The sequence below is a fragment of the Poecilia reticulata genome, unplaced genomic scaffold (assembly GCF_904066995.2).
Source record: "Poecilia reticulata unplaced genomic scaffold, P_reticulata-male-v2 Scaffold_62, whole genome shotgun sequence".
NCBI lineage: Eukaryota > Metazoa > Chordata > Actinopteri > Cyprinodontiformes > Poeciliidae > Poecilia > Poecilia reticulata.
In genome coordinates this window covers 24,914-91,258 of record NW_027675160.1, presented here as the reverse complement: position 1 = coordinate 91,258, position 66,345 = coordinate 24,914, and the positions used below count along the sequence as shown (strand labels likewise).

The 66,345-nt window shown below is 37.9% G+C and overlaps 3 protein-coding genes and 1 long non-coding RNA gene across 4 annotated transcripts; all 4 read right to left on the bottom strand.

Moving 5' to 3' along the window:
• Nucleotides 1–10,297: 10,297 nt before the first annotated feature.
• LOC145550508 (uncharacterized) lies at nucleotides 10,298–11,967 on the bottom strand. The gene is made up of 6 exons (XM_081604412.1): nucleotides 11,785–11,967; nucleotides 11,597–11,703; nucleotides 11,229–11,501; nucleotides 11,040–11,133; nucleotides 10,792–10,859; nucleotides 10,298–10,709 (listed from the first exon to the last, which is right to left on the bottom strand). The coding sequence occupies exons 1-6, from the start codon at nucleotides 11,843–11,845 to the stop codon at nucleotides 10,410–10,412; spliced, it is 903 nt and encodes a 300-aa protein (XP_081460538.1). The 5' UTR covers nucleotides 11,846–11,967; the 3' UTR covers nucleotides 10,298–10,409.
• A 16,769-nt stretch (nucleotides 11,968–28,736) lies between these two features.
• On the bottom strand, nucleotides 28,737–36,555 carry LOC103460276 (uncharacterized). The gene is made up of 5 exons (XM_081604413.1): nucleotides 36,420–36,555; nucleotides 34,419–35,852; nucleotides 30,806–34,326; nucleotides 30,654–30,728; nucleotides 28,737–30,562 (listed from the first exon to the last, which is right to left on the bottom strand). The coding sequence occupies exons 1-3, from the start codon at nucleotides 36,553–36,555 to the stop codon at nucleotides 31,949–31,951; spliced, it is 3,948 nt and encodes a 1,315-aa protein (XP_081460539.1). The 3' UTR covers nucleotides 28,737–30,562; nucleotides 30,654–30,728; nucleotides 30,806–31,948.
• Nucleotides 36,556–41,144: 4,589 nt separating this feature from the next.
• Nucleotides 41,145–42,647, bottom strand: LOC145550509 (uncharacterized). Its single transcript, XR_014086398.1, has 3 exons — nucleotides 42,159–42,647; nucleotides 41,540–41,576; nucleotides 41,145–41,359 (listed from the first exon to the last, which is right to left on the bottom strand). It is a non-coding gene; the product is annotated as an uncharacterized LOC145550509 (long non-coding RNA).
• A 15,004-nt stretch (nucleotides 42,648–57,651) lies between these two features.
• On the bottom strand, nucleotides 57,652–59,583 carry LOC145550510 (uncharacterized). The gene is made up of 4 exons (XM_081604414.1): nucleotides 59,436–59,583; nucleotides 59,216–59,284; nucleotides 58,765–58,911; nucleotides 57,652–58,082 (listed from the first exon to the last, which is right to left on the bottom strand). Exons 1-4 carry the CDS (start codon nucleotides 59,499–59,501, stop codon nucleotides 57,873–57,875), a joined length of 492 nt encoding a protein of 163 aa, XP_081460540.1. The 5' UTR covers nucleotides 59,502–59,583; the 3' UTR covers nucleotides 57,652–57,872.
• Nucleotides 59,584–66,345: the final 6,762 nt, after the last annotated feature.

Below are 66,345 nucleotides of genomic sequence, written 5' to 3'. Positions count from 1 at the left end.
CCAAACTCTGGCACCAGTCACACAGAAACCTTACAACCCATATCAAAAGACCTTGGATGTCATACTCCCAGAGAACCCCCCAGAAGGTTCCCAGAGGGACACTCTCAAATGCCTACTCCAAGTCCACAAAACACATGTAGATTGTTTGGACAAACCCCATGCATTCTCCAGGACCTTACAGACCCTCCTTTCCAGGACCCCAGAAAAGACTATGAAAGGAAAAATTACAGTGTTGTCTTGTGGATCAAAGCGACCCATTGCATGTTTGCTTGTACAATAAATATCTTACCTGGTGCGATAGTAACTCCTCGTTTACTCCTCTTGTCTACGGTCAAAAATGACCCACCCTAACAAAAGCCCATAAATAAAACAAATTGATACAATTTTAAATCCAAATTTATTTGCATGATGACACAATCTGTTATTTATTAATTCAATAAGTTTAATTATTTTTTTCATCATGTAAAATTGTCTTTGAACAGCATTACACCTTTTTTTTTCTTTTTACACAAACATATGTCATAAGTTTTCTTTTACACAGTAAAGATTTATTATCGAAATTATATAAATCTGAAGTTATTACTTCTGGATTAATTATAATGAAAGGGGAAACGTCTTTTTTTTGTCAACAGTTCACTCTTTTATAATTTATAATGTTGAAGGACGTTTATGAGAGAAGTATTTTCAAATTGATGTCCTAACTATATAAAAGAATGAACTGTTGACAAAAAGTTAGATAGTTGACTTTTTTACCTTTCAGTATAGTTAATTCAGAAGTAATTACATCACATTTATATAATTCTAATAATAAACCTTTACAGTGTAAAAGAAACCTTATGGCAGCTGTTTGGTCGTACAAAGAAAGTTTAATACTGTTGGTTGTCTTTTATGTTGTGTACAAAAAAACACACTATAAAATAAATTAAACTTAATTTAATTGATAACAGATTGTTTTATCATGCAAAATAGATTTTGGATATCAAATTCAAGTTGCTTTATTTTGGGGCTTTTTTATTACCCATTTTTTGACCCGCTTTTTGACCCGTAGGACAAGGGGAGTAAACAGAATGTTACGATCGCACCAGGGTTAAATACTTGTTTCCCCCACTATATTTTTACATTTGTGGTTGTAATGTGATAAAATATGAAAAACTTCAAGGACATGACTAGTTTTGCAAACCACTGTAGATGCAGCTTATACTAAAGTCAACACACAATATATAGGATTGTGGTAACTGAAGTAAGTCTGCAAGACACCCGACTGGACACAGTATTCTGGATGGGAGTGTAAATGTGATCAAGGAGAGTGCGTTTTCTGTAGTTGGATCATAGATGAGTTGAATAAAGCCTTTTGCTCTCAACAAGTGATTGATGGGTTTTTTACCAGGAGGAATAAGGTACTCATTGAAGTCTCCTAATATAACAGTGGGCTTAATATTCATTGAATTCAGTACTTCCAAGAGGTTTTGAAGATTTCTTAAAAATGTTCCAAGAGCATAACTTGGTGGCCGGTAAATGGTCGCGATGAGGGCTGTAATTGGGGAGTCCACTTTGACAACGTTGAATTCAAGATCTGTAACGTCGTTAAAGAATCTCCGTTCTGCGGTTGGAGAAGACTCCGGCAGTAAGTCGCTACTCCCCACCTCTTTGGTAGCAATGTCGACTCTGTTTGAGTAGGAGACATGTCTGTTCCGTGAAAAGAAACAATAGCCTCCAGTTGGCAAGAAGCTGGAACAGAAGATCCAAATAAATGAGTCTCCGTTAGGCATAAGATATCTGCCAACATGAGTTCATGATGTTGTTTCATGTCCTCAGAGTGACAGACAAGACCTTCGACATTGTGGTGGACAATCGTTAAAGTTGGACCCTGATGACCAGACTGAAAATCCAAGAGGGTCTGGTGTGCAAGAACGATGCTGGTCTCATTGATTCCATAGCTGCTCTGATGTTATCATCAGCATAGATCTTACCTTCATCGAAATCAATGATTTTAAGTCCTTCAAGAGAAGTTGTGCGACTGAGGGCCACATATGCCATTCCGGGTTCAAAAATCCGCTTCAAGGAAATTACCGCAGACTTCATGGTCATCCCTTGCACTTTGTGTGCCGTACATCCAAAGGCCAACTTTATTGGAAATTGCCGTCGTACCACTCCCCTTACGCTAGTCTGTTCCTCAAATCTTTCAATGTAAACAATGCCGTCTGGTTTACCTCGAATCTTTTTTGTGTGTCCAGCTGTGGGATTATCCAGTTTGAGTCCAATTAACTTTACACTAGTCGCTCCATCTTTGGTACTGGTAACAATATCAGCAATGGTGCCAAATGTTCCATTTACAAGACCATCCTCTACATCCAAATTTCTTATAATCATTACCCTAAAACCCAAACCAGCCTGTATGTTGTTAGACAAGTCTCGTTTGTTGCCTGCTATGCAACAGCCCAAGTTAATCATGTTTCCCGACTTTGTAACCCTTTTGTAGTCCTCTGCCTGAATATCAACCGTTACTGCACCTAAAGAGGCCACAACTGCTGCATTATGGGTGTCCACCTGTTTGTTTGTAGCAAAAATATGTAGGACATCCATTGGACACTCTTTGGGGTCAGTAACAGCTTGGATCAAAAGAGCCCTGTCATCCTCACTGAGCAAATCCTTTTTACCTTTAACTCTAATCCGGTTCAGGAGCTCTGCAAATGCCCTGTCGTCTTTCTGCCGCATGATTTCCGTTAGGCTGACCATCTGGAAATTCTCATTCCAGATATCAAGCATGCCATCCTCAGTGACACAAAGAGGTTTTGCTCGTCCAAGGGGTGGCAACTGGAAGAAGTCTCCCACGGCCAAAACCGAAACCCCCCCCATAAACCTTGTGTTTCCCTTGATTTGTTGAAATCTCCAGTGAACATATGCAAGTAGGTCTTTGGAGACCATGGAGATTTCGTCAATGATTAAGATTTCCACATTGGAAAGAACTGCCCGCACTTCATCCAATGAATTTCCAAGTCCCTTGTACGGTGGTTTTAAACTCTTGGGCAGTTTCAAGATGGAATGTAAAGTCTTCCCCGATATGTTGTACGCTGCAGTACCAGTAAATGCTGTGAGGAGCACAGTGGGCGTGGACATGTCATCAATATCAAGAAGTCTAGGAAGCTGGCGCAAGAGCTTGGTTTCCTCCTTGTAAACACATTTGATGACATGAGATTTGCCACAGCCAGCTCCTCCCGTCAAGAAATAAAAGAATGGTTCTGGGTCGTCACCCCAGACGCGCTTCAGGCACCAATCACGAATGGCGTAAAACACAGACGCTTGAGTCTCATTTAAACTCCTGTACATTTGTCTGATGAAATCAGCGCTCAATTTAGGAGCTTCAATTTTTGGCATGTCTCCACTGTTGACATTAATTTCATAATCTGGAATAGGGTCTTGTTCTTCTTCCTCCTCCATTGGTGGTCTTTCAGCAGCGCATTCCAAACGGTCCAACTCAACCTCGGGTGCAAAAGTGTTCCAAGCGTTACGAACCGGGCCTTGCTTTTTCAGTTCTTCCATAATCTTGTCAATTTTCTTACCTTGCCCTTCATACCTTTTGCGGTTGAAATCCACATACCGTTTTACCTGATACCTACCTCGGGAACCATTGTTGTAAAAGGCTTCGTAGGTTGTGTGTTCCTCGTTTCTAAGGTCCTCATCTCTTCTGTGTGGAAAATACAACTTCAGAAGTCGTCTGTAAAACTTTTCGGGGGTTTTTTTCTCAGAGAAACGAGTAAATCTAATGACTGCAGGTTTGCCCATAGTTCTTTTCTGGATGTATCCTGCATCATTAAGGAGGGGAATTGCATTTGGCCCTTCAATTTGATTACCATATAAAATCCTGTATTCTGACGCAAATTCTGCCAGGCACATGTGTTCAAATTCCAGCGTTTGTGGTCTGTTGAGATATTTTTCTGGCAATCCTGTCATCCAAACATTCTCCTCATCTGGGGACATGTTCACGAGTTTACTCATTGGAAGGCTCATTTTCATTCCGTCTTCATCTGTTTGAAGAAAAAGGACACTGCGCGAGGACTTTTTGAGCGGTAGGCTACAAGTGCGCGCAACTGATTCTTGAGCACTAACCTCTCTCTGTTTTGAATAAGCCTGCATGATTTTTTTCATTTCATCCCTTTGGCTGACATTGGCCGTCTTTAAATCATCAACAACAGACTTGAGGAACTGTGCCATTTCGTGTTCCGGCTTGGCTATGTACGACATCATGTACTCAATACAGCTATACTCATCAAGCACATACTGAATGTCCATGTTGGCGTTCCATGCACGTAAGAGATCAGGGTTGTATGCATTCACCCAGCTGTCTTTAGGATCACGTTTCATCATTACCACCATTCCAGAAGTCAGAGCATCAACATGGCCATTGTACTCCACTTTGGTCATGTTACAAGCATGGAGTAATTCTTCTAAATCTCTGAAAGATGATTTCTCATCCTTTAGTAAATCCCTTATTGGCTTCAGTTTCTTTTTAGCCTCTCTTTGTAGGTTTGAGACAAATTTTGATCTGGATTGTTTGGTCTTTCTCCTACCTTTTTGCTTTTCTACCTTTGGTTTTTCATCGTCATTTTCCAGATCAAAGTCAATTACAGGGACAGTAACTCTGGTGCGTTCCATTGGTAATTTGGGGAATCCAAATCGGCACTCAACATTACCTTTTTTGCATGATTTTGAGTGCTTTTTGCTGTGCATTTGAACCTCTGATACAATTTTGTGGAGCTCGGGATCTTTCGTCTCATCAGGCAACTGACAGGATATGTAACGATCTATGAACTTTATCACTTCATCGCAACATGAGGGGTCTTCCATTTCAGGTGTGTCCTTAATCCATATCACAGCATGTATATGGGGTGAACCCCTTGCCTGAAATTCCACGCGATAAAAGTAATCCTCAACTTCTCCAATGGGATGTGCAGGGGAAAGAATGAGGTCTCTAAACAGTGCGTCCACTCTCTTTTCAAACATGCGCATGACAGTGACAGGGTTGCTCCTAAGAATGTCACACTTTGCATTCCAGTCAAGTTCAGAAAAACTTACCTGCTCTCCATGTTGACCTTTGATGGCCTCAATAACCTCTGGCCATCTCATTTCAGCAGCAGAGAAGGTGCAAAAGAAAGTGGGCTTTCCAAGTTGCCTCACCATGGCGTGCAAATCACGTAATCCTTTCTCCCAATAAGCAGGAGTTCCTCGTAACGGCTGCATGAAGCGAGTGGCCTCTTTGTTCTGGATTAGTTTTTCCAACTCGTCTTTGTCCTGTAGCATTTTGCTAGAAATGTTTTTTCCATCTTTGGTGCTTGGTTTCCCCTTCCTCGTCTGAATGGACATACTATCATTGGCAATATTAGTTTCTGTAACAAACTGAGCAAAGAAAAGGTAACTCTGGTCTTTCGCAAACCGACTATCTATTGAGAAGAGACGTACGTTGAAATACATACTCGGGGAAAGTTTAACACGGCGGGATTCATCTAACGTGTTTATTCCAGTGGGGAAATGTACAGGATACGCTTTGGCTTCAAGTCTTGGAACACTGAAGAAGGAGATGGGCTTGTTCCCCTGGGCCGGCGCAATGCTAAAAATTCCCTCTCCATAAGACAGTACTTCCTGTGCTATGTCAGGAGGCTGCATGCAAGTGTCCAAGATCAGACCAGGTCGAAGTGCCTGATGCTCTGCCCCTATGTGGTCAGGTTGCTGGTCTGCTGCATCCATTTCAGTCTCCTCTGCTTTTGTATCCAAGTCCTCAACTGGCTGGTCCTCCTGGAAACCCTCAAATGTGGCACTTTCATTTATACTTACGTCTTTGTAATCCGGATGACTCTCTTTAAGCTTTCCCAGTCCAGCTAACACATTTTTCATGTTGACCGTGTAAAAGTATTGATGGCCTTTGTACTTGGTTTTCCTCTTCAGCTTCACCTGTAAAAGCTGTGCTTCCGCACGGGGCCTCGGAAGACTGTTGACAACAGTTTCCATGTCAGCAGGAACACAGACAACTGCTCCATGTATTGCCCTTTGCTGTCCCTTGGGCAAAGAAACAATTTTTGCAAAAGGCAGAATTTTTGCAATTAATTGCCTTTCAAGAACATTCAATTCTGCAAGCTCTGAGGGAACAGGAGCTAAGCAAAGATTATTTGCAACAGCAATTGATGGCATCTTTCCCCTGCTTAGATGGCTGTCACACGTGTAGCAGATCCATTCCCCCATCCTCTCTTTGGGTACAGAACATGGGGTTGAGCAAGCAGATCCACACACATGGACATACGTACCTGTTAGACAATCAGCTACTACACACATATTCTTGGTATATTTATCTCTTTTACAGTGCTTCACTTGATTGGGGAAAAGAGCTCTGTGACACACAGTGCAAACATATGTGGGTCCGTTTTGAATGTTCTTATAAAAGTTTTGTATTGCAGCTTTCATTTCATCACTCATCAGGGGGCGTGGAGTTTGTAGGTGGAAGCCTACGTTTCTTTTGTACTTCCTTCTAATTCGCAAAGCATGCTGCAATATGAAATTTTTTGAAAGTGCTTTTCTTGATTGTCTGACTCTTCTGTCAGCAACACATTTTTTATTATGTTTGACCCGATAACCAGGCTCACTATACTTCGCCTTACTATATTCACGCATTGTTTTTTTTGTGTTGGCTTCTGAAGTCTGGATTGTTTTTGAACCGATTCCTAATGTATGATTTTTGCCTTCTTCTAAAGACAAAATCATCTCTGAACCGCTTCCTTATATACTCAGCCATGTAGGCTTTATGACTGGCTCTGAAGCTGCGGTCAAAGTGGAATCTGTACTTAACGTAATTTATTTGTCTCTTCCGGAAAGTTGCATCTGTCCTGTATCTATTTTTTATCTGATCTTTCCTCTCTGTCTGTTTAAGAGCGTATGTTTTTTTCAAGGCCTGCAGTTTTTTGGTCTTAAATGTTGGACATTTTACATATCTTTCTTTTCCATATAAACTTTGCTTTATTTTTGTTTCTACATTCCATCCCTCCTGCGTTTTAACCCTGTCCCTAATCTTTCTTCTCTTGGTTTTTGGTGCTTTTGACACATTTGGAATGGTTTGAACTGTCTCCTCTAATATGTTTGCAACTTCCCTAAGCCAAGGAGGAATTTCTTCTTCAGAGGTGCTCTCTGGTTTGAAAACAGTTGGACTTACTTTTGTGCCTCCTGGTGAAATGTTGTGAAAGGTCAAATCCTGAGAAGAGTCGTTGTTGTCCCTGACAAAACCTACTGGCACAAACTCATAGGTGGCATTCGGGCCGCGGTCACGAAAGAGCTTGTGCAGATGGTTGACCATGTCAGACAGATTGCAGAAAGTCATCATCACTGCAGTACCACCAAGGTGGGGCAGGCCTGCTGAATTTCTTGAATGGGAATCAAAAACTCCAAACCGACCGCTTCTGTCCCTGAAAACTGCAATGCACTCAGGAGTCACCAAAAGAAAAGCATGGGTGACATTTTCCGACAGACATTCCAGTTGCAGGGCAAGAGGCAAACCCAACTGTCGAGTTCCTTGTGGGCTCCCGCTCTGAGCAAAAACATGACCTACTCTCAAACCAGTGGTGTGTACTGCATAGATGTTCCCATCTGTCAGTACATGGTCAGGCATCTCTTCAAAAGTCAAGTGATTGTCACGAAATGTTCCATCACTGATCAGTTGCTGTTTAACGCCGGTATAAAGTTCATCTCCTTTTTCAATCACTCTGTCAAGCAACACTGTGTCAAACTGCAACCCCTCATTGTGGTAAGCTAAAAATGTGAGTGCCATGCATGTGCACTGGTGATTACGGGAAAATGCAGCATACCTTCTGTCGGCCTGGGAATGTGTAGCACTCACCAACAGGACAGGTGGACCGCTGATCCGGATTCCAGCGCAGAAGCCTGTAACATTGAAAAAAAAAAAAAATTTCAGTATTTATACAAATATTCAATTAGGCCTGTTGTAAACAAGTTTTTTGAAATTTAGAATCAATTATTCTGATGATCAACAGATTAATTGAAATAAAATTTTAATAAAGTAACATATTGGTAAATACCGTCATTACAGCAGTTTCGGATTGGATTACAAAATAAATCGATATGTTCATATTTGTACATCTCAAATGAACTTTTCTGTACTTAAGGAATTAATCTGTAACATTGGCTAAGTTTTTTAGCCAATCTGAAAACAAAATCCCAATTTTTTTTAAATTAGATTCAATAAAAATTAAAAAGGAACAAAAATGAAGCATCACGCCCTCTAAGTCAAAAACTTGAAAGTATATATTTTTTTAGATACATAAACTCACTATTCACAACCATTTGTAGCTTTTTTGCTCATGTGAGTGACATAATCTTTTGCACCTTTGTCATACACAGAACATCGTAGGCCAAATTTTTACACATGTCGCAATGTTCCACCCATTTGTTGTGACTGAGATGGTAGGAAGGAGTTACCTGGCAGCTCCCATCCCGGACATGGCCTCTGGTGGCACGGGAGAGGACTCGGCAGGGGCCTCGACGTCCATCGGGGGGACCGGTCTCCGTGCCTCGCGACGAGCTGGGCTGGTGGTCTCTCTCGGCGCTCCTCCATCTATAAATCAACAGAAGCCATCAACTTGATGCAAAGTGAACATACATCTTAAAATCTATATATGTTTTCTGAAACGGTATCACACCTGCTGCTCCACCGGACTCAGCTTGGAGGGATCAGAAACTGGACGACGCCTCGGACTCGCCTTCTAATAAAAAAATATATATATTTTTAAAACCAATTGTGGCACATCAAAATCACATGGTTATTTAAATAGAATAAAACCTTCTTCCCCTTCGGAGAACATGTAGGTAGCGGAGCGTCAAGGCCAGACGCAGGAACGATCCGGTCCATCTCCTCCAGCAACGCTGGGCTGAACCACACAGGATTCGGGGGATGGAAGAGTCCAACAGGTCTCCCTATAAAATAAAAAATAGCTTAAAATAGATTCATTTGTACATTGAGGACACAACAAGTTTTGCTTTGAGGGGAAGAAAATCATACCTGTTGGTCAACCATCCTCCCAGTGATGTGTGGACAGCCATCACCACCCTGGACCTCACGCGATGTCTGTAAACATGGAAAAATTATTTCAGTGGCAGCAAACCCTCTGGGTCCAGGGTATACATGTATAGTAATTGTAATTACACAACCTTAAGGGTGTAATGTTACAAATTCTTTTTTCATTTGGAAACACTTATTTCACAAACAAGTTACATAAATTTCAAGTTTGGAACATTTTTATTTTTTATTGTGAGCTCATAAAGGTTTACTACCTTAATTCCTGGAGCTCACCACAACTGGATGCTGCTTACTAGCTGCTTGGGGAGTTGCTCTTCTTCATCCCCTGGTGATCAACTCCTTACAGCTGCGCAGCGCCGCCATTCCTCAGCTTGGAACACTGAGTAGCTGCCTCTAAGCCTGTCTTGACCTCATCTTACCCTTATGCCTATTTCTCTAGATTTCTAATACAAATGCATCATCGTTTATCATCTTCACAATCTTCACTGTCCCTCAGACTCTTTTTGCAAGTTTCACTTTTTTGTCTTGCAGTTAAAAACAGACCACCCCTGTATGCTGCACATTTATTAGTCACATAATTCTTTATGTACAATAACCAACTCTGAGTCTTTACTCCAAGTTTTTTCTTGACTCATTTATAGATTAAAACATATTCATGTGCACTCTAGTTATTTCATTTAATATTTAGTCAAATTATTTAAACTACTTAACAGTTATGTATACATTTCTATAAATTTTATATTGCTTATGGTTTCATTTCCATTTACTAATATTAACACCCTGGACAAGCTACCTTTTTCAGCAAATAAGCAATTTCCACTTGGGCATCAATAAACTACATTTTCATAAACCACTAAACTACATATTACAAAATGTGTTTGACAGACTTCTGTCACACCAATCAATATCACAATCTCGCCATTTTTGCTGTTACTCAGGTCCAACTTGTCAGTCGCTCTTTTCGTCGTTACTTGGACAACTTTCCTCAGTTTCTTAAAATACGCCTAATTATTTTTTGAAGATGTGAAATTTCACATAACAGAGGGACGTCATGTAGCACTTCATATTTTATGTTTGTAAGCTAATTCCCTTTCACATTTTCAAAATGCCGGTTTTTAAGATTTACCTGATCTTCTGGGAAAAAAATGGCTTAATTATTTTAGCATAATTCCAGTTTTTCTTCTCCTCAACACAATTAAAAAAAAAAAACTGTTATGTGTTTCTAATCAGCACTTTAAACAAAAGTTGAAATGAACACTCAGGGAGGCGGACTCTTGCTACTACCCCATCACAAAACAGACATGTTAAAAAGACAAATATACACATTCATGGACTTTTAAAGAGTTAAACATGCAAAAACATTGCTTAAATCAACTAAGTATGTATCCAGTACCTTCCGGCCACCAACCACAGTCCAGTCGAAGGGGTCCGAACGACGGGGAGCAGCCACCTCACCAACCACAACCAGCCGGGGCAGGGGACGTCTCACCGCAGGGGGGGAAGCCGTCCCAGGAGGGGGAGGAGCCAACGTCACGGGAGCTGGAGATTTCGGTGCACTTAACTCAAGTTGCGAGCAGACCGCCGCCTGAAGCAACTGAGCAAGGACCTCCATCCCAGGATGGTCGCTCAGGTGAACCTATAACAGTTAAAGACATTTTATAAAATACAGTACACCTAAATAATATTTTTAAAATTACAAAAAAATCTATTTAACTTACGCCATCCCTGCTCCACAAGTGCAGGCTGCTCAACGGGAAATGCTCAGTAACAGGCAGGTACCGAACATCTGGACAGGAAAAAAAAAATTTAATTCTTAATGTCCGTCACACTAACAATGTAGTAATTTGAGATAAAGTAGATACGAAAGGAAAAATAAGTACATTTTTCATACATCTGAACCCTGAACACCATAAAATGTTAATTTGCTGAAGTTTTAGTATAAACACAAATTGAGTCCGTCACTTACTTCTCTGAGCAGCCACACGGCGATACTCCTGCCGCAGCAGATGTTGCGCACTTTGGTCCACGACAAGTCGCGGAGGAAAGTCCACAACAACCACCTGTCAATTTCAATCAAAATAAAAGAACCAAATTAACATACGACAAGTTTTCAGATGTATTTGATCATGAATAAATGCAGTATACTTATACTTACATTAGCAGAGAGTTCGCAGACAGTACGCAACAACCTGGCAAAGTCCCGTCCGGCCTCCACGAAGGTCCTGCTGGCGGTCAAGTTGTTGCTTGGGGCCAGAAGACAGATCACCTCGGGGGACCGAGGCAGAAGTGTATTCAGGACCTCAAGCCGCAACTCTTCCGCAGAGGCTCCAGGGGATGCAAGCAACCCTAAGGAGAAGTCGCCCTTTGGCATGGTAGAATACCCATCCACGATAGCACGCAGATGAGAATCACCAACCAAAAGAGCAAACTGAAGAAAAAAAAAGAAAGAAAAACCATTAAAGTTTGATGATTGATTTTATCATCCAAACCAAGATTTGCATATGAAATTGACAAAAAAAGTACCTTCTTCTCCAGAGCCTCGGCAGTAGGCAGAACCAACTTGCAGCTCCGTCTGGTCACCCGGGAAGCTGGCCACGTCTCCACCCGATGGCGACGCCCCGTCCCACGGCCTGTTTAGAGACATGCAATTATCAAGATTAGACTTTCATGCCTCTGAAAATTTAACAACAACACAAATTTTATCCACTTACGTGACCCAGGAGAGGTCGATGGCGCACGGGGATCCTCCTGGCGGACCACGGCAGGCGACATCTACAAAAAAAATAATTAAAAAAAATGTTTAGATTAACCACAAATATAACTGGATTAGGTTATTGTAAATAAATGATCCTAAACTTGTCATGAACTTACCTGGTCGGGCAGGCCACCCTCCAGCAGTCTAAAGACATAAATGGAATGAGTAAAGCAAAGACTTTATCATCTAACAATAAGTTAATGAAAGTAAAATGGTAGCATACCTTCTTCGGCGGAGACTCGGTGGTGGTCCAAGCCCGAGACGTGAGCGCTGATGTCCCCGGCTGTCAACACAGAAACAATTATGATCATGCTTAAAGTCAAAACTACAGTAAAAACTACTGTTAGACAAAAACAATTACTGCGATGTGTAATTTATATACCTTGGCGACGTCCGGCACACTCTCCAGCTTCCTCCATCTCACCTTAGCAGACTCGGACCGACGACCCCTACGTGGCATTCTGCAAGACCAGAATAAAAAAAAGACACCTGGGGGGGAAAGCTGGTTATTTACAAATGATATCTAAAATTAAACAGTATTTGTAGGACTATGTGTGAATGTTACTATGCAAAAAACTTATTTCAATATGTAGATAAAGTATGTGTAGGATTAAGAGTTATATGTATGTAGATGGATTAAGCTGATGGTGTGGTGATGCAGAGGTTAGGATCTCAGCAAGCAGCAGTGGAAAACTTCCAAATCTCAGTCTCGCACAAGTGAAAAGCTGTAATGAGAAGCAAAATAAATGGCCATTAAAAAAGAGGTGTAAAAATACATTTTTAAAATAATTTTTAAAAACTTTTTAGAAGTTCTGAGGCTTGTAAGCAGGACCGAGATATTTTTCACAACTGTTGCAAACATCTATACATTTTACAACTTGGTTCAAAATATAATGAAAAAGCAGAGATTAAACAAATAAATATAAAGGGTTTTAAATATGTTAATTTAAAAAATAGATTTTAACCAAATGAACCAAGTCTTTTACTGTATGAATAAATGAGGACTATGAGGATTAAGCTGTTAATATGCTGCTCCGGTCAGACAACTTCAAATATGTAAGCTATGCTCCACCATTAGCAACCATGTTTACTTCCGCAAACACTGAGCTCTTCTTCTTTTTATGGCGGTTGGCGGAACACCGAGAACGCGGACGCTATTGCGCCCTCTACTGCACATGCGGGACACTTTCAGGTCGTTTGCCCGTTTACACTGCAGAACACATACAGGTCGCATTTACTGGTAGTGTGAACGGCCCGGGCAAAAACAAAATAAAAATCGGAATTACCAAAAAAGTCAGAATTGGATCACTTCAGGCTGCAGGGTGAACGCACCCAAAAACACCTGAAAGGCTTCAACTGCGAACCACCATCTTCGCGAAACGTCGCTACATAAGCTTACTATAAACCAGACGCCCTAAACACTCAAATCGATCGGTGTGGACTCGCAGTAGTATGAAGTCATTGGGATCTGCCCACTGCTGTGCTTCTAACTAAAGCAAAATAAAAACCGCACCCTCCAGGTGGAAAAATATCTCACATAATGCCGGTATATGACTATATATCACATATAAAGATACGAAAGAAATTACATGATAATTAAAAACACCACAGCAATTTATTCTTTAGCGTCTTGTGGGCGTACAAACATTTAGCTTCCCGTATAAATCCAGAAAAATCCGGTTCCATCAAGCTAGCAAGTAGCAATCAGAGCCACAACGAAATATTCCACAGCAATTAAACTTTTAAAATCGACCAACTGTCTCAAACAACACATTAAATCTAACAACTGGAAGCATTTACAATAATATTCTAATCAAATTAAAAATTAAAATACTATATTTTATGGAGAAAACACAAACACGTCTTACCTTGACCGTAGCAGACTCGGAAGCAGAGAGTGCCAGAAAGTTCCAGAAGCTTCAGCGGCTTGGGAATTCATGTCAGCCAATCAGAGATTGGCATTTTCCAGCGTGTCTGACGTGTCCTACAGCTGACCAGTCAGCTTAGCAAAACAACAATTTTAAAAAATGCAACAAAATAGCTTTTTTTGAGACTGTCAACACAGCTGGCTGGCAGATTTAGCACCTTACGTCACAGGCGTAGATACAAGATGTTACGTGTCAGCCAATCAGAGATTGACATTTTCCAGCGAGTATGACGTACTCTTCTGTTGACCGGTCAGCTTTGCAAAACAACAAATGTTAAAAAGGCAACATAAACAAAGCATTCCACTAACTTGAGACCAAAACAAAAATAGTTAAAATGCTTATTTTAAAAAAGACTGACCAAGGCAGTCCACTAACCTGAGAGGGGGAAAAAATAGCTGAAATGCTTATTTTAGTGGACTGCTTCTCAAGGCAGTCCACAAACCTGAGACAAAAAAAAATAGCTAAAATGCTTATTTTAACCCTTTAATGCGTGAATTATGATCATGCATTAATGAATTATGATCATTTGTGTCAGGATTTTTTCCCAATTTTTTATTTTTATTTTCTTGATGCATAAAAAAGGAAGGAAAATATTTTTGTAAAAAAAAAAAGAAAAAAAGGATTTTATTATATTTTTTTGATTATCAATTGTAATTTCGCAAGGCAGTCCACTAACCTGAGAGAAAAAAATAGCAATAATGCTCATTTTAAAAAAAATGAGGTAAATGTCCTGCCTTGCTTCGCAAGGCAGTCCACTCCCCTGAGAGAAAAAAATAGTTATAATGCTCATTTTTTAAAAAATGAGTAAATGTACTGCCTTGCTTCGCAAGGCAGTCCACTAACCTGAGAGAAAAAAATAGCTATAATGCTCATTTTAAAAAAAATGAGGTAAATGTACTGTCCACTAACCTGAGAGAAAAAAATAGCTATAATGCTCATTTTAAAAAAAATGAGGTAAATGAACTGCCTTGCTTCGCAAGGCAGTCCACTAACCTGAGGGGTAAAAATAGCTAAAATGCTCATTTTAAGAAAGACTGAGAAAAATGTACTGCCTTGCTTCGCAAGGCAGTCCACTCCCCTGAGACCAAAACAAAAAATGGCTAAAATGCTTATTTTAAGAAAGACTAATGTAAATGTACTGCCTTGCTTTGCTATGATGTGCACTGAGCTGAGTAATTTTTCAAAAATCCATATAAAACACTGGGGATAGGTTTCAAAAACCTATATTAAACACTGAGGAGGAGCGTCAGTTGGTCATGTCCCATCACTTTACTCTGAAGCACCTGGACAGAAAACCGTAAGCCCTAGCAATATTTCGAAAACATTTTACCAGAGAAGGCATTCGGTGCGATTTCCTGACCAACTTTCATACCAATAGCACAAGTTTTGCGGCCATGAGAGCGATTTCAAAATTATTTTTGGGTCAAAATTCCACCCTGTTTCTCACTCTAAAAAAGCGGCAGTTGGTTTCAGTTACACTCTAGGTTTCGGCAGTTGGAAATTTCGCTCGTTTTTTGCTTTTTACGTCGCCGTTGTAAGTCCGATCCCCAATAAAAATAATAGCTCCCTTCTCGGCATCGAGCCGCACGATTTGATACCACTTTTGTGGGTGGGCACGCAGCGGTACGAGCCGCATTAACGGTGACGGAAGAATAAATATATAACTAGAAAATTCCTGCAGAAATTTTAAAGGGGCATGCCAAAGTGTGCCCGTCGGCTTTGACGCAGCGTTATGATGTTAAAAATTAGCATTAATGCTAAAGAAAGCTGCAATGTAGTCAATAACCTGTGGAGAGGCAGAAGCATGTTGACTAAGCTGTACTTGTACCATTCATTATGTTAAAATTAATGCATAAGCTAAAATTTGCCAATATATCAATTTTAGCCAAAATCCTTGCAGTAGCATGTGGAGCAACAGGACCATGTTGTTTTAATTTTACTGCTCCATTCACTATACTAAACATTTCTAAATAATGAGAAAATTATCTAATAGCTAACTTTAGGTAAAAGTGCTAGTACACTAGTCAAAGGAAGTGAAATGCTAATGTTTGTGCTAATGTTAATGAACTGCCTTGCTGCGCAAGGCAGTTCACTATCCTGAGGAATAAATAACATAATAAAGCTTATATTATTGCACCGCCTACGGCGGTGCACTAACACGAGAGGAATATGCAGACTTTTATTTTGAAACTTTCATTTCGCGTCTTTTTAACTACCACACCAATTCATTGTGTTACTGTAGTTTGTTTAAACCAGTCACATAAAGCACAAAAGAGGAAATACATAATGTGAAAAATGTCAAGGCTTTTATTTTGAAACTTTCAGTAAGCATTATTTACAATAGCTTTTTTATTTACAGTGGATTACACACTAATCCAATGTGTAACTGTGGTTTGGTTAATCCAGCTATATAATGCCCCATACAGCAAGCAGATCTAAGAGCCAGCTCATCCCTATGTGACATTTGGGAGTTCCGCCATGTTGTAGTTCTGACCTTCAGTCATTGTAGTTCTAAAGAGCAGCTCAACTATCGTGTGAGTGAGACACAAAGGGATAAACAGATTCTAACTGTTTGAAGCAGTTAGTTTATCTGAACAAAGCAGTCCAAACATCTCCATCCTATTCAGGATCTTTTAGAGTGATCCGAAAACCGTGTGAAGCATATAGTCAAGGGGGCTCAAATGCTAATGTTTGTGCTAATGTTAATGAACTGCCTTGCTGCGCAAGGCAGCTCACTATCCTGAGAAATAAATAACATAAAAAAGGCTAATATTATTGCACCGCCTTCGGCGGTGCACTAACACTAGAGGAATAGGCAGACTTTTAATTTGAAACTTTCAGTAAGCTTCATTTTAATGACCACGCTAATTCAATGTGCAACTCTGGTTTGTTTAAACCAGTCCCATAAAGCCCAAAAGAGCAATAACCTGATGTGAAAAATGTCAGGGCTTTTATTTTGAAATTTTCAGTAAGCTTCATTTTAAATAGACACACTAATCCAATGTGTAACAGTGGTTTGGTTAATCCACCAATATAATGCCCAAAACAGCAAGTAGCTCTACATTCCAGCTCAGCCCTCCTCTGTAATAACTGAATGATCCGCCATGTTGTAGTTCTGACCTTCTGCTCTGCCCTCTGTATTAAGGTGTTTCACCATGTTTAGAACTACAGAGACCTTGTAGGCCAAACCAGCAGTTGCCATAGCGATCAAGCCTCTGCCAACTGCTGTGTGTGTGTGAGACACTTCATGCAACTTTGAGAACACCCAGTCACTTTTAATGAAAAAAGCAGTCTGAACGACCCCTTCCAGTTCAGGAACCGTTATGCCGATCCAAAAACCGTTTGAAGCGTATGAGAGGGCTACTTGTCGTCTCCGATAGTCCTGTGATTCATATCTGTAGGTAATTCACAGTAATTGCACTGATGAGAGAAATATGGTCTGTGCAGAGCTCAGTAATTTTTCAAAAACCTATATTAAACACTGAGGAGGAGCGTCAGTTGGTCATGTCCCGTCACTTTGCTCTGAAGCACCTGGACAGAAAACCGTAAGCCCTAGAGAAATTTTGAAAACATTTTACCGGAGCAGACATGCGGTGCTATTTCCTGACCAACTTTCATACCAATAGCACAAGTTTTGCGGCCATGAGAGCGATTTCAAAATTATTTTTGGGTCAAAATTCCACCCTGTTCCTCACTCTAAAAAAGCGGCAGTTGGTGTCAGTTACACTCTGCGTTTCGGCAGTTGGAAATTTCGCTCGTTTTTCACTTTTTACGTCGCCGTCGTAAGTCCGATCCCCAATAAAAATAATAGCTCCAATGCCGGGATCGAGCCACACGTTTTGATACCACTTTTGTGGGTGGGCACGCAGCGGTACGAGCCGCATTAACGGTAACGGAAGAAAAATAAATAACTATAACTAGAAAATTCCTGCAGAAATTTTAAAGGGGCATGCCAAAGTGTGCCCGTCGGCTTTGACGCAGCGTTATGATGTTAAAAATTAGCATTAATGCTAAAGAAAGCTGCAACGTAGTCAATAACCTGTGGAGAGGCAGAAGCATGTTGACTAAGCTGTAGTTGTACCATTCATTATGTTAAAATTGATTAATAAGCTAAAATTAGCCAATATGCTAATGTTAGCTTAAATGCTGGCAGTAGCATGTGGAGCAACAGGACCATGTTGTTTTAATTTTACTGCTCCATTCAGTATACATGTGTAATAAATGAAAAATTTAGCTAATAGCTAACTTTAGTTAAAAGTGCTAGTACACTAGTCAAAGGAAGTGAAATGCTAATGTTTGTGCTAATGTTAATGAACTGCCTTGCTGCGCAAGGCAGTTCACTATCCTGAGAAATAAATAACATAAAAAAAGCTTATATTATTGCACCGCCTACGGCGGTGCACTAACACGAAGTGTATATGCAGACTTTTATTTTGAAACTTTCAGTTAGCGTCTTTTTAACTACCACACCAATTCATTGTGTTACAGTAGTTTGTTTAAACCAGTCACATAAAGGCCAAAAGAGTAATGACCTGATGTGAAAAATGTCAAGGCTTTTATTTTGAAACTTTCAGTAAGCTTTATTTACAATAGCTTTACAATGGCTTTTTATTTACAGTTGATTACACACTAATCCAATGTGTAACTGTGGTTTGGTTAATCCAGCTTTATAATGCCCCATACAGCAAGCAGATCTAAGAGCCAGCTCATCCCTATGTGCTATTTGAGAGTTCCGCCATGTTGTAGTTCTGACCGTCAGTCATTGTAGTTCTAAAGAGCAGCTCAACTATCGTGTGAGTGAGACACAACGGGATAAACAGATTCTAACTGTTTGAAGCAGTTAGTTTATCTGAACAAAGCAGTCCAAACATCTCCATCCTATTCAGGATCTTTTAGAGTGATCCGAAAACCGTGTGAAGGATATAGTCAAGGGGGCTCAAATGCTAATGTTTGTGCTAATGTTAATGAACTGCCTTGCTGCGCAAGGCAGTTCACTATCCTGAGAAATAAATAACATAAAAAAGGCTAATATTATTGCACCGCCTTCGGCGGTGCACTAACACTAGAGGAATAGGTAGACTTTTAATTTGAAACTTTCAGTAAGCTTCATTTTAATGACCATGCTAATTCAATGTGCAACTCTGGTTTGTTTAAACCAGTCCCATAAAGCCCAAAAAAGCAATAACCTGATGTGAAAAATGTCAGGGCTTTTATTTTGAAATTTTCAGTAAGCTTCATTTTAAATAGACACACTAATCCAATGTGTAACAGTGGTTTGGTTAATCCACCAATATAATGACCAAAACAGCAAGTAGCTCTAAATTCCAGCTCAGCCCTCCTCTGTAATAACTGAATGATCCGCCATGTTGTAGTTCTGACCTTCTGCTCTGCCCTCTGTATTAAGGTGTTCCACCATGTTTAGAACTACAGAGACCTTGTAGGCCAAACCAGCAGTTGCCATAGCGATCAAGCCTCTGCCAACTGCTGTGTGTGTGTGAGAGACACTTCATGCAACTTTGAGAACACCCAGTCACTTTTCATGAAAAAAGCAGTCTGAACGACCCCTTCCCGTTCGGGAACCGTTATGCCGATCCAAAAACCGTTTGAAGCGTATGAGAGGGCTACTTGTCGTCTCCGATAGTCCCGTGATTCATATCTGTAGGTCATTCACAATAATTGCACTGATGAGAGAAAAATGGTGTGTGGTGAGCTCAGTAATTTTTCAAAAACCTATATTAAACACTGAGGAGGAGCGTCAGTTGGTCATGTCCCATAACTTTGCTCTGAAGCACCTGGACAGAAAACCGTAAGCCCTAGAGAAATTTCGAAAACATTTTACCGGAGCAGACATGCGGTGCTATCTCCTGACCAACTTTCATACCAATAGCACAAGTTTTACGGCCATGAGAACGATTTCAAAATTATTTTTGGGTCAAAATTCCACCCTCTTTCTCACTCTAAAAAGCGGCAGTTGGTTTCAGTTACACTCTAACGTTTCGGCAGTTGGAAATTTCGCTCGTTTTTCGCTTTTTACGTCGCCGTCGTAACTCCGATCCCCTATAAAAGTAATAGCTCCCTTCTCGGCATCGAGCCGCACGATTTGATACCACTTTTGTGGGTGGGCACGCAGCGGTACGAGCCGCATTAACGGTAATGGAAGAAAAATAAAGATATATATAAATAAATAAAGAGACGTTCTATTGGGTGTAGAACAATAGGTGCCTGCCATGCAATGCATGGAGGCAGTACTGACTTGCTTCGCAAGTCAGTACTGCTCTCCTTATGCATTGCTATGGCATGCCCCTAACTAGAAAATTCCTGCAGAAATTTTAAAGGGGCATGCCAAAGTGTGCCCGTCGGCTTTGAGCCAGCGTTATGTTAAAAATTTGCGTTAATGCTAAAGAAAGCTGCAACGTAGTCAATAACCTGTGGAGAGGCAGAAGCATGTTGACTAAGCTGTACTTGTACCATTCATTATGTTAAAATTAATGCATAAGCTAAAATTAGCCAGTATGCTAATGTTAGCCTAAATGCTGGCAGTAGCATGTGGAGCAACAGGAACATGTTGTTTTAATTTTACTGCTCCATTCAGTATACATGTGTAATAAATGAGAAAATTAGCTAATAGCTAACTTTAGGTAAAAGTGCTAGTACACTAGTCAACGGAAGTGAAATGCTAATGCGCAAGGCAGTTCACTATCCTGAGAAATAAATAACATAAAAAAGCTTATATTATTGCACCGCCTACGGCGGTGCACTAACACGAGAGGAATATGCAGACTTTATTTTGAAACTTTCAGTTAGCGTCTTTTTAACTACCACACCGATTCATTGTGTTACTGTAGTTTGTTTAAACCAGTCACATAAAGCACAAAAGAGGAAATACCTGATGTGAAAAATGCCAAGGCTTTTATTTGAAACTTTCAGTAAACTTCATTTTAACTACCACACCAATTCATTGTGTTACAGTAGTTTGTTTAAACCAGTCACATAAAGGCCAAAAGAGTAATGACCTGATGTGAAAAATGTCAAGGCTTTTATTTTGAAACTTTCAGTAAGCTTTATTTACAATAGCTTTACAATAGCTATTTTATTTACAGTGGATTACACACTAATCCAATGTGTAACTGTGGTTTGGTTAATCCAGCTAAATAATGCCCCATACAGCAAGCAGATCTAAGAGCCAGCTCATCACTATGTGCTATTTGAGAGTTCCGCCATGTTGTAGTTCTGACCTTCAGTCATTGTAGTTCTAAAGAGCAGCTCAACTATCGTGTGAGTGAGACACAAAGGGATAAACAGATTCTAACGGTTTGAAGCAGTTAGTTTATCTGAACAAAGCAGTCCAAACATTTCCATCCTATTCAGGATCTTTTAGAGTGATCCGAAAACCGTGTGAAGCATATAGTCAAGGGGGCTCAAATGCTAATGCAATGCATGGAGGCAGTACTGACTTGCTTCGCAAGTCAGTACTGCTCTCCTTATGCATTGCTATGGCATGCCCCTAATAAAGAAACATTCTATTAGGTGAAGAACAATAGGTGCCTGCCATGCAATGCATGGAGGCAGTACTGACTTGCTTCGCAAGTCAGTACTGCTCTCCTTATGCATTGCTATGGCATGCCCCTAATAATATACAGACATTCTATTGGGTGTAGAACAATAGGTGCCTGCCATGCAATGCATGGAGGCAGTGACTGACTTGCTTGGCAAGTCAATACTGCTCTCCATGCATTGCTATGGCATGCCCCTAATAAAGAAACATTCTATTAGGTGAAGAACAATAGGTGCCTGCCATGCAATGCATGCTCTCCTTATGCATTGCTATGTCATGCCCCTAACTAGAAAAATAGCTGTTCCTAGCGAAACAGCCGTGAGAATGCATATTTGCAGAATGACTGCTGCAGAAATGCCAGAAAAAGTACAGAAAAGCTTAAGAAGTATAAGATATCAGAAGAAATAGAAAATAGTTGAAACAGTTGAACAGTGAAATGTAGCAAACTGCAGAAATTAGCTGAAGCTGAAATTAGTACACCACCAGAAATATTTGAAGAAGTGAAACTTAACATAAAGGGCCAAATAAGCATATTTGCAGAATGATTGATGGAGAAATATAAGAAACTTGAGAACAAACAATAAGAAAAGCATAAGAAAGCTAGTCATACATTGTTGAAATCCTTTGCCAACTAGTGAAACTTAGCAAAAGTGTTGAAGAATTCAGCTGAAGAAGCAGAAGTTTGTGTGCAACATGAATTATTTGAAAAAGTCAAAAAGTGAAACAGAGCGTAAGAAAGAGCACAAATAGCACACGAGGAAATAAGTGAAAACCCAGAAATACTTGAAACAATTGAACAGTGAAACAGCAAAATGCTTAAATTAGCAGAAGCAGAAAAAACAAAAATATTTGAAGGACTAAAACAGAGCTAAACCAAAAGCAAAAAGGGTCAGAAGAAGCAGAAAAGTTTGATATATGAATTGATAAAATTGATCAAAGTTTGCAGAAGACCTTATCCGACAGTAAAACCAGTAGAACCAAAGGAATATACAGAAAAGTAGACAAGCAAAATGCATAGAAACATAGAAATAGTTGAAACAATTGAATAGTGAATATACTATATTAATAATATAATAGTGAATTAATAGTGAATTATACTGTATAAATTATATAATATATAAATTATAGAGGAATTCAGCAGAAGAAGCAGGAGTTTGTGTGCAACCTGAATTATTTGAAAAAGTCAAAAAGTGAAACAGAGTTTAAGAAAGAGCATAATTGAAACAACAGGAAATTAGTGCAATCCCAGGAATAGTTGAAACAATTGAATAGTGAAACAGTAATAAGTATAAAAAATTAGTGGAAACAGTAAACCAGAAATATTTGAAAGAGTAAAACAGAGCAAAAACTAAAGCAAAAAGGGTCAGAAGAAGCAGAAATATTTGATATATGAATTTATAAAATTGATTAAAGATTGTAGAAGATCTTCAAATATAGTAAAACCAGTGGAACCAGAAGGCAAACAGAAAAGTAGACAAGCAGAATGCATAGACACAGATAAAAACAGAGCACAAGAAGAAAATACATTGAAAGAATAGGAGAAAGTGTGACAAGGTTGTACTCCAGAGGAGTTTAACAGAAAACAGTAAATCCTGTAACAATGATAGTAATAATTCCATAAAGTAGACACTAGTGGCTACATTTTAAAGCATAAAATATTTCTCTACAGTGAAATATGTATGAACAGCATAATTTTGTTTGTAAAAGAGCAGAAAAAGTTCAAAAACGGCAGTTACTAGAGTGGCCACTCAAGTAACTGAAATCAGTTACAGAGTTCCACCATAGGAAATAATGGGGCAATAAATTTGCACAAAAGGGCAATTATTTCAAAAAGTGCAATAGTGAAGTTTACCAAAAGATATAGCTCCATTCTCCTGAAGAAGCTGAACGTTTTGATATATAAATTAGTACAATTAGTGAAAGATAGTGAAAGTAGTTAAACGACAAAAAACGTACGGAAGACAGAATAATAACTAGAAAAATAGCTGTTCCTAGCGAAACAGCCGTGAGAATGCATATTTGCAGAATGACTGCTGCAGAAATGCAAGAAAATGTGGAGAAAAGCTTAAGAAGTAGAAGAAAGCATGAGAAATTGCAATAGTTGAAACAGTTGAATAGTGAAACATAGCAAACTGCAGAAATTAGCTGAAGCTGAAATTAGTACACAAACAGAAATATTTAAAGATGTGCAACATAACATAAAGTGCCAAATAAGCATATTTGCAGAATAATTGATGGAGAAATATGAGAAACTTGAGAACAAAGAGTAAGAAATTGGAAAAAAGCATAAGAAAGCTAGTCATACATTGTAGAAATCCTTTGCCAAGTAGTGAAACTTAGCAAAAGTATTGCAGAATTCAGCTGAAGAAGCAGAAGTTTGTGTGCAACATGAATTATTTGATAAAGTCAAAAAGTGAAACAGAGCGTAAGAAAGAGCACAATTAGCACACGAGGAAATTAGTGCAAACCCAGAAATAGTTGAAACAATTGAACAGTGAAACAGCAATAAGCATAAAAAATTAGTGGAAACAGTAAACCAGAAATATTTGAAGGAGTAAAACAGCAAAACCAAAAGCAAAAAGGGTAAGAAGAAGCAGAAATGTTTGATATATGAATTTATAAAATTGATTAAAGATTGTAGAAGATCTTAAAAGATAGTAAAACCAGTAGAACCAGAAGGCAAACAGAAAAGTAGACAAGCAAAATGCATAGAAACATGGAAATAGTTGAAACAATTGAATAGTGAATATACTATATTAATAGTATAATAGTGAATTAATAGTGAATTATATTGTATAAATTATATAATATATAAATTATAGCAGAATTCAGCAGAAGAAGCAGAAGTTTGTGTGCAACCTGAATTATTTGAAAAAGTCAAAAAGTGAAACAGAGTTTAAGAAAGAGCATAATTGAAACAAAAGGAAATTAGTGCAAATCCAGAAATAGTTGAAACAATTGAATAGTGAAACAGCAATAAGCATAGAAAATTAGTGGAAACAGTAAACCAGAAATATTTGAAGGGGTAAGAAGTAGAAGAAAGCAGAAGAAAGCGGAAGAAATAGAAATAGTTGAAACTATTGAATAGTGAATATACTATATTAATTTATTTAATAGTGAATTAATAGTGAATTATACTGTATAAATTATATAAATTATATAATATATTAATTATAGCAGAATTCAGCAGTAGCAGGAGGTTGTGTGCAACCTGAATTATTTGAAAAAGTCAAAAAGTGAAACAGAGTTTAAGAAAGAGCATAATTGAAACAACAGGAAATTAGTGCAATCCCAGGAATAGTTGAAACAATTAAATAGTGAAACCGTAATAAGTATAAAAAATTAGAGAAAACAGTAAACCAGAAATATTTGAAGGAGTAAAACAGAGGAAAACCAAAAGCAAAAAGGGTCAGAAGAAGAAGAAATGTTTGATATATGAATTTATATAATTGATTAAAGATAGTAGAAGATCTTAAAAGATAGTAAAACCAGTAGAACCAGAAGGCAAACAGAAAAGTAGACAAGCAGAATGCATAGAAACAGATAAAAACAGAGCACAAGAAAAAATACATTGAAAGAATAGGAGAAAGTGTGACAAGGTTGTACTCCAGAGGAGTTTAACAGAAAACAGTAAAACCTGTTGCAATGATAGTAATACTTCCATAAAGTAGACACTAGTGGCTACATTTTAAAGCATAAAATATTTCTCTACAGTGAAATATGTATGAACAGCATAATTTTGTTTCTAAAAGAGCTGAAAAAGTACAAAAACGGCAGTTACTAGAGTGGCCACTCTAGTAACTGAAATCAGTTACAGAGTTCCACCATAGGAAATAATGGGGCAATAAATTTGCACAAAAGGGCAATTATTTCAAAAAGTATAATAGTGAAGTTTACCAAAAGATATAGCTCCATTCTCCTGAAGAAGCTGAACGTTTTGATATATAAATTAGTACAATTAGTGAAAGATAGTGAAAGTAGTTAAACGACAAAAAACGTACGGAAGACAGAATAATAATAATAAAGAGAAACAGAAACACTATAAGTGAGAATGCATTGAATGCATTCTCACTGACTAGAAAAATAGCTGTTCCTAGCGAAACAGCCGTGAGAATGCGTATTTGCAGAATGACTGCTGCAGAAATGCAAGAAAAAGTAGAGAAAAGTTTAAGAAGTAGAAGAAAGCAGAAGAAATAGAAATAGTTGAATCAGTTGAATAGTGAAACATAGCAAACTGCAGAAATTAGCTGAAGCTGAAATTAGTACACAAACAGAAATATTTAAAGATGTGCAACATAACATAAAGTGCCAAATAAGCATATTTGCAGAATAATTGATGGAGAAATATGAGAAACTTGAGAACAAAGAGTAAGAAATTGGAAAAAGCATAAGAAAGCTAGTCATACATTGTAGAAATCCTTTGCCAAGTAGTGAAACTTAGCAAAAGTATTGCAGAATTCAGCTGAAGAAGCAGAAGTTTGTGTGCAACATGAATTATTTGATAAAGTCAAAAAGTGAAACAGAGCGTAAGAAAGAGCACAATTAGCACACGAGGAAATTAGTGCAAACCCAGAAATAGTTGAAACAATTGAACAGTGAAACAGCAATAAGCATAAAAATTAGTGGAAACAGTAAACCAGAAATATTTGAAGGAGTAAAACAGCAAAACCAAAAGCAAAAAGGGTCAGAAGAAGCAGAAATGTTTGATATATGAATTTATAAAATTGATTAAAGATTGTAGAAGATCTTAAAAGATAGTAAAACCAGTAAAACCAGAAGGCAAACAGAAAAGTAGACAAGCAAAATGCATAGAAACATGGAAATAGTTGAAACAATTGAATAGTGAATATACTATATTAATAGTATAATAGTGAATTAATAGTGAATTATATGTATAAATTATATAATATATAAATTATAGCAGAAGAAGCAGAAGTTTGTGGGAAACCTGAATTATTTGAAAAAGTCAAAAAGTGAAACAGAGTTTAAGAAAGAGCATAATTGAAACAACAGGAAATAAGTGCAATCCCAGGAATAGTTGAAACAATTGAATAGTGAAACAGTAATAAGTATAAAAAATTAGTGGAAACAGTAAACCAGAAATATTTGAAGGAGTAAAACAGATTAAAAGCAAAAAGGATAAGAAGAAGCAGAAATGTTTGATATATGAATTTATAAAATTGATTAAAGATAGTGGAAGATCTTAAAAGATAGTAAAACGAGTAGAACCAGAAGGCAAACAGAAAAGTAGACAAGCAGAATGCATAGACACAGATAAAAACAGAGCACAAGAAGAAAATACATTGAAAGAATAGGAGAAAGTGTGACAAGGTTTTACTCCAGAGGAGTTTAACAGAAAACAGTAAAACCTGTTGCAATGATGGTAATAATTCCATAAAGTAGACACTAGTGGCTACATTTTAAAGCATAAAATATTTCTCTACAGTGAAATATGTATGAACAGCATAATTTTGTTTATAAAAGAGCAGAAAAAGTTCAAAAACGGCAGTTACTAGAGTGGCCACTCAAGTAACTGAAATCAGTTACAGAGTTCCACCATAGGAAATAATGGGGCAAAAGATTTGCACAAAAGGGCAATTATTTCAAAAAGTGCAATAGTGAAGTTTACCAAAAGTCATAGCACCATTCTCCTGAAGGAGCTGAACGTTTTGATATATAAATTAGTACAATTAGTGAAAGATAGTGAGAGTAGTTAAACCAGGAAAAACGTACGGAAGCCAGAATAATAATAATAATAATAACTAGAAAAATAGCTGTTCCTAGCGAAACAGCCGTGAGAATGCATATTTGCAGAATGTCTGCTGCAAAAATGCAAGAAAAAGTAGAGACAAGCACAAGAAGTGAAGGAAAGCAGAAGAAATGGAAATAATTGGAAAGTGGAACAAATCAAAAAGTATAAATATAGCAGTAGTGGAAAATACTTTAAAACCAGAAAAAGTTGAAACAGTTGGAACAGTGAAACATAGAAAGACAGGAAAAACAATAAAATATCAGAACCAGTAATTATTACAAAGCCAGAAATATTTGAAGAAGTGAGACAGCAAAACAAAAAAGCATAAACGAACAGCAGAAGCAGAACAGTTTGATACATGATTTACTGAACTTGATTAAATCTTGCAGAAGACTTTAAAAAATAGTTACGAAATTGAAGTAAAAGTATATATATATATATATATATATATATATATATATATATATATATATATATATATATATATATATATATATATATATAGATGTGATATATATATCACAGGAAGCATGTAACAGACATTTTCATTGAAAGATAAGAATGAAACCATTTATAAAGATATGTTCACCCTGTGATTTGTATTATAAAGTATCTCTTTATCATTTAATTTGAACAAGCAAAGCCAGTGATGCAGCACCTGGGATTGCACAACTTCTCGCTAACTGCACTGGTTGTTATTCTATGAGAGCAATGCTCCGTCTGTCTGTACGTCGCAAATAACATGGTTAAAAACATTTAATGTATGAACTGATTTTCCATAATTTATTCTATGTATTTAATGTACTGTGTTTTTATTGTCACCAACTGTGTGTGTAACGTGTTTTGTTTGCTGAGGAGCGATCTTTAACGGCAAATTATTGAAGATAGCAAACAGCATGCAGATTCTTAATTGAGGCAGGCAGTTCTCGTGCCTTATCGCTGGGGGCACTCATGAGCCCAGATATTGTAGCTCAACTGCAGAGTAAGAGACAGTACCAGGGAGCTAGCCACACATTAGCTGTGCTGATACAGAGAGCGAGAAAGACGTGGTTTTGAGTTGTACTTTAACGGTTTCTCCCTTTGCACGAATTTAATAATATCTACATGTCTAAGTTTGTTTGACGGAATTATAACAGAATTATTCTGCGGAGGCGGCGCTGCTATGGATGTCATAGCAGCGTAAAGCTCTCCAATGCTGGAGACCTTTAATGCCCTCCAGCATTGTACGCATGCGCATAATTTCCTTATGTAAACAATAACATGCAGGGTCTAGATTTGTAAATCTGATTATAAGTAAGTTGGAGCCTCACCAGCTATAAATATCACCGCACAAAATGTTTGTTGCAGATTTGCATGCAACAAACATTTTTTGTTGCATGCAACGATGCAACAATGATGTACATTTATTAATGTACATCATTAATATATGATGTACATTTATTAATGTTTGTGATGGAAAACCTTACATGGATTTAATTTTTGTAAAATAGCCAAATGAGTTTTGTAAACCAAAAGATTTTTAATTTGTAAATGGATTGAAAAATTTGGGACTTGAGGTCAAAAAATGACCATAACCACATTCACTTTAAATGCAAAATAAATAAATTGAATATAAACCTGGAAAACTGCACTAAGTGTAATAATGCTGCGCGTATCAAAAGGCAAACTAAGAATGTACTCAGTTCTATTTATTTTCTTTACATACTGTCAATACACAATGTCACACATTTTGTAAAATGTCATAGAACTTTTTTATTTCAGTCAAGTCATACAAACATTTCATTTGATTCAGACTATCAAGCAGTACAATATTCTGAATTATTCAAAGTAAACAGTTTCTAAAGAAACCCAGAAGATTGCATTGCCTTAATGATATTTACCATTTATTCCTCCTCAATGGGACATAAAAGTGAAAAACATTTGCCGTGTATCATTGACTTTTTTGCAATCCCTTGTACCGAGCAACAGTGGAGAGGAAAAACTCCCTTCAACAGGAAGAAACCTCTGACAGATCCAGGCTCGATACAAGCAGCCATCTGCCACGACTGACTGGGCTTTTTAGAAGACATGATATGAGAAGTAGGTCTTCTCAAATCATGCACAATAAACAGCTTTCTGTGCAAAAAAAAAAGAACGGAATTATTTTTGATCATGAAAATGATCAAAAATGATTCATGCTTTATACTTCAGTAAAGAAAAAACTCACTAAAGCAGTAGTAGCAATACATTGTGAAACTGGAGGTGTACAAGTTACACAGATACAGAAAAAACCTATGAGGACATGGTCAATTATATTTAGAAATGTATTGTATTTTCATTCTTAAGCTTAAAGAATGGAATGTCAAGATTACAAAGCCTCTACTGAAAAGAATGTGACCAAACCCCCACCCCAAGAAACAAATTCAGTTTAAAATGAGTGAGTTTATCCTAACTAATGAGTGTAGTTTATCCTATTGCTAAACTATACTAGTTCAACACCCTCATTCTAATTTTGCTAATGATTAAAATTAATTGACAATGCTTTTCTCTTTTCTTTTCCCTGATGTCTATATTAGCTGCTCAAATAGCATAAGTGTGGCAATCCTTTGCCATAGCATTTTACCAGCTGATACCCCTCCCCCCACATAAATACAGGATTCACAGTTGTGTAATATGTGACTTTAAAAATATTACAATAGCATAATTTACTTTTTTTTGGTTTCTCGTAAAGATTTAGTTTTTTCTTTCCTTTTTATTGTCACCATGTTCATTAATATCAACAGGTGACAAAGCATTACTCATTGCATAAAGTCACAAGTTTACACACTAGGAGTCCCGTCTTATTCCCACTTTTAGTATGATGAAAATAATCCTGCTAAACTAAAACACTTGAGATTTGATATCTTACATATTTAAACTTTCACTAGTTGACACTTTAACCCAACATGTGGAAACCTGATTAAAAAAACACATTTGTACGTAAACATGATGTAAATCTGCAAATCTACAGAGATTTTAGCAGAATGAAATGAGCTTAATTACAAATTTGTCAAAACTGTGTATAGTTCACATTTACATGGTTGTTGTGAAGATGATTCTGGTGATGCAAGTTAAAATAATAATAAAAATCAGTCACTGTGAAGATATAAATGTTCACACTCGATGGGGCCTTTCTGATTGCCGCTGCAGCTTCCTTTAACCTGCTCAGTGTTTGCAACATCATTGGACAGATGGGTGCAGATCTTCAGGAAAAAAGTGAGACACTTTAACCCTCTGAGCAAACAGTTCAAGTTTCTTACTTCTTCCTACTTCTTTTCAAACATGTTAAGATAACTGTGGTCCAAAAATATCTGTCTTTTGGATTTCTTGTTCCTGTGCATGATTTTATACTGTAATATTCAAAATAAATCAATAAATGGAAGCCTCAGTCCTCGTCACAGGTGTCCTGGAATGCTGACTGTTGTATCATGTCATCTGTCACAACGCGTTTAGCTGTCCTAACACGCTAACATTACGGCCACTAAAGATGAAAAAATAAATACGACAGTCAGCTGGACAAAGATTGTAGTTATTTCTCAGTTAGTTGAACAGAAGCAATATTGAGTTCTCACCAGAGTCGGCTGCACCTCATCTCTGCTGGTGAAAGGGATGCCTTGGGGATACCAGACATGCATGGGAAAGTCCTCCTGAGAAACCAAGAGAAAACATGTGTTGTAATGACCTATAAACGGTAAACGTCCTATGACACATGATAGGTAGTTACCTTCAACCTTGCTGCAGGAGACACAATGTCTTGTAAGTGAAGTTTCATGAACAGATGTTAAGTTCATGTTTAGCTGTGAGAGTCTCAGCTTGATTGGAGTGGATGGCCGAGCTACAACTTAAGACACTTTAATCTGTAATGCAAAGAGATTTATCATGAGTAACAATAGCATTCTCGGAGAAAAGAAGTGAACATTTACACTTACAAATCAAATAGCTCCACTTCAGCCACAGCAGTAGGATATCCCTTGACTGATGCAGCAAGAGGAGATGTCTCTGAGTGCTCAAGCTGGAGAACATGTTTCTGTGTAAGGAAGTTCTTTTTTTCCCTCAGTGGTCACCAGTGCTCAGTTGTGAGCTGAAAGGATGCATTTCACCCTGTGCCTTCAATAACGACTGTCGTGTTAGGATGCAGTAGGATCTTCTGTTTTGGTCGAGTGTGAACTGGAGGAGATGTTGAAGCTTGCAGTCGTTTTTCAGGTGGTGTTAACTGATGTTGAGACTAAAATGTTCCTAGTCAAAGCCCCCCACCCACCTACCCACCCACTATGCCTGAACCCTTCCTAAACTCCCATTTTTCATCCCAAGGGGGCATCAGCTGGCATATGTTATTGGTTCATGAGGAAGCCTGTGTTACACACAGACCTCCTGGTGAATTTGTTTTGTGATCTACTGTAGCAGCTTGTTTAGAACTGCTGAAAGAGTTGTGGTTTGTGCACTTATCAATATAAATGCACAAGCCACAACTTCTTTAAAGTTTGTATGAATTTGAATTTTACATTAATCATATCCTATATTACATACTATATATATATATATATTTATATTATATTAAATTGATCTTTAATTTAAAGTCTCAAATCTAAATGAGCAGACTTATTTAGGTTTAATCAAATGGTTAGATTTTGTGACAAAAGCCTCATATATATAACTTTAATAGTTTCTACCACAAAGTTTATCACTGGAAAAATTGCAATATTCTTAAAACATAAACTGTTTGGATTCCTAATATTTAAAAAAATGGCATAACTCTTATTGGCTGAATAATGTAATGATTTGAAGAAATATAATTAGGAACGCTGTTGTGTAAGACATTTTAAGAGGAAATACAGTCATTTTAAAAAATTTTACCTTTGGCATGCTTTTACTCACAGACCTCTGATGATTCGGTTGTGGACAGGACACAGAACACAGGATCATGGTAACTGTAGTATGTTCTCATCACACCTGAATGTAAAGATTTCTGTGGCTGAGAAATGAAAATTAGATCAAGCAATGTGTTTTTCTCTGTGGTAGCAGAAGTGATCAACTGAACATATCCCCGAGACTGAAACAGCTCCAGAATTTGCCCTGGTGAACTGCGTACCTGATTCTCGTTGAAATCTCCACATACAATGACAGGGTGACAGTCCAACATCTCCAGTGCATCCAGAAGGCTTACCAGATTTTCCAGGAACGGTCTCAGGCTGTAGTCGGGAGGTCGGTACACAGCTGCAATCACTGCCCTGAATGGAGACTCAACCTTCAAAGCCACAAATTCAAGATCAGTCACATTTTGCAAATATTTTCTTTCATTAACCTTAATATGGTTTCTCACATAAACCGCCACACCACCTCCACTTTTGGAAGCCATTTGGGGAAAATTTGAATATGACACATGTCTGTTTCGTTTGAACATATTGTAGCCATCCAGATGCAGATTGTCGTAAACAAAAGATCCTTTTAGGTGAGTTTCAGTCAGACACAGCACATCTGCCAGACACAGTTCGTGATGTTTTCTTATGTCACAGATGTGAGATGGGAGTCCCTCGGTGTTATGCGAAACAATTACCAGTGTTTCTGGCCTGTTTAAAGTTTCTTTCACCTGAAGAAGAGGCATCATGTCATCTACGCTGGCTTGTCTCATGGTCTGAAGAGCTGCAGTGACTTGAGGATTGGCAAATATTTTTTTTTCGTCGAAATCCAGTCGGTAGAGTCCACTGAGAGACGTTACCCTGCTGAGAGCTACGTATGCCATACCTGGTTCAAAGATTTTCTTCAAAGACACCACAGCTGCATTTGTTGTTAGGCCTTGGGTTTTGTGAATAGTACAAGCAAAAGCCAGTTTCACAGGAAACTGTCTACGTACCACTCCATTTAGCTTCAGATTCTCCTCCGCTCTCTCGATGTAAACAAGATTGGCAGTCTCTGAAGGTCCACTTTGGTTTCTGGTCCCACTTGTTTGATTATCCATTGTCAGGCCCAGCTTACTGATGCTGTGTTCATCAGTGTCAGAAGTTACAACAGCTGTTAGGACACCAAATGCACCATTAACTAGTCCATTTTGAACATCGATATTTCTGGTAAGCATGACATGAGCTCCAACGGCAACTTTCAAAGTGTCTGCTAAATCATTTCTACCTCCCTTGCATGGTCTTTCTTTGCGTGCCATTCTGCTTGTTCGTGGATCCTTTTGGAAGTCATCTGCGTCGATGGTGATGATGTTGGAATGTAACAAGTTCAGAGTTGCCAAATTGTGTTCATCCACCAACTTATTGGTTGCAAAAATGTGCAAAACGTCAGCAGGGCAAAGACTTGGTTCTGTGATGGCTTGTGATAACAAATCTCTGTCAGCCTGAGACAATTCATCAGTTTTTCCTTTCACCCGAATTCTGTTCAGCATCTCTGCAAACGCAATATCATCTTTTTGCCTCATAATCTCAGTTAGAGAGGTCATTTGAAAATGTTCCTGCCACAAGTCAATATCCGCTGGGTCGTGTACACAAAGAGGTGTAGATTGGCGAATTGGTTTCAGCTGAGCGTAATCGCCGAGCACCAATACAGATACATCTCCAAATGGTTTATGACTTCCTTTGATTTGTTTGAGCCGTGCATCCACATAAGCAAAGAGGGGCTTAGAAACCATTGAGATCTCATCAATGATCAAGATTTGAACGTTGAATAGTTCTGACCTGATTTCATCCAACTGATTGCCAAGACCTTGAATTGGAGGTTTTAACGACCTTGGAAGTTTAAACAAAGAGTGCAGTGTTGTTCCACCGATGTTGAAAGCTGCCGTTCCAGTGAAAGAAGTGAGCAGAACAGTTGGAGCAGAAATATCAGCATCCTCTGAGAAGCGTGGCAGCCTGCTGAGTATTTTGCGTGCCTCTGAGTAAATGCATCGAATCAGATGCGACTTTCCAGTACCTGCCCCACCATTTACATACAGAAAAAATGGCTCTGGTTTCAGACCGCACACAAGTTTAAGGCAGAAGTCTCTGATGGCATAGAAAATACAGGCCTGCTTCTGGTTCAGGTTCTGATACATTTGTCTCAGCAAATTCGGATCCATAGCGGGAGGTTCTCTGATGGCTCGCATTTCATTGACGGCAGAAGACTGAGGACAAAAGTCTGGTACATTTTCCTGTTCGTTTTCAGGCTCTGCCGGCTGAAGGTCGTCGTCACACTGCAACCTCACAACTTCAGAATCAGGAGCAAGATTACACCACTCATCAATCACATGGTCTCTGCTTTCCTCAAACTCTTCAAGGGCACTCTCAATCTCCTCACTGTTTTCTCATATTTGTCTCTGTTTCTCTTGACAACACTTTTGACGGTTTCAAGGAGGTCTGAACCTGGTAGGCGGACACAGCCAGAGGAGTAAAAGGACTCGTAGGTAGGAAGACTGACGCTTCGAATTTCAAACTCTGACCGATGAGGAAGGTACAGTCTCAGTAATCTGGCATAAAACTGCTCCGGTTCCTTCTCTTTAGAACAATGATAGTAGCGGATGACGGAGGGCTTGTCATTTTTTCGCCTTGTTACAAATCCCAGCTGATTTAAAAGTGGTAAAACACCATTAGTGCTTGCCTTCTCTGAACTTACAAACCTGCAGGTAGCAGCGAAATCAGCCAAACACATTTCCTCATATTCGGGTATTTCAGGCCTTGCTTTGTACTTATCCGTCAAACTGGTCATCCATATATTGCAGGAATCCGATGGGATATCCTCCAAGAAAGACATTGGTCGACTCATCTTTACAGGATTATCGTCTGTGGGTATGAACACAACACTGCGGGAACAGTTTTTCATCTTTAATCCACAGGCTCGAGCAACACACTCCTGAGCACTAATTTCTCGCTTTTTAGAGTACGCTTGCATGATCGCTTTCATTTCATCACACTCATTGACTCGGTCCATGTTTGAATTGTCAATCACTGTTTTCAGGTACTCTGACAGTCCACTTTCTTTCTTTGTGATGTATTTTGTTAGATACTGTATACATGAGTAGGCATTTAGTATGAAAGACACATCAATGTTACTGTCCCAAGCTTTAAGCAGATGTGGATTGTAAGCATTTATCCAGCAATCTTTGGGATCACGCTTCAAGTAGATGGCAGTCTTTTTGTTCATGGTCTGAAGACAAGATTCATACTCTTCTAGCGTCAAGTGACACCGAGAAAGGATCTGCTCTAAACTCATGGAAGCGACTTCAGGTTCGTTCAGGAGTTGCATCAAAGGTCTGAGTTTGGCTTTGGCAGTTTCAGTGTCATTGTTCTCACCTGGTCTGGAGATCACTGTGTTTCTGCAGGGGGGCTTTGGAAAACCAAATCGACAACCAGAGTTCACACTCTTGAAACAAGATCTGGTGTGATTCTTACTGTGTCTCTGAACTTCAGAAACTTTCCGATACAGTTCTGGTTCTCTGTCTGGATCAGGAAGCTGTGCCGAGATGTATTTATCAACAAAATTACACACAGTTTGATCGTCTGACTCATCCAGCTGTGGAGCTCCTTCAACCCATAGCATCGCATGGATGTGTGGACTTCCTCTGTGCTGAAACTCAACTCTGTAAAAATAGTCAATCACTCTTCCCAAAGGCTGAGCATCTGACAGCAACAAATCTCTGAAAAGTGCCTCAACTCGCTTATCAAATAAACGCATGCAGGTGACAGGATTGGATCGCAGAATCTCAGACTTGGCGGTCCAGTCAAGAGCGTCGACATCAATTTCCTCACCTTGTTGCCTCTTTATGGCTTGAATGATTTCAGGCCATCTGAACTCTGCAGCTGAAAACGTGACAAAAAAACAGGGGGTGCCAATTTGACGAATTATACTGAACAAGTCTTTTGTTGCTCTGTTCCAGTATGCTGGAGTACCTCTTAGAGGTTGCATGAATCTCATGGCGTCTTTATTTCTCACCAGTTTCTCAACCTCTCGTTTGTCCTGCAACATACCTGAGGTTATTCTGCGACCATCTCTGGTTCTGGTCTTTCCTTTTCGTAGCTGAATCGTCATGCTGTTGTTAGCCAAGTGTATCTCTGTCACAAACTGTGCAAAAAACAAGTATGTTGGGTCTCTGGCAAAGCGATTATCAACATGAAATAGCCGTGACTTGAAATATCCACTTGGTGTCACTTTAATGAGTCTCCTTGTGTCCAAAGTGTTCTCTGATGTTGGAAATTGTACCGGGAAGCTCATGGATTCCAAATTTGGGGTCTTAAAAAAGCTGACGGGTGAATTTGATTGTGCCGGCGCCAAGCAGTATGTACTTTCAGAGAAACAAAGTATCTCTTCTGATATGTCAGGAGGCTGAAGGCATGATTCTATAGCAAATCCTCCATTTGGCAAATCACCTTCTTCTCCGTCATTCATCTGTGGCTGGAGTTGTTCACAATCATTGTCCTGATCATTTTCAGCCTCACATAAAGCATTTTTCTCATACTCGTCAATTTCCATCAGATCTGCTTCATCATAGTCATCCTCATCCATACTTACTTCGCTATCATCATCATCATCATCATCATCATCATCGTCATCATCATCAGGAAGTGTAGGGTCACAAAGCTCAGCTTCATGTCTAATATTTATGTCCCGATACTCTGGATGAATCTGCTTCAGTTTTAGTAATGCAGAGATTAGTTTAGACCAGGTTACTGTCTGAAAAAGTTGATGACCTCTATAGGACAAACGTCGCTTCAATTTTACTCTCATCACTTGGGACTCACTCCGAAGCCGGGGCAAGGCATTGACTGTCTCTTGGAGCTCTGATGGTACACACACAAAATTGCCCCTTATTAATCTTTGTCTGCCTTTTGGAAGAGGAATGATCTTTGCGAAAGGTATGCACTTAGCAATCAGGTGTCTTTCCAGAATATTCAAATCTGACAGTTCACTGGGAATTTCTGCCAAGTCAAGTTTGTTTGCTGCTGCTAGTGGTGGCATGTATCCTTTCTTTAGATGTCTGTGGCAGTGTGACAAATCCACTCTTGACTTCTCTCATGAGGTACTGTACACTGTCTATCCGTGCAGCTTTCATCGCAAACATGGACATACTTGCCTGTTAGACACTGTTCAACCACATCTGGTTTCTTTACATAATTTGACCTTTTACAGAGTTCTACTTGGTTGGGAAACGAGGACTTGTGACACACAGTGCACACATAAGTAGGGCCAGCCTTTATATTTAATCTGAAAACTGAAATGGCTTCATTAATCAGTCTGTTCTCTGGCGTATTAGTTTGTGCAACACATGTTTCAAGATTCTCCGTTTCTCTCTGAAGGAATCTTTTCATCTGTCTGTATTTTCTTTTTACATTCAGTGCACATCTGTTCTTTTGCAGCATCCTGAATGAACTGTCTTTATTGTATTTGTCTCTCATTAGGGATTTCATCAGTTCTTTGTGTCTGAGCCTGAATTCTCTGTTTTTTGCATAAAGCTCAGTCTTATAAGACCTCTGTCTCTGTCTAAATGTTGGATTATTTCTGTATAAATTTCTCATGTAGCTTTTCTGTCGTTCCTGAAATCTAGGATTATTTCTGTATAAATTTCTGATGTAGCTTTTCTGTCGTTCCTGAAATCTAGGATTATTTCTGTATAAATTTCTGATGTAGCTTTTCTGTCGTTCCTGAAATCTAGGATTATTTCTGTATAAATTTCTGATGTAGCTTTTCTGTCGTTCCTGAAATCTAGATTATTTCTGTATAAATTTCTGATGTAGCTTTTCTGTCGTTCCTGAAATCTAGGATTATTTCTGTATAAATTTCTGATGTAGCTTTTCTGTCGTTCCTGAAATCTAGGATTATTTCTGTATAAATTTCTGATGTAGCTTTTCTGTCGTTCCTGAAATCTAGAATTATTTCTGTATAAATTTCTGATGTAGCTTTTCTGTCGTTCCTGAAATCTAGGATTATTTCTGTATAAATTACTCACATAGTATTTTTGTCTCTGTTTAAATTTTTCATTCTCTTTGTATGCTGTTCTGATGCGTGATCTCTGTTTCTCTTTAAACTCATAACTCTGTCTATACAGATTTTTCATGTACAGGTTTTTCTTCTGCTTCCTTTCAGGGTTGTTTTGAAAATTCCTGTGAGAATAAGATATTTTCTTTGCTCTGAAGGACTCGCTTAATGCATAGTTTTCTCTTTCCTTCCTTTTTTGATTCTCTTTTCTTTGTTTCGGTATCTCTGCCTTAAGTAGTCTCATCTTCATCTTTTTCTTTTCGTTTAGGGTACTTTGACAGTTTCAAAGACATTTCCAAAAGTGCACTTGTTGCATTTTTTGTTTCACTGGAAATGGGGAGTACTATATTTTCTTGTGTGACAGACGACATAAAACTAACTGCATTAGATACACCTTCAATTACATCATCAGAAGGACCACTTGCAACAGGACACATGACTTCAACATTGATGTTTGACTCAAGAGCAGGAATGTTTTGTGTCAGGGAAGCAGACTCAACCTCTTGCTGAACAGCAGTTGGTGTCTCGATTCATTTAACAGTGGAGAGGTGCCAACTGTGTCTGAAGCATCTCTCTGGTAAAATGAGAGGGGCTGGAGTTCAAATGCACAAGATGATGGAACATTAAGCATTGTGTACACTGATTTTAATCTGTGAATCATGTCACTAAGACGGGAAAATTTCAGCATCACTGCTGTGCCAAAGTTTAAAAGATTGCATGTCATTGGCATTCCATTTTTGTTCCTTGTGTGTGGGTCAAAGTATCCATACTCACCAAATCTGCTTCTAAAAACCCCAATGGCCAAGCCTGACATGATCAGCAGCCCATATTGTACATCTGATGACAATTGTCTCAATGCTTTTTCCAGGCTTGGAAAACTCTGTCCACCTCCAAATGTTCCACATACGGGTACTGGAGTCATGGCGATCTGATATGTTGACCTGCGTGCCAGTACCTCATTTGGTAGTTCATCAGTTGCCAAATGGATGCTACGAGGAAATCTTTCTCTAGCCTGTCTGTACACAGCATCACCTTTATCCAGAATGAGGTCAAGATCTGGTCTGGTAATTGTTTCATTCTCATGGAAAAAAGCCAGAAAAACCAAACTGTTTGCCATACACTGACTGTTCCTGTATTTTCCATATTTTAACGAATCTTGACTCCGTGAGGCACACACATTTATCACTGATGGCTGAAGTTCTACATTAACTCGAGACTGCTGAGCTGAACCACGTCCCCTTTTCACCATGTCAGCATAAGACATTTGTGATGCACTTTTTGTATCTCTTGCATTATGCTGAAATACTGGTTTGGCAGTGTTTCCATTAGATAGTGTCACAGAGGATAAACTGTTTTCACTTATATTGTTTACCTGCTGTCGTTCAAAAGACTCTCCAACTGACTTGTTCTCCGAGTCAGTACCTGTCACTTTATCGCTCTGAGGCTGTTTCTCCTTCTGCCATCTGAGCTTCTGAGCCTGGGAACGCTGATTCTTTCTGGGCATTGTTGTTTAGACTTCTGGACAGGTCAGGCAGGAAACAGCAACTCCAATGGTCGTTGTTGATCTTTTTATCTCAAGATAAGCAGATACAACACAAAACTACACCAATGCACTTACAATCAATGTATTAGTGTTGAATAGCTAGTCAGTACAAACCTGTGAACAAACCTGAAGTTCAGTCCAACGTCAGTAGCAGCAAGCAGGAACACGAATTAGGCAGCTCAGATAAAAAATGAGCTTTACTTCAGTCCAATTGGAATTTTGTTCAATAAAGATTTAGCTCAGAAGATTAATTTTCAGTTTTTAAATGTATACAGATCAAGTATTTAGTTGATCTGTTTCAGAAATTATTTAAAATAGAAAATTATAATCCAATTTTGAAATAGAAGTGTTTTTAAACTTCAGGTCCAAATCAGATTACTCAAAAAGACGTCTTAGAAATATCAAAGTTTTACGTTTTTTCTTTTTACTGTTTTTGACTTTATGCCAATAGTGCTCTATAAATATATTTTGTCAGACAAGACCAGAGCTTTACTTAAGTCCAATTAGAATTGGAGCAATGTAGTTCAGCAGAAAGCAAACTTTGCTTTCAATTTCAAAATTTATACAGATCAAGTTTTTAGTTGACCTGTTTTGAGTAATTATTTTTGGCCAATTTTTAAATGGAAGCTTTTCAAACTTAAGAGATTACTCAAAAATGACGTCTTAGATGTGTGAAGCTTCCCAGTTATTTACTCTTACGGTGGAGAGAGGTAGACAGGAAAGACAGAGCAGTGAGAGGGGAGATTCTCTCAGATTCTCAATGATAGTCAGATGAGTTACTGATGAACTCGATAGAAGTAGGATTTCTCAAATATATAGCCACAAAATCAATGCCACAAAATTCATGTCACAAAATCAATAGAAGAACTGTTCAGAGGTCACAGGACGTAAGATGTGAGTGGAAAACAGATCTAGTTACTGGTAAACTAGATTAAGAGAGACAGGCAAACATCAATTTGGCAGTAAACTGATGGTTGAAGAAATAAAGGGAACTCTGGTTACTGGTAAACCAGGCTCCTGAATTCGGAAAAACCAGGCCACCTATTGGGATGCTGGTTTTTGAAGAAATTCGTAGGAGAGTTTAGGGATGGGATAGTAAAATGCACAGTAAATGGTTTTCCAGATATGTTGGAAGGAAGAGGAAAGGAAAAAACACAGTTGGAAAATTAAAATGCTTCCGACAGTGGTTAGAAAAGAGGGTCCGTGGAACACCTGCGAGACAAAGAACAGCCAATAGACATCAAAATGAAACATTCTCAACAGAGCAGCTTCTGGGTCAGATTTCATCTGAAAAGGTTCAAACTGTGAAGAGATTCATACCTACTACTATTGTGAACTAAGCTTTGTGGTGTGAATTGGGTTGTTGCTGTGTTTTCATGACCTTTATTGAAATAGTTCAATGAATGTAGATTATGATATTCTTACTGAAATAAGATGCATCCCAGCATACCAACAGATAAAAGAGCCAGTTGCTTTAGCAGAATTTAATGTTGACTTGACCTTCTTCATCAGAGATTAAAGTGAGTGACAGAAAACCTCATCATGAGTCCAGAAAACAACTCAGACGGTTGTTGCTGTACTGAGTCATGTTTCTTACAGGGTTTTGGACAACAGGGTCGTCATGTGAGCATAACCAGCATATCCTGTTTGGATCTAATTTAAAGCAAATGTTTGTGGATATGATTTTATTCAAATTGTGTGTGAGTCAGGTTGGATCAGCTGTGACAGCTCGGCTGATCCACGTTGAAACATCCGCTCACCAGGGAGGAAGGTGTTTGGGTCCACTTCTCTCTGTGAGGGAGAGTAGAAACAGTTTGTTAGTAGCTGACCAGAAAACCTTCAGGAGTCCAGAACACACATATCCGCTAAGGTTCTTTGTCCTCTGTACACAAGCTGCTTTGATCTAGACATTTCTGGACGTTTCAGCTAACTTTTTTAAATCAAATAAAGCCACATGCTGCTAGTACTCACCTCACTGAGCAGAATTTGGTGGAAATATCTAGGTTGTCTGAAAGGAGGGAAATAACAGTTAAATTTATTGAATTTATTTAACAAAGGCACATAGACAAAACAGACTAACGTAAAAAGCAGCAGTCCTATGTTTGCATCACTCTGCTTCTGCTGTAAGCGTCTGTCCCTAATAGGGCCATTTTAATAGTGCGTTTGAAATTCTATTGCAATGAAGAGTTGGGAGTGACACTATTACCTTATTTATGTTTTCAGACAAGGTTCTGTCTAAGAGGATTTTTTAAAAAGACATCGAGTCTGTTTTTTAGATACTAAGATTGTAATGTATATGGATTTTAGACAGCTCATAAGATCACCACCTTGTTACACATTTGTTTAGTGCACAAAGATGGTAGCACAGTCCAGAAAAAAATATTTCAACAAAATGAGGAAGTTTGCTAAAAAGCTTTAAATATTTTCAGTCCAATTTGTGAGATTTCTGCGTTCATAAAATGTTGGTTCAGAATGAAACTGACAAAAACATTCAGGTTTTCCACATTGTCACCGTCTAATCGTATATTTCCAAATTTATTGTTAAAAACATTTGGGCTCGACAGGCTGCTGAACTTTGCAATGTACTTACCAGGCAAAGAACGCTGGTGAGCAGTTTTCTTTCATCTGTGAAAAGACACTGTGTGTTATCTCACAATTATTGACTTGATCAGAAAAATACACAACACGTTGTGTATATTTAGGTGAATTCCAACAGTTAACACGTTAGAATGGTTTTCAGTTAAGACATATAGTAGGCGTCAATGATAGCATATCATGCTAACGGTCGGCACCCATCAGAAATAGGAGGGTTAGCGGTTTATAACTTCATTATGGTATGGCGATTCGTTAAGAAACGATTATTAATATCTTTAAGAATGAAACCGTCTTTCATCTCTTACATTTTCTGATTATTGCAAGCCAGCTCTGCACGTCACAACCCAAGAACAAAGCAACGTTTATCGAACAGCCTCTTAACGGCTGACAGTCCGTTTCAGTTGAACTGAAAAGTCTAATCAACTCCGAGGTTACCGTAGCAATTTTATACATATTTAGCTGAATAGAAGCTGATCATGAAGACAAATACTAACATATATGATTATAAATTAAGTCAATTGGAAAACCGCAGTGAAGTTAGTTTCAAGTTGGATATTCGATATTCGAGCTCCGGGGAGTAGCGGCGTTTAGCTAAAGGTTGATCCGATTTATGAACGCTAATGTCGGCCGGCGGTTCTCCACCGCTCCCGGCCGCAGCGCCCGAAGGTTCACTTAGGGACTGTCAATAAATTACCGAACCAAACCTTCCTGTCAAAGAATGTTAATAAATGCCTTGAATTGTAAAGAAAATAACTAATTGAAAGTGCTATTTCATGCTTTTACATGAGACTCAATATCATCTATTAAATTTTAAAGTCATACAATATTTCAATTATTTTAATATTAAATAATAGAATGTTCTCTTCAATAGCTTCCAGGTCATGTGACCTGTTGACTAAAAATCACTTTCAAATAATTATACTAGTCTCTATAGATGAGGCACAAACTTTTGTTTTCCATTTTTAGCCATTTTCCATTTTTTAGGAATTTTTTGGTCAAAATTGAGGGTTTTTCTTCAATAGCTTCCAGGTCATGTGACCTGTGACTAAAATCATTTAAAAATATATCTTATAAACAAATTGTTTCATTTAGCATTTCATTTTAAATTATTTTTCAAATTGAGGTTTTTCAAGTTCCAGTCATGTGACCTATGGACTAAAAATCACTTTCAAATAATTATATTAATCTCTATAGATGAGGCACAAACTTTTGTTTTCCGTTTTTGGCCATTTTCCATTTTTTAGGAATTTTTTACCTAAAATTGATAGTTTTTCTTCAATAGCTTCCAGGTCATGTGACCTGTTGACTAAAAATCACTTTTAAATAATTATACTAGTCTCTATAGATGAGGCACAAACTTTTGTTTTCTGTTTTTAGCCATTTTTCATTTTTTAAGATTATTTTTGGTCAAAATTGAGAGTTTTTCTTCAATAGCTTCCAGGTCATGTGACCTATCGACTAAAAATCACTTTCAAATAATTATACTAGTCTCTATTGATGAGGCACAAACTTTTGTTTTCCGTTTTTGGCCATTTTCCATTTTTTAGGAATTTTCTTGGTCAAAATTGAGGGTTTTTCTTCAATAGCTTCCAGGTCATGTGACCTATGGACTCAAAATCACTTTTAAATAATTATACTAGTCTCTATAGATGAGGCACAAACTTTTGTTTTACATTTTTAGCCATTTTCCATTTTGTAGGAATTTTTTTGGTCAAAATTGAGGGTTTTTCTTCAATAGCTTCCAGGTCATGTGACCTATGGACTCAAAATCACTTTTAAATAATTATACTAGTCTCTATATATGAGGCACAAACTTTTGTTTTCCATTTTTAGCCATTTTCCATTATTTAGGAATTATTTTACTCAAAATTGAGGGTTTAGGTTCAATAGCTTCCAGGTCATGTGACCTATGGACTCAAAATCACGTTTAAATAATTATACTAGTCTCTATTGATGAGGCACAAACTTTTGTTTTCTGTTTTTAGCCATTTTTCATTTTTTAAGATTATTTTTGGTCAAAATTGAGAGTTTTTCTTCAATAGCTTCCAGGTCATGTGACCTATCGACTAAAAATCACTTTCAAATAATTATACTAGTCTCTATAGATGAGGCACAAACTTTTGTTTTCTGTTTTTAGCCATTTTCCATTTTTTAGGAATTTTTTACCTAAAATTGAGGGTTTTTCTTCAATAGCTTCCAGGTCATGTGACCTGTTGACTAAAAATCACTTTTAAATAATTATACTAGTCTCTATAGATGAGGCACAAACTTTTGTTTTCCATTTTTAGCCATTTTCCATTTTTTAAGATTATTTTTGGTCAAAATTGAGAGTTTTTCTTCAATAGCTTCCAGGTCATGTGACCTATGGACTCAAAATCACTTTTAAATAATTATATTAATCTCTATAGATGAGGCACAAACTTTTGTTTTCCGTTTTTGGCCATTTTCCATTTTTTAGGAATTTTTTGGTCAAAATTGAGGGTTTTTCTTCAATAGCTTCCAGGTCATGTGACCTGTTGACTAAAAATCACTTTTAAATAATTATACTAGTCTCTATTGATGAGGCACAAACTTTTGTTTTCTGTTTTTAGCCATTTTTCATTTTTTAAGATTATTTTTGGTCAAAATTGAGAGTTTTTCTTCAATAGCTTCCAGGTCATGTGACCTATCGACTAAAAATCACTTTCAAATAATTATACTAATCTCTATAGATGAGGCACAAACTTTTGTTTTCCATTTTTAGCCATTTTCCATTTTTTAGGAATTTTTTGGTCAAAATTGAGGGTTTTTCTTCAATAGCTTCCAGGTCATGTGACCTATGGACTCAAAATCACTTTTAAATAATTATACTAGTCTCTATAGATGAGGCACAAACATTTGTTTTCTGTTTTTAGCCATTTTCCATTTTTTAGGAATTTTTTACCTAAAATTGATAGTTTTTCTTCAATAGCTTCCAGGTCATGTGACCTGTTGACTAAAAATCACTTTTAAATAATTATACTAGTCTCTATAGATGAGGCACAAACTTTTGTTTTCCATTTTTAGCCATTTTCCATTTTTTAGGAATTTTTTGGTCAAAATTGAGGGTTTTTCTTCAATAGCTTCCAGGTCATGTGACCTATGGACTCAAAATCACTTTTAAATAATTATACTAGTCTCTATAGATGAGGCACAAACTTTTGTTTTCCATTTTTAGCCATTTTCCATTTTTTAGGAATTTTTTGGTCAAAATTGAGGGTTTTTCTTCAATAGCTTCCAGGTCATGTGACCTATGGACTCAAAATCACTTTTAAATAATTATACTAGTCTCTATAGATGAGGCACAAACTTTTGTTTTACATTTTTAGCCATTTTCCATTTTGTAGGAATTTTTTTGGTCAAAATTGAGGGTTTTTCTTCAATAGCTTCCAGGTCATGTGACCTGTTGACTAAAAATCACTTTTAAATAATTATACTAGTCTCTATAGATGAGGCACAAACTTTTGTTTCCCATTTTTAGACATTTTTCATTTTTTAGCATTATTTTTGGTCAAAATTGAGGGTTTTTCTTCAATAGCTTCCAGGTCTTGTGACCTATCGACTAAAAATAACTTTTAAATAATTATACTAGTCTCTATAGATGAGGCACAAACATTTGTTTTCTGTTTTTAGCCATTTTCCATTTTTTAGGAATTTTTTACCTAAAATTGATAGTTTTTCTTCAATAGCTTCCAGGTCATGTGACCTGTTGACTAAAAATCACTTTTAAATAATTATACTAGTCTCTATAGATGAGGCACAAACTTTTGTTTTCCATTTTTAGCCATTTTTCATTTTTTAAGATTATTTTTGGTCAAAATTGAGGGTTTTTCTTCAATAGCTTCCAGGTCATGTGACCTATGGACTAAAAATCACTTTTAAATAATTATACTAGTCTCTATAGATGAGGCACAAACTTTTGTTTTCCGTTTTTGGCCATTTTCCATTTTTTAGGAATTTTTTGGTCAAAATTGAGGGTTTTTCTTCAATAGCTTCCAGGTCATGTGACCTGTTGACTAAAAATCACTTTTAAATAATTATACTAGTCTCTATAGATGAGGCACAAACTTTTGTTTTCTGTTTTTAGCCATTTTTCATTTTTTAAGATTATTTTTGGTCAAAATTGAGAGTTTTTCTTCAATAGCTTCCAGGTCATGTGACCTATCGACTAAAAATCACTTTTAAATAATTATACTAATCTCTATAGATGAGGCACAAACTTTTGTTTTCCATTTTTAGCCATTTTCCATTTTTTAGGAATTTTTTGGTCAAAATTGAGGGTTTTTCTTCAATAGCTTCCAGGTCATGTGACCTATGGACTCAAAATCACTTTCAAATAGTTCTACTGGTCTGTATAGATGAGGCACAGACATTTGTTTTAAATCATTTTCCTTTTTTTGAATTTTTTTGGTCAAAATTGAGTGTTTTTCTTCAATAGCTTCCAGGTCTTGTGACCTGCTGACTAAAAATCACTTTTAAATCATTATACTAGTCTCTATATATGAGGCACAAACTTTTGTTTTCCATTTTTAGCCATTTTCCATTTTTTAGGAATTTTTTGGTCAAAATTGAGGGTTTTTCTTCAATAGCTTCCAGGTCATGTGACCTATGGACTCAAAATCACTTTTAAATAATTATACTAGTCTCTATAGATGAGGCACAAACTTTTGTTTTCCATTTTTAGCCATTTTCCATTTTTTAGGAATTTTTTGGTCAAAATTGAGGGTTTTTCTTCAATAGCTTCCAGGTCATGTGACCTATGGACTCAAAATCACTTTTAAATAATTATACTAGTCTCTATAGATGAGGCACAAACTTTTGTTTTCCGTTTTTAGCCATTTTCCATTTTTTAGGAATTTTTTACCTAAAATTGATAGTTTTTCTTCAATAGCTTCCAGGTCATGTGACCTGTTGACTAAAAATCACTTTTAAATAATTATACTAGTCTCTATAGATGAGGCACAAACTTTTGTTTTCTGTTTTTAGCCATTTTCCATTTTTTAGGAATTTTTTACCTAAAATTGAGGGTTTTTCTTCAATAGCTTCCAGGTCATGTGACCTGTTGACTAAAAATCGCTTTTAAATAATTATACTAGTCTCTATATATGATCCACAAACTTTTGTTTTCCATTTTTAGCCATTTTTCATTTTTTAAGATTATTTTTGGTCAAAATTGAGAGTTTTTCTTCAATAGCTTCCAGGTCATGTGACCTATGTACTAAAAATCACTTTCAAATAATTATACTGATCTCTATAAATGAGGCACAAACTTTTGTTTTCCATTTTTAGCCATTTTCCATTTTTTAGGAATTTTTTGGTCAAAATTGAGGGTTTTTCTTCAATAGCTTCCAGGTCATGTGACCTGTCGACTAAAAATCACTTTTAAATAATTATACTAGTCTCTATATATGAGGCACAAACTTTTGTTTTCCATTTTTAGCCATTTTCCATTATTTAGGAATTATTTTACTCAAAATTGAGGGTTTAGGTTCAATAGCTTCCAGGTCATGTGACCTATGGACTCAAAATCACTTTTAAATAATTATACTAGTCTCTATAGATGAGGCACAAACTTTTGTTTTACATTTTTAGCCATTTTCCATTTTTTAGGAATTTTTTTGGTCAAAATTGAGGGTTTTTCTTCAATAGCTTCCAGGTCATGTGACCTATCGACTAAAAATCACTTTCAAATAATTATACTAGTCTCTATTGATGAGGCACAAACTTTTGTTTTCTGTTTTTAGCCATTTTTCATTTTTTAAGATTATTTTTGGTCAAAATTGAGAGTTTTTCTTCAATAGCTTCCAGGTCATGTGACCTATCGACTAAAAATCACTTTCAAATAATTATACTAGTCTCTATAGATGAGGCACAAACTTTTGTTTTCTGTTTTTAGCCATTTTTCATTTTTTAGCATTATTTTTGGTCAAAATTGAGAGTTTTTCTTCAATAGCTTCCAGGTCATGTGACCTATCGACTAAAAATCACTTTTAAATAATTATACTAGTCTCTATAGATGAGGCACAAACATTTGTTAACCATTTTTAGCCATTTTTCATTTTTTAAGATTATTTTTGGTCAAAATTGAGAGTTTTTCTTCAATAGCTTCCAGGTCATGTGACCTATGGACTCAAAATCACTTTTAAATAATTATATTAGTCTCTATATATGAGGCACAAACTTTTGTTTTCCATTTTTAGCTATTTTCCATTTTTTAGGAATTTTTTGGTCAAAATTGAGGGTTTTTCTTCAATAGCTTCCAGGTAATGTGACCTGTTGATTCAAAATCTGTGTGAAATTGTTCTATCAGTCTGTATAGATGAGGCACCCTCCTTATTTCCCCATTTTAGATATTTTAATTTTTTTTCCATAATTTAAATAAAAAAATATGATTGGTGTTTAATAGCTTACATTTCATGTGACCCACTGACAAGGAACAAAAAGGGTTAAATTGAATAGGTATGAGTGTGCACCACCTAGTCTAGTAGAATAATTTTACATTTATTTTGAGTAAATTGATCACATGACCCATAAGCTATTAAGAAAATTCAATCAATCAATCATCTTCCCCTTGTCCGCAGTCGGGTTTAGGGGTCAGCAGAGGCCCAGACTTCCCTCCCACCAGCTCCTCCAGGGGAATCCCAAGGCGTTCCCAGGCCAGCTGAGAGACATAGTCCATCCAGCGTGTCCTGGGTCTTCCTGTGGGCCTCCTCCTGGTAGGACGTGCCCAAAAGACCTCACTAGGGAGGCGCCAAGGAGGCATTCTAATCTGATGCCTGACCCACCTCAGCTGGCTCCTCTCAAAGTGAAAAATCAGCGGCTCTACTCTGAGTCCCTCCTGGATGACTGAGCTTCTCATCCTATCACTAAGGGAGAGCCCAGAAAACGTATGGAAAAAAAAATAATTTTGGCCGCTTGTGTTTGTAATTTTGTTCTTGCAGTCAAGACCCTTAAACCAATGCCATAGATGAAGGTAGGGACGTAGATCGACTGGCAAATAGAGTCCTTCCTTTTTGATCCAGCTGTCTCTTCACCACGACAGACTGGTCCAGCGCCCACTTCACTGCAGACGCTACGTCAATCCGTCTATTGATCTCCTGTTCCATTTTTCCCTCATTCTTAATGTTATGGATTCTGCATTTTCCTCCATCTCTTTTAGCCTCTTTCATCTGCCTCACATGCTGAAGCATACATAACCATGTTTATATGTGACTGCTGACAGTCATATGTAAACCGACTGAAACTGATTAGAGTACAGTTTATGGAGGGTCCAGATTTCAGAGATGAATAAAAAGCTAAACTTGCTACAATCTTTGCCTCACTTGGCTACTTGTCACTTGGCCCCAGAGCTGGACGATGAATGTAACCTAAGAAGCATGATGTTCCATTTGGATGATATGTATGGATTGTGAAATTTGATTATCTTTTGGCATTAAAGCTTGTTTTTATATATAACCAAATCTCATTATTTCTCAATTTACAATGAGTGGTTCTGGTCGGGTCCTGAAACTGGTTAATGAACATGGGTGGTGAACAGAGACAGAAATGAATGAACTCCAACATTGAACAAGATGCTAAGATGCTTAAACTCCTCCACTTGGGTCAGGAAAATCTTACCTGACTTTTCAAGCTCAAGACCAGGGCTTTGGATCTGGAGGTACTGATCCTCCTCCCGGCCGCTTCACACTCGGCTACTACTACTACTACTACTGCTCCAGTGAAGCTGTAGATCACGACATGATGAAGCCAGAAGGGCCACATCATCTGCCAAAAGCAGAGGCGTGATCCCAAGGCCACCAAAATGGATCCCTTCAAAACCCTGGTTGTGCAGAACGTGGCCTCGGACAGAAAACCCCCAAATAAAAAAAATCTAATCTAATTTTATTTATATATCACATTTCAACAAGGCATTTCAAAGAGCTTTACACCATAAAATTACAAAAATAAAAAGCTATAGAAACAGCCAACAACTGAAACATTAAATTTTCTCGCTGCATATCAGATTGTTAATTAATGTTCCATTAATTAACGCACGGCTCTCATCTCGAGTCATGCGATGAGATGAGACTATTTCTAGTTAGAACCTCTCAACCTCACACACCAGCTCAGGCTCCCACCAGAGAAGTGACTTTCCATGCCCAGTGATAAAACATCCATCACACAGGGTCAGAAAGCCAAGGTCCCCTCCCTCGGCATTCTAAAATCTCACATTGCACCCAACCCTTTTGGCCCATCCCACAGGTGGTGAGCCCATGGGAAGGTGAACCCACTTTGGGCTGAGGCTGGCCAGACTCCATGTGTTTTGGCAAGCACCAGGTGCTTGCCAAAACACATGCTTGCCTAACCCTATAGAGACTAGTATAATTATTTAAAAGTGATTTTTAGTCAACAGGTCACATGACCTGGAAGCTATTGAAGAAAAACCCTCAATTTTGACCAAAAATAATCTTAAAAAATGAAAAATGGCTAAAAATGGTTAACAAAAGTTTGTGCCTCATCAATAGAGACTAGTATAATTATTTAAAAGTGATTTTTAGTCGATAGGTCACATGACCTGGAAGCTATTGAAGTAAAACCCTCAATTTTGACCAAATAAATTCCTAAAAAATGGAAAATGGCCAAAAACGGAAAACAAAAGTTTGTGCCTCATCAATAGAGACTAGTATAATTATTTAAAAGTGATTTTGAGTCCATAGGTCACATGACCTGGAAGCTATTGAAGAAAAACCCTCAATTTTGACCAAAAAAATTCCTAAAAAATGGAAAATGGCTAAAAATGTAAAACAAAAGTTTGTGCCTCATATATAGAGACTAGTATAATTATTTAAAAGTGATTTTTAGTCCATAGGTCACATGACCTGGAAGCTATTGAAGAAAAACCCTCAATTTTGACCAAAACAATTCCTAAAAAATGAAAAATGGCTAAAAACAGAAAACAAAAGTTTGTGCCTCATCAATAGAGACTAGTATAATTATTTAAAAGTGATTTTTAGTCGATAGGTCACATGACCTGGAAGCTATTGAAGAAAAACCCTCAATTTTGACCAAAAAAATTCCTAAAAAATGGAAAATGGCTAAAAATGTAAAACAAAAGTTTGTGCCTCATCTATAGAGACTAGTATAATTATTTAAAAGTGATTTTTAGTCGATAGGTCACATGACCTGGAAGCTATTGAAGTAAAACCCTCAATTTTGACCAAATAAATTCCTAAAAAATGGAAAATGGCCAAAAACGGAAAACAAAAGTTTGTGCCTCATATATAGAGACTAGTATAATTATTTAAAAGTGATTTTGAGTCAACAGGTCACATGACCTGGAAGCTATTGAAGAAAAACTCTCAATTTTGACCAAAAAATTCCTAAAAAATGGAAAATGGCCAAAAATGGAAAACAAAAGTTTGTGCCTCATATATAGAGACTAGTATAATTATTTGAAAGTGATTTTTAGTCGATAGGTCACATGACCTGGAAGCTATTGAAGAAAAACCCTCAATTTTGACCAAAAAAATTCCTAAAAAATGAAAAATGGCTAAAAACAGAAAACAAAAGTTTGTGCCTCATCTATAGAGACTAGTATAATTATTTAAAAGTGATTTTTAGTCGATAGGTCACATGACCTGGAAGCTATTGAAGTAAAACCCTCAATTTTGACCAAAAAAATTCCTAAAAAATGGAAAATGGCTAAAAATGTAAAACAAAAGTTTGTGCCTCATCTATAGAGACTAGTATAATTATTTAAAAGTGATTTTTAGTCGATAGGTCACATGACCTGGAAGCTATTGAAGTAAAACCCTCAATTTTGACCAAATAAATTCCTAAAAAATGGAAAATGGCCAAAAACGGAAAACAAAAGTTTGTGCTCATATATAGAGACTAGTATAATTATTTAAAAGTGATTTTGAGTCAACAGGTCACATGACCTGGAAGCTATTGAAGAAAAACCCTCAATTTTGACCAAAAAATTCCTAAAAAATGGAAAATAGCAAAAAATGGAAAACAAAAGTTTGTGCCTCATATATAGAGACTAGTATAATTATTTAAAAGTGATTTTTAGTCGATAGGTCACATGACCTGGAAGCTATTGAAGAAAAACCCTCAATTTTGACCAAAAAATTCCTAAAAAATGGAAAATAGCTAAAAATGGAAAACAAAAGTTTGTGCCTCATCTATAGAGACTAGTATAATTATTTAAAAGTGATTTTTAGTCGATAGGTCACATGACCTGGAAGCTATTGAAGAAAAACCCTCAATTTTGACCAAAAAAGTCCTAAAAAATTAAAAATGGCTAAAAATGGTAAACAAAAGTTTGTGCCTCATCAATAGAGACTAGTATAATTATTTAAAAGTGATTTTTAGTCGATAGGTCACATGACCTGGAAGCTATTGAAGAAAAACCCTCAATTTTGACTAAAAAAAATCCTAAAAAATGGAAAATGGCTAAAAACAGAAAACAAAAGTTTGTGCCTCATCAATAGAGACTAGTATAATTATTTAAAAGTGATTTTTAGTCGATAGGTCACATGACCTGGAAGCTATTGAAGAAAAACCCTCAATTTTGACCAAAAAAATTCCTAAAAAATGGAAAATGGCTAAAAATGTAAAACAAAAGTTTGTGCCTCATCTATAGAGACTAGTATAATTATTTAAAAGTGATTTTTAGTCGATAGGTCACATGACCTGGAAGCTATTGAAGTAAAACCCTCAATTTTGACCAAATAAATTCCTAAAAAATGGAAAATGGCCAAAAACGGAAAACAAAAGTTTGTGCCTCATATATAGAGACTAGTATAATTATTTAAAAGTGATTTTTAGTCAACAGGTCACATGACCTGGAAGCTATTGAAGAAAAACCCTCAATTTTGACCAAAAAATTCCTAAAAAATGGAAAATGGCTAAAAATGGAAAACAAAAGTTTGTGCCTCATATATAGAGACTAGTATAATTATTTAAAAGTGATTTTTAGTCAACAGGTCACATGACCTGGAAGCTATTGAAGAAAAACACTCAATTTTGACCAAAAAATTCCTAAAAAATGGAAAATGGCTAAAAATGGAAAACAAGAGTTTGTGCCTCACCAATAGAGATTAGTATAATTATTTGAAAGTGATTTTTAGTCGATAGGTCACATGACCTGGAAGCTATTGAAGAAAAACCCTCAATTTTGACCAAAAAAGTCCTAAAAAATTAAAAATGGCTAAAAATGGTAAACAAAAGTTTGTGCCTCATCAATAGAGACTAGTATAATTATTTAAAAGTGATTTTTAGTCAATAGGTCACATGACCTAGAAGCTATTGAAGAAAACATTCTATTATTTAATATTAAAATAATTGAAAATATTGTATGACTTTAGAATTTAATAGATGATATTGAGTTTCATGTAAAAGCATGAAATAGCACTTACAATTAGTTATTTTCTTTACAATTCAAGGCATTTATTAACATTTCTTTGACAGGAAGGTTTGGTACGGTAATTTGTTGACAGTCCCTAAGTGAACCTTCGGGCGCTGCGACCGGGAACTGTGGAGAACCGCCGGCCGACATTAGCGTTCATAAATCGGATCAACCGTCGTCTAAACGCCGCTACTCCCCGGAGCTCGAATATCGAATATCCAACATGAAACTAACTTCACTGCGGCAATTGGAAATACCCTCTGCAATCTGAATGGACAGGTTTTCATACGAGTGATACCGTCAATTTTAGCATATGCTAATGATTGTTTGCTATCAGAAAAAAACTCCGTATAGCGGCTTTCAACTTTATTAAGTTACAGCCACACTTAAGAAGCAATTATGTAATAACTATTTGACAAGGAAACCGTCTCTCATTGTTTATAATTTTATTATCACGACAGACCCAAATAACACACCGCTTACCTGTTGGGGACAAACGAAGAAGTGAGAACGTAACAGCAAAGAACGTCACGTCATGCGTCAGAGGCATTCAGGAGGACTCGGATATTTTCACTTCGATTACGACTGTGGCTTTTACATGCTTGTTAAATCAATTCAAGAAAGATTTGGCACCAATTTTAAGTCTCATGTACAATTCGGGTTTTGAAACAAACATTTTGAACTGCATTTATTTTTTATCGCATTAGAATTAATTATAACATTCAAAATTATATAGACTAATTATTAATTCCCTTCGTTACTTATGCCTTACTGTGACTTTTGTTGAAAGTTCAAAATGTATTGGCATAAATTGTTATTAAATAACACTGCTTCTTCATCACTGTCATAAAAAAAATATTAAATAGAAAATATAAATGTAATTTACTGTGGGAGAGGCGCTCATCAAATGCTGGTGACGTTCATTGAACGCCACTTAAAGCCACTCAACTGCGCATGTCCATAAAGCCGTGGCAGGTTAACGTGTTCTTGTTTGTGCTCTTGTTCTCGCCACAGACATAACAACTAACACACTAAAGCAGGACTGTCGGCAAAAGCGGGCATTGGGAGAAATTATCCACCTCAGAGTCATGGTCACATCCATACTTATAGGTCTTTTTTTCTTCATCCCGCAGTTAATAAAATTAACGGCGGGCCAGATTAGGATTACACAAAACCACAGGTGCAAACCGGAGGTGCAAACCATTTAAGCAAAATTAAAATAATTAGATTCAAAATCATATAGACTACTTATTTCCCTTCGTTACTCATGCTTTACTGTGGCTTTTGTTCAAAGTTCAAAATGTATTAGATTTAAGTCTTATTAAATAGCATTGCTTTTTCATCACTGTCATGAACAGCGTTCTGTTGATGAATGACCGCTCTCACTACTTGTAGCTGACCAGATTTAGGGCGGCCATCTTGGAGCGGTCCACCCACTCAGCGTTATGTGTTTAACAGTCACGATGACGTATCAGCCCATTTAATCCATCATAACACGCTTTTTTGTTACTCGAAACCATATTCAAACATCTGTCAAAGCTTTATAAGCAATTGTATTTTTTAAGTATGTTTTTATTACATAGTTCAGCATATTTAAATATGATTAGTGGCTATAACAATAGAATAGGAATAGAATATTCTGATATTGATGTATGAAGAGCAAATTACAAAGCACAGCCGTTCATAAATTAATAAATTATTTAGTAATAATGTAACCTGGTTGTAATTCTCTTTTATTATAATTACACAAAATGTCTTCTTTTGGTTATTTGTCTTGTTCCTTATCTTACTGAAACACCTCTGTCATTGTTTTAACCGTGTTATTTTAAGATCTGAAGCCCCTCCGTTTTATTTCTTCTTCTGTGGTATTGTCTTTAAATTGTTTGCGCCCCTTAGCCCCTCCCCTTTTGACATGTCCTGCGGGAGAGGTGTGTGCTTTTCATTTTTCCATCTAAATACATTCAGTTTATTTATAGATCTATTAAGTTAATTTTTGTTTTATACTTTTGTTTGGTGTAGGACTTGGAGCGGGCAGCCTATAACACGGTTGTTTTGTCTGTATTTTCGTCAGAAATAAACCGAGAATCATCCGCTTGAAAGAAACTGTGTCACGGTCCATTAACTCAAAAACCAGCACAACGCAGAAAAGGATCCGGTTACAATAGCAATACATATTTATGTAACTATATAAAGACAAGTAAATAATTATTAATAATGTCACAAATAAATAATGATTAATACTGAATAATAAATATCATTCAGTTTTAATATATATCATATATAACGGCCCGCCGTTATATATATATATATATATATATTTATATATATATATATATATATATATATATATATATATATATTTGCAAATATGCACTCTTGAGAATACATATTTTCTGAATGACTGCTGCTGAAATGCAAAAAAAGTAGAAAGACTCTTAGGTAGGAAGATTGACGCTTCGATTCATATATTAACAATAATTATATTGTTTTGCCCTTGTATCTGCTCTGATGCGTCTCTTCTCATCAACAGAAATGTTAATGGTTTTGTCATTTTCAATATGAACCTCTCGCTTGTTTGGGTTGTCATTATACATTTGAGCAATACTCTCAGGTTTGGATTTCTCCTGCCGTTTTGTCTCTTATGTTATTTATCTACAATCAGGTTAGTTTACATGTTGTCTTCTGAAAATGACAAAAAGAAAAGCAAAATCAAGAGAACAAATATGAATTAAAATAACATGCCTCCGTTTTATCACTATTTAAAACCTCTCAAACCCGACTTCGGCAATCTCCGTAAAAAACCGCTACACGTGATTTTTATTTTATTTTTATTTTTATGGTCCGCTAAAGGCTTTCATCCTTCAAAAACTATCCGGCATACAATTTTTGCCCAAAATGTTATGGTTTTCCGGCTAATTAAAATCAGCTGACGGATTTAAAGGGGCGTGTCCATTTACATGCCCTGTCATCAAATACGGTGTAAGTAAATTTTCGGTCGGCTGACCGACAATGTTCGGTATGACTTGACACAGAGAAGACTCTTAACTTTGGATACTTGAAAATATTGGCTTTGTAACCTCACGTCAGGGTCGAAATTCACCTGAAACCCCCTCCCATGCTCTCTGAATGAATTTTTAGCAGCTCTGAATGAGGTGCTAACAACGACGCTCCTGCTTCAAAGATCACTCGAGCCAAGCTGATTACCCTCTCCATTATCTTCCTGCTTCGTGCCTGGAAACTAAAAGCTAAATGGTGCGGAGGGGGATTTCTCCAACCTGACTGTGCAGAAAACCCACGTTTTGGGAACTGATAAAAGTGGTATTTTTTATTGTGATCTCTTACTTTACAGTAGAATTTATATAATTTTAATGCTTTGAGCGAGGAATCTTAAGTTTTGAGATGGTAGGAAAAATTTTGCTGCAATTTAGTCTCTGATTTGTGCGTGATTTCATCACAATGTGAGGAGTCATAGAAAGAGCTGTCAGTTCATTGTTATGTATATTACACAGTGCACAATGGTACATTTTGCATGTATATGGTGTTAATGAAGGTTTGAAACTTTGTATAATATATGGGCACAACTTCTGCCACAAACAGGAACTGCGATTTGTTTACATGTTAGCAACTTGCTAACTGACTTTTTTAAGATCTTTTACAGTAGCTGCGCTGTTACAGACTTAAAGAAATACGTGGTTTTCAGTTGTACTTTAACGTTTTCTCCCTTTACTTTTAAGCACAACACAGCAGGTTCACAGCCTCACCGTCAGAGTCTAATTACACAAACACCAAACACACACACGCACAGATATACATATACCTGAATAACCTGAAAAAAAAAAGTCAAAAAGTGAAGTTTAATTCATTTTACCCCCTCTAGCGCCGGAAGAGTTGAGAATATTTAAAACAGGCAGAAAACGTTGTGAATTAATGCATGGAAAAGGGATATGATTGTATAAGTTAAATTTCATCATACTACTTTTCAGACTCACATTCCACTGAATAATTGAAGGATTTCCACTTATATATATATATATATATGGTGTAAATTTCATTACCAAAGTTTATGTTATATGAAGAAAGTGTCATTCAATAGTAATCACCAATTTAATTTGAACAGATTAACTGATTATTTTATGAACTATAACAAAGCAAGCAAAAAAATTCTAAAAGACCTGAAATTTCAAGAGTGAAACACAACAAATACCATTAAAAAGCATAAACAGAGATTAGTCAAAAATTTTAATACTTGAAAAAAGTTGAAAAACTAAACTGAAAACATTTATTTTATTTAAATTGCAATTATTTTTTGATTATTTTTTTGATCTCATTTCCGTGAACCTCAATATCCACAACAAGGCTCCCGTCTTCCAGCATTTCATCAAACGGACTCCACAAATCTGCAGCAATCCGAAAGACTTCATCACTGTCCAGGAGGACATGTTTTTCATTTTCGTCTTCAGTGTCCATGACACCAATGACTACAGCCGCTTTTTTGTCTTCCATTTTTTCCTGTTAATACAGTACAAAAATATAGTATTTTATATTAGAAATATAATCAGGTATGTCAATTTTCATGTTGTCATCTAAAAATGAGAACAAAAAAAGAAAACCAACACCAAGGTTAAATGTCAAATAACAGTAGCAACTTGTTTGATCTTTTGCTATATATGCTATTTCCTTCAGGTTTACGTTTTTTTAAGTCCAAGATCATTTGTTTTGTGCATTTCATCAATCAGCAAGTTCAAAGTTATTCATATAATAAAATATCATACAGTCAGCAACTGTAAATGAAGCAACAACAACAAGCATGACATTTGGTCACACACCATCATCAAAAACATTAACATTGTGGATGTTGGTTCCAGATTTGTGGTGCATTTATGTTAATTGTTGTTTCTCCTTTATTTAAGTCTTCTTTTGGCAAAGCATAATAGACTTGAGTCAGAAAATATTGAATGGTTTCCAGGATATCAAAATATGTAATAAGCCATTCCATAATTTTGAAGTTGACAAAAAATTACAAGGTTAGCTCTGAGCAGTGGCACTTTTCACACTTTGTGTATATCTCCAAAGTTTAGCAAATAATTTTAATTAGAATGCCTCAATTTTAAAATATATGCACATTTTGCTTTAAATGTCTAAATCTACTTAAAATTAGATTAATTTACTTCTTCAGGAATTGACAACATACCTGAATTGTTGTAAAAGTTGTGCTTTGCAGCTGTAATCCATAGCCAGAATCCTGGCACCGAACATGTGTAATTTTGACCTGTTGGCCAATTGCCAGTTCCACCAGGGTTGCTTCCCTCCAAAGGGAGACGGGCATTGTGCAGCTGCCCTGTAATTAAAAGAATTATTGACAAAAAAATTAGAGATTTATCCAAGAGTTCTCAAAAAGTCAACAAACAAACAAAACCCACCAATCTACCATTTCTGACCAGACGCTGCAAATTAACATGCAAGCTGGTTCATGACACAAAAGCTGGTTTTGTGTCATGAACTTGACACACACACACACACACACCCACACACACACACACACATGCCATTTCCTTAGGCACTTACCTTTTTTATCCAAATATTTTGTTTTAAAATAAATGACAACTGCAGCTTTGAACAAGTCTTAAAACAAGTTATTATACCTCTTTCAGCCGCACTGTCCGGATTGGCACCATCATTTTTCCCGACATCACAAGCCTGACCGCAGCAAACTGAGAAGTACAAAGAAAAGAACTTTTAGAGTTCGCATATTGTTCTGTAATGGGGCCTTTCATGTTATCTTCTACCCCATTGAGATTTACAGTTAGCAAATTAAGTCCTCTCTTATGGAAACATTTTTAAGAAATTTAAGAAAAATCCTACCTCCACAATTTCCCCTTGCACAGTCATCAGTCCTTTTGACTCCGCTGCCTTCTCCAGAAGGGCCATTGGTGCTGCTGGGTTTAAAATGGCCTCTGCTTTCTGTAAAAGCTCTGGAGTGACGTTCACCTTCGGACCTTTATAAAATTGCGTGGCCGGAGTGACGTTGATGATAAGGGGCGGCTCTGTGCCCCTGAGGGCGTAGCTCCTCATCACATATGATTGGCCCTCACAAAGTTTTTTTGAATATTTTTCAAATATAATTACTTTTCCAATTGTTTTCCCATCTGTGACAGTTAGAATTTGATTTTTCTTTTTCTGTAATACCTTTGCTTTACCCTCCTTTACTGCCCAGCTAATTACTTTTTCTTCCTCTCTTATCTTTATTACTGCGATGTTTACTGGTGGTGGCCTGTAGATCGGCGATTGTGCATGGTTTATAATTGTAGATAGAGCCATCCTAGGGGGAAGTGAAGGACAGAAACAAAATGTCAGTATTACAAACCCCATCAAGAGTCAACAGTGTCACCTCCTCAGCCCCACGCTTTAATGGGGCAAAGGACACATATTAAAGCGAAGAAGCTGTTTACCACCCAATAAACAGCAGTTTCAACTGAACAGGCAAATGGTTAAAGAGCTGTTCAACACTTTACAGCAGATAAACACCTGATAAACGGTTTAGCCGTTGAACCAAAATCCTGTATTCAATATTCAGTGTTCAACGGCTGAACCGTTTGTTCCAAAGAAGTCACAGTTAGGCTTCACCTAATAAACGGACATTCAGTTTTAACTGTTAGGTAGTTTAACCTCCGCCCAACGGCAGTTTTAACGGCAAGTTAAAACTGGTGGTGGCGCCACCGGTTTTAACTATAGAAGTTAGTTATTGGATTTATTATTATTATTATTTATTATTTAATGCTTTTATCTAGGACCACCGACTTAAGAACGCCTTTTAAATCTCACCTGGGGGCCGATAGAACTAAACAAAGGCTGGTTGCTACAACTAAACGGGCTGGCCCGCTTAACTATCCACCTGTTGGACTGAGGTGGGCGGCTCCCGATTACACGTCATGAAACAATAGTCAATAAATAAATTTGTAACATTTTACTTCCGATTCAATGTTATTACATTTACCTGTAGCTCGAAACATATGAACATAGAAAATAACCCAGAAATTAAGAATTTAGACAAAACTTACTTCTGTCGTCTTCTGGAAATGCTGAAAATGACCAACGGCGATTTGGATGGAACGTATTTATAGCCTACATGCAGCGCTCACGAGCGTCTTCACATCCAATCAAATAAGGAATGCAGCCTTTACAGTCAGTAGCCAGATTCGACTTACAGTCGTGATTAATTAATTTTTTTACTTTCACAAGGAGGAAGTATAAATCGTTAATCGCTCCAGAAAATATTTGAATATATATATATATATATTCTTTTATTGTCATCATTTATTCACGTTGTTTCCGTATATCAACTGCAGTCATTACTCTATGATGTCCACCGGACTCTCGGTTGCTGTCAGCTGTTCGTTGTTTGGGATTCCCTTCATTTCTTTATGACTCAGTGATTTCTGATTGGCTGCCTGCAACAGTCACACCCCACACATCGAACCGGGCCCGTCAGCAATTGCGGGCATTTTATTAGAAATTCTGCGCCCAGAGTCATTTCCACATCTCTGCTGAAAGGTCCTTTTTTCTTCTTCTTTTCTTCCCCGCACTTCCAATATATATGCCTTAGGTACACTTCCTTTCAGTAGTCACAACTGTTTAATCCATTGTTAGCAGGTCATAAGCAGTTTTTCCGAGCCCCATTTAAACACAACACGAACGCTAAAACGATCCTGTAATTCCAAGCAGGAAATTACAGGATCGTATTCATGCTTTACTGTGGCTTTTGTTCAAAGTTCAAAATGTATTAGATTTAAGTCTTATTAAATAGCACTGCTTCTTCAACACTGTCATGAACAGCGCTCTGTGACTGTGATGAGTGACCGCTCTCACTATTGTCGCTGACGAGATTTAGGGCGGCCATCTTGGAGCGGTCCACCCACTCAGCGTTATGTGTTTAGCAGTCACGATGACGTATCAACCTATTTAATCGATCATAACACGCTTTTTTGTTACTGGAGACCATATTCAAATATCTATCAAAGCTATATAAACAATTGTATTTTTAAGTATGTTTTTAATACATAGTTCAGCATATTTAAACTGTCAGTTCATTATTATGAATCTAATTATGTCAAAGTGGGAAGTGTTAAACTATAAATACACTTTAAGTGGTGTTTTAGAAAAATAGTCATTCCACTAATTTTATACTAATTAACAGAAGCCAAAATTTGTACAAAACCTGAACTCTTTAAAAATGTTGAATAGTGAAATGTAACAAAAGCATAAATTAGCAGGAGCTGAAATTATCACAGAAACTCAAATTAAAAATGTAGCCCTAGGCGGAAATTCAACCTGTAAGACGCTTCCGGCATCACTTATCACCACGGCTTCATCCCAACCAATCAGGACGCACCACCTCTCTACCTCGATCCAATCACCTGGCAAGAGATCCTTCAAAAGGCGAAGCAACCACAGATCCACCCGCTTCAGCCGTGCTTCAACCCACCTCCTCCCCGTTTCCACCACCAGCCACCCAGATGCCTCCAGGTCCCCTCAAGACTCCTCTCTCCAAGCTCCGCTCCACCACCAGTGACTGGGCCCGGGGGAAGACCTATCTGAGCTTCGTTCGAGCCGATCATTCAAGCTCGCTGCAATTCTCGGCTCGCAGGTCTTCCGCTGGTGTCCGAGCGCCAAATTCTCGGTCCAATAAAATTGTCTAACTGTGTGAGTCTCTACAGATTGAATTCTACTTTCACAATGAGAAAGTAATTGATATTATCTGTAAATATTTTTGGAACACATAAATCAAGGGAATGTTTGAAATTGTTCAAATTGACGGCAATAAACAAATCGACATCAATAAGCTTATGACAAAAGTTTATATTCTTTTATTGTCATCATTTATTCACGTTGTTTCCACACATCAACTGCAGTCTTCCCTCTATATTGTCCACCGGACTCCTGCCAGCTGTTCTTTGTTTGGGATTCTTTTCCGTGTTTATGACTCCCGTTTTCTTATTGGCTGCCTGCAACAGACAGGAGTAGGCAACAATCATATATTGAGAGGGATTTATTTGTGGTAAAATTATTGTTTGATACTTTCCATGATTTCTTTTACATTCATTCTTATATCTGCTCTGATGCTTCTCTTCTCCACATCAACATCCAGAGGCTCCCAGAGAGCAGGAGAAATGTTAATGGTTTTGTTACATTCAAGAAGAATCTCTCGCTTGTTTGGTTTGTCAGTCTCCATTTTGACAGTAACCACATATTTTTTTATCATATATATCCACCTTATTCCTAACCCCCATGAAGCTTTGTATAATTTATGGGCACAACTTTTGCTGCAAACCGGAACTACCACTTGTTTGGTTAGCAACTAGCTATTTTCAGACCATTTAGGCAATGAAATATGTGGGAATATATGTGGGATATATATATATATATATAAAAAAAAAAAATTCCCTTCTCACCCTCCGCGGGTGGTCTGTTTCATCCTCTGAGCTCGGGTCCTCTACCAGAGGCCTGGGAGCTTGAGGGTTCTGCGCAGTATCTTGGCTGTGCCTAGAACTGCACATTTCTGGACTGAGATGTCTGATGTTGTTCCTGGGATCTGTTTGAGCCACTGCTCCAGTTTGGGGGTGACTGCCCGAGGGCCCCGATGACTACAGGCACCACTGTGGTCTTCACCTTCCAGGTCTTTTCCAGTTCCTCCCTGAGGCCCTGGTATTTCTCCAATTTCTCATGCTCCTTTTTCCTGATGTTGTAATCACTTGGTATTGCTACATCCACCACAACGGCTTTCCTCTGTTCTTTATCCACCACCACAATGTCCGGTTGGTTCGCCATTACCATCTTGTCTGTCTGGATCTGGAAGTCCCACAGGATCTTAGCTCGGTCATTCTCCACCACTTTTGGGGGTGTTCCCCACTTTGATCTTGGGGCTTCCAGTCCATATTCTGCACAGATGTTCCTGTACACTATGCCCGCCACTTGGTTATGTCGTTCCATGTACGCTTTCCCTGCCAGCATCTTGCACTCTGCTATTATGTGCTGGACTGTCTCAGGGGCCTCCTTGCACAACCTACACCTTGGGTCTTGTCTGGTGTGGTAGATCTGAGCCTCTATTGCTCTGGTGTTTAGGGCCTGTTCCTGGGCGGCCAGGATGAGAGCCTCTGTGCTGTCCTTGAGTCCAGCTTTCTCCAGCCATTGGTAGGTTTTCCTGACATCAGCCACTTCAGTTATTTGTCGGTGGTACATCCCATGTAGGGCTTGTCCTCCCATGATGGTACTTCCAGCACCTTGTCTTCTGTTCCCCATTGCCTGAGACATTCGCTGAGCACATCGTCTGTTGAGGCTTTGTCCTTGATGTATTTATGGATCTTGGATGTTTCATCCTGGACAGTGGCTCTCACACTCACTAGTCCTCTGCCTCCTTCCTTACGGCTCGTGTACAGTCTCAGGGTGCTGGATTTGGGGTGGAATCCTCCATGCATGGTTAGTAGCTTCCTAGTCTTAACATCCGTGGCCTTCATCTCTTCCATTGGCCAGCTAATTATTCCGGCAGGGTATCTGATTACTGGTAAGGCATAGCTGTTTATTGCACGGATCTTGTTCTTGCCATTGAGCTGGCTTCTCAGGACTTGCCTTATTCGTTGGAGGTATTTGGCTGTGGCTCCTTTCCTTGTGACCTCATCGAGGTTGCCATTTGCTTGTGGTATTCCCAGGTACTTGTAGCTGTGCTCTATGTCTGCTATTGTTCCTTCTGGGAGTGAGACCCCTTCTGTGTGGGCGACCTTCCCTCTCTTTGTAACCATCCGACCACACTTCTCTAGTCCGAATGACATCCCAATGTCAGTGCTGTAGATCCTGGTGGTGTGGATCAGTGAGTCGATATCTCGCTCGCTCTTGGCGTACAGCTTGATGTCATCCATGTAGAGGAGGTGACTGATCATAGCCCCATTCTTGAGTCGGTATCCGTAGCCAGTCTTGTTGATGATTTGGCTGAGAGGGTTCAGGCCTATGCAGAACAGCAGTGGGGACAGAGCATCTCCTTGGTATATGCCACATTTGATGGACACTTGTGCAAGTGGTTTGCAGTTGGCTTCAAGGGTGGTTTTCCACAGCCCCATCGAGTTTGCAATGAAGGCTCTTAGAGTCCTATTGATGTTGTACATCTCTAAGCATTCAATGATCCAAGTGTGTGGCATTGAGTCATAGGCTTTCTTGTAATCAATCCAAGCGGTACACAGGTTGGTGTGTCGGGTTTTGCAGTCTCGGGCAACTGTGTGGTCTACAAGGAGTTGGTGTTTGGCTCCTCTGCTATTTATGCCTATGCCCTTCTGTGCCTTGCTCATGTATTTATCCATGTGCCCGCTTATCTTAGCCGCTATGATGCCTGACATGAGCTTCCATGTTGTAGAGAGACAGGTTATTGGCCGATAGTTGGATGGGACTGAACCCTTCGAGGGTTCCTTCTGTATCAGGATTGTTCGCCCTTCAGTTAACCATTCAGGGTGAGTCCCATTTTGTAGCAGCTGGTTCAGTTGAGCTGCCAGTCGCTCATGGAGGGCAGTGAGTTTCTTAAGCCAGTAGGCATGGATCATGTCAGGTCCTGGTGCTGTCCAGTTTTTCATACCCGAGACTCTGTCTTGGACATCTGCCACAGTGATGGTTACCGGGGCTTGTTCAGGGAGGTTGCTGTGGTCCTCTCGTAGAGAGGTTAGCCACTGTGCATTGCTGTTGTGGGACGCCTCCCTTTCCCATATGCCTTTCCAGTATTGTTCAGTCTCCAGCCTGGGTGGGTCTGCTCTGTTGTTATTACCCTGCCATTGAGAGTACACTTTAGCTGGTTGGGTGGCGAAGAGCCGGTTAATCCTCCTGGCTTCATTCTCTCTCGTGTATCTCTTTAGGCGGCTGGCCAAGGCTTGGAGCCTTTGTTTGGCAGTTTCGAGTGCTTCAGGTATGGGCATCTGGCTGTACTTCTTGGGTACTGATCTTTTCATTGCACCCCTTTGGAGCTCTGACAGTTGACTCACTTCCCTCCTTGTTGTCTTGATCTTAGCCTCTAACCGTCTTTTCCATGGTGGGTATTGGGTCTCATGGTTGCTCTTATAACCAAGCATCTCAAGGATCACTGATGCTGAGTTGTATATCAGCTCATTGGTTTCTGTTATGGTGTTGGTAGGGATCGTTCTCAATGCCGAATTCACATCTTCAATGAGACTTTCTGATGGTACTTCACTCAGCCGTTGTAATTGGCGTCGGGGTCGTCTGGTGTTCATTCGGGCCATGATTCTCTCTCTCAGGTCAGTTGCTGCCTCGTTCAGCTCAGATGGTTCGTTCATTACTGGGGCTACATACCCAGTCTCTGGGCGGGGAGTCGTAGTTGACTCCCTTCTGACCTGGCATCCTGGCTCCTTCCCGTAGCACTTGTGTCGTACCTCGTCAATCTCCAGTTGTGACAGCAGTTGCCGTTTGCGGATGTTGGAACACTGAGCTACTAGTTGTTTGGCAGTTAGTGTTGACTGGGGATGTCGAGCTAACCATTCCTCCCACAGTCTTTGCATGTAGCCCCTCTGACTAGGATTACTTGAGTAGTAGCATTCCAACAGATCCATGTTTTCATCTCTCGCCCATTTCCGTCTTGTTCCAGTAGCCCACTTTTCATCAGGGTGCTCTGGTCCCCCAGCACCTGACGCAGACCTTGTTTGACCGGGCGACGTCTGAGCCGGCATGTCATGCTTATTTGTGTCTCTCATGGTATGAGGTAGGCTATATAGCTCCAAGGGTCTTG

What these genes read in the sequence shown, in the direction of transcription:
- LOC145550508 (XM_081604412.1), bottom strand. Translation starts at nt 11,845, where the DNA reads ATGTCGCCTGCCGTGGTCCGCCAGGAGGATCCCCGTGCGCCATCGACC. An exon ending in ATCGACCTCTCCTGGGTCAC is followed by an intron (nt 11,704 to 11,784) that starts GTAAGTGGATAA and finishes GTCTCTAAACAG; the next exon opens with GCCGTGGGACGGGGCGTCGC. An exon ending in CCGTGTGGCTGCTCAGAGAA is followed by an intron (nt 10,860 to 11,039) that starts GTAAGTGACGGA and finishes TTTCCTGTCCAG; the next exon opens with ATGTTCGGTACCTGCCTGTT.
- LOC103460276 (XM_081604413.1), bottom strand. Translation starts at nt 36,555, where the DNA reads ATGGATGAGGATGACTATGATGAAGCAGATCTGATGGAAATTGACGAG. An exon ending in GATGAATGACGGAGAAGAAG is followed by an intron (nt 35,853 to 36,419) that starts GTGATTTGCCAA and finishes TCACGTTTTCAG; the next exon opens with CTGCAGAGTTCAGATGGCCT. An exon ending in TGGCTGTGTCCGCCTACCAG is followed by an intron (nt 34,327 to 34,418) that starts GTTCAGACCTCC and finishes GTGCCCTTGAAG; the next exon opens with AGTTTGAGGAAAGCAGAGAC.
- LOC145550510 (XM_081604414.1), bottom strand. Translation starts at nt 59,501, where the DNA reads ATGGCCCTTCTGGAGAAGGCAGCGGAGTCAAAAGGACTGATGACTGTG. An exon ending in TGCAAGGGGAAATTGTGGAG is followed by an intron (nt 59,285 to 59,435) that starts GTAGGATTTTTC and finishes TGTACTTCTCAG; the next exon opens with TTTGCTGCGGTCAGGCTTGT. An exon ending in GGACAGTGCGGCTGAAAGAG is followed by an intron (nt 58,912 to 59,215) that starts GTATAATAACTT and finishes TTTTAATTACAG; the next exon opens with GGCAGCTGCACAATGCCCGT.